This window comes from Chiloscyllium punctatum, chromosome 51, assembly GCF_047496795.1.
Source record: "Chiloscyllium punctatum isolate Juve2018m chromosome 51, sChiPun1.3, whole genome shotgun sequence".
In the NCBI taxonomy this organism is placed as follows: domain Eukaryota; kingdom Metazoa; phylum Chordata; class Chondrichthyes; order Orectolobiformes; family Hemiscylliidae; genus Chiloscyllium; species Chiloscyllium punctatum.
In genome coordinates this window covers 20,040,191-20,112,279 of record NC_092789.1, presented here as the reverse complement: position 1 = coordinate 20,112,279, position 72,089 = coordinate 20,040,191, and positions in this window count along the sequence as shown.

Below are 72,089 nucleotides of genomic sequence, written 5' to 3'. Positions count from 1 at the left end.
TATGACAGGGGCGGCATGTTTCCCTAAGTATTCCTGGTTCCAACAGTCCCAATATTGTTGCTGCTATTCCCTCCTCTGCCTCTTGTTTCAAAGGAGAATGTGACCTTCTGATAAATGCGGGCCCAGTTTTAATTTTATTTCCACTGGATTCGGTGATTTCATTGTCCTGAGATCCCTACCATGTTTTGACAAGAAGCTAACTGGCAATGCATCCAATAACTATTCAAATTGATGAAACCTTCCTCCAGCTATGATTCGGAGATGCCACTGTTGGACTGGGGTATACAAAGTTAAAAAGCACACACCACCAGGTTATCGTCCAACAGGTTTAATTGGAAGCACACGAGCTTTCGGAGCGACTCTCCTTCATCAGGCGACAATCACCTGATGAAGGAGCGCCACTCCGAAAGCTAGTGTGCTTCCAATTAAACCTGTTGGACTATAACCTAGTGTTGTGTGATTTTTAACTTTGTCCTCCAGCTATCATTGCCATACTCCGTTGGGAAACCATCTCAAGCTCCTCGCGGTTCGCCAGAAAAAAAATAGAAACCGCAACTCAAACATAGTTACTATCGCTCGACATCCAGATTCTTGGTGTTATCATCTGCCAATCACGAATTATTTCCATATGCTTCGTTATGGGTTCCAAATCCTTGTACTGCAGTCCCCCATTTAATAACAGTGTCACACAGAGCAAAGTGACAGAATCTGTGCCACTTCTTGAGAAGAATATTTTGTCTTATCTGCAAAGCTGATCCCTGCTTTCCTATCACTATAGATTCACTCTGGAAATGCTGCGGGGTGACATACCTCACGTTGCCGCTGCTCCTTTATTATTTTACTCTGAATCCCGCCAAATATCACTGTGCACTTCATCTCAGATTTGGGTGGCTCAGCCAAAATCAGTGAAGATAAGAAACATCTTTCCTCCATTTTTCCCAAGTTTCCCAAATATAACCATCGATGTCACCTATCCAATATATATGGCCATATGGCCACTCTGTTCTTACTAACTCCATTTTGAGTACAATCCAATTTTCATTAAATCTTAAATAAAGCATCCCAAATCAGCAAATTAATCTGTGTCCCCTTAGAGACTAATAAAGGCAAGACCACCCTTTTACTACCCATTTGTACATTTACTGAAGCTGTAAACCTGGGAAACCGCAGTATACTCGAATATCCTACAGTTATAATAAATTTACTTGACATGGGAAGGTGGGAGGAACACTGTGGTTGGACGAAAATGTGCGTAGCTCCAGTATTTATCATCATAGTTGTCAACAATCCTTCGACGCTAACCTGGGCAAAGGGTTCCTTTTCAGCTTTCTGCGTTACTATAGGATATTTCCCTTTCCCACTTGGTTATCTATGCAACCCGAATACATCCCATACGGATTTTCAGTTCCCATCGGGCCTGTATGGATTTGTAGCAGGACAGGCTGGACTTTTCTGACTCTAAGGTTCACCCTGGGGTTGGGATGGCTAAGTTCAATAGGCGCAATCTATCCATGAATGGCCTGGTTGATAACACCACCAACACAATATTTCTGATCATCTCTGAATCTGACTTGTCACCATACGCTTTGAGCCCCTACCACACCTTCTCGTTGAAGACCCCAGTACCATCGATGCTGTGGTTAAGTTTATTTTATCCTCAGTATGATACTTATGAAAAAGTTCCCTCCAAAAACGTTTGTTATCCTCATGGGGTTTTCGAGCTCTTGCCATGTGCCGTTAGAGAGTTTCCCTGTATCGGCATATTACTCACCACATTAGAGACGAGAAACCCCGTTGTCACTGAGCACATTTTCTTGCTTTTTCTGCCTTTCTTCCTTTTTAAGTCCCTCGAGCTGCAGTGGTGCCAACTTTATTTGCGCCTCCTCCTGCTGATCAGTTCGCTTCTTTTTTCTCTCCGGTATCTTTCAACTACATGGTCGACAGGATCTCTGAATTCCTGCCGGGCTATGGACGTTAGACTCATTCCTTCCGCTAACTTAGATTGACTTGACGGGCATTGCCTCAACAGCAGCAGTCCAGAACATTGTCGTCAAAAGTTGACTAATTTCAACATTTTGTCATGTTTGAAACCATCATTTTTTCAACTGGGTTTCCAAACAGGCTGCCGCGTATTCAGTTTCTCCCAGTGGATCCCATGTCAAAACTTTGTGATCAACCTTCGGCTGATAACAATCTCTCAGAGCCCGCCATATATTCTGTCTGAATCGCTCAAACCCAGCACATTCAGACATCGGATTGTCCACCACATTTTTCAAGTGAGCTCGAACCATTATCTCTCTCAGTTGCTCGAGTCCCACCACCTTTATTCGCAGTGCCCTCAAATCACCCATAGCTAAGAACCATTCTGGGGTTTCATCTTCAAAGCTCTAATCAATTTTCCTACTCCATCATGTAAACTGGAAACACATTTATCAGTCCTGCCAGATCCTGGGTTCCCCAAGCTGTCTCCACCTTTTCACAAGGAATGGCGGTGGAGGATTCTTTCCCTTATTAGAGCTGCTGCATTGTAATTCCTCATCAGATACCATTTAAGACCATACTCCTATCTCTTGTCAATCTTTTGCCGCTTGTTCTGTTCGGGCCCATTTTCCTGACCACATTACTGACTTCTCTGCTTTACTTCCCCCATCATTCACACTATCATTCTCCAGCTGTTTCTGCCTAATATCCCTGCAATGATTTAAATATGCTTCTAATCCTTTTCTTCTCTTAACGTGCAAAGCTTCTAAATTTCACCTTCGAATCTTTCTTTTTACAGGTTATTAGCGTTTGATTCGGCTTGCCTCCTCGCCTGTTCTGTTTCTCGTTATATTCTCAACATATTCTGTTCTGGGTCAGCCTCTTGCCAATTCAATTCCCCCTCGATCTCTCCTGTCCCCCTCATTTCAAGGCAATGGTTACATTCTCTCCACCTAAAAGGTGTGTGTGTGTGGGGTGGAGTGGGGGGATGGGTGAGGGGTTGCGGTTGGTTTCCAAGTCTTCCAACTTGGTATATGTAAATGGTGTCCGGTATTCTAAGATGAGCACGTGGAGATGTTCTGATCCCCAAATTTTGTTCACAGAAGCTGCTTATTATGCTCTCTGGCACTCCCACTAGTTGTAACCAGTGCCTGAAAAAACTTCCTGTCCTTCAAAGCGAAACAGTCTGAAACTATCACCCTCTTATTCCCACTTTAATATTCTGTTGTTTGATTTACCTTTCTGCCTGTAATTCTTCATTAGCCTTGCGATTTCCTCGCACATATTTGTATCAAAGATACCGTCTTTCGGCCATTTAGTTAATGAAAGAAGTTAGTTCTTCTTTCCCATTTTTCAGAAAGTTTAACGATATCGTTTCTTGCTCCTGGAATTGTCTTACTCAGTGTTCAATTGCAGTTCATTTATTCATCCTGACATATCTACCAGTCCAGCGTACCTATTATCTCTGTTTCACAATCAATTTCACATCTCTGTTTCCCTTATTCCTTAGAAGTCAGATAGTGCCTCGTCATTTATTATACGTGTCATTTATTATACGTGTTCCCTAACTCGACAACTTGCAATCGTCACTTACCAATCTATCAGTTCCTAAACGTTCTTATTTTCCACTAATTAATTTAAAAAAAACTATTCTCGTTCGTGCTGCCTCAACTAATCTCGGACTGCACAAGCAAAATGCATTAAACCACTAACGCTTTCTTGAAAAGTCTCTTTAAAAAAAGACACTCCTAAATCGCTGCAGTGCAAAATGAAATCAAAACACTTCCGAATATCGAGCTCTGGGAAAAGACACAAAGAGTTGGCAAACAAGAAGCAATTGTGCAGACAAATCAGATGACAATGCTTAAACTCTCTCTCACACAGACGGACAAAGCTTTTCTGCAAAGCTAATGATTCTCTTTCTCGTTCCCTCACGCACGCAGACACACACACACACACACACACACACACACACACACACACACACACACACACACACACACACACACACACACACACACACACACACACCCTTGCCGAAACAGACCCTTTTCTTCACTTCTAAAAGTACAGTATGGGCCTTGTCTTAAATATTCAACAGTCGGGTAACAGTTTAACAAGATGACTATTCTCTACTATTTTACATTTAAACATTTAACCATCAACTACCAACCTGCTGGCTTTCAATTTCATCCACAATCACGAATACTAACAAAGAAAAATCCTACAGCACACCGTCCGTGCACTCCCCTATATTTCATCACCTCTTTTGTTTTGCTTTGTTTTATTTTCTCAAAGATAGGATTGTTATCCACACACTCTTAAAAACGGTATCTTGAATTTTGTCTCAATCTCTTTATTCTGTACTTGCGCATTTCCCTGCACAGTTTTCCTGAACAGCCTCTGTGTCTCCTCAAGCTTGAATTCACCATCCAACTTATAATTCTTTGCATCAGAGTGATCCATCAGCAGCTAACTTTGGACAGCTGCGTTTCCGAGAATGTCCCTTACTTGACTGAAAAGAGACCAATTTAGCTGTAAACACAATGCCTTTTATTTTGTGGTTGACCAAAACTTTTATTCTGTCTGTCTCAGGAGAGCTCTCGGTTTAACTGAAATGTTCCCTGCAACTGAACCCTCTTCTTAGAGGGAAGGTTCTCTTCTCTGTCCCATCTGGGGTGATACACGACCCATTAGCTCTTTGTTCCTCAACAACTAATACATTGGCATAACAAATCATGCTGGCCTGGTTTGCCTTTCAAAGCTCCACATCGTCTGCCACATTGGTTCCCGGTATTACACTTAACCTACCACAGCACACTACCATTACCTGTTATGGGAACCATGCAGCATGATGCCATATTACAACACTAAGTCAATTACATAACTGCGACAGTAACTTCTATCCTAACAGCAGCAGAATCCCTGTTTTGTACACTGCTGACTGTGCCCTTGTAACAACAGAGCTGCAGCCCGATCCGGCCTGGAGAGTGCGGTGGAGCAGAAGGAAACACTATCCTTCAGTGAGATGACGGGTGGGGATGCTGGGAGAGAAGCCTCCTTCTGAAACAATTACCCAGCGCCTCCCGAATCTTTCGTTTCTATTCTCTCACGTCAGGTTGTGGCTCTGCTGGCTGGTTCAGCAATTACTGTCCATTCCCTCCCGCTGTGAACTTCTGCAGTCCATCTGCTGGAGGGTCGACCAACAATGTTCCTCAAGGAAAGTGCCCTGGATTCTGACCGAGCCATACTGAAGGAAAGTCCGAAATATTTTCACCTGGTTTTGCTGAGGGATGCATAAGGGGACCTTAAAGGGAGGGTGTCGTGTTCCCACACAGCGCATGTTTCAAAATCGAAGTGGCCATAAGTTAAGGAGGTGCTGTAACTGGGCGAGTTTCTGCAGAGCGTCTTGTCGTCGTTGCACACAGCTTTTACTGAGGGTGGGTTAGAGAGGGAACGATGGGGGGTTGTGGTGCCAATCCAGTCAGGAGGGTGCTGATCTTTCCCTGGATGGTTTCGACTTCCCTTCATGTGTTGGAACAGCATCTACCCGGGACGTGTGGGAAGTCGTAGAGTTCTGTCGATTTCTCCCGAACCATCATTCATGTAAAGTCGAGGGCCAACGGCGCAATGCTATGCATTCGGCCTACCGACACTAGTCCGGCAAACCCTGCAACCAGTTTGGTTAACTCCGCAGCCACGGCGTCCCTCTGCCAGGGAAGGAGACCAAAACTGCACTCAGTCCTGCAGATGAATTCCGACCTCTCCAATTACATCAGATGTTCCCAGCTCCTGGAATCGAGTCCTCTCGATCTGATGGCCCAGTGTACCGTTTGCAGGAGCATCATGGGCAGGAGTCTCTCAGAGTGATGACTGAGGCCCAAACATCTTCAGCTGCTTCAGAGATAAACTGTTTTCCATCAGCGGTTGAGGAGAGGGGAATGTTCACCGATGAATCTTTAACACTATTCGTCACTCCTCAGAATCTGCAGAAGTCCTTTTGCTGATTTTGCAAACCTGGACAATACCAAGGCTCGGACTGAAAACTACAAGAGAATGTGAAACTGCGGATGCTGGAAATCAGAGTTGTGGGCGTATTCGTTGAAAAGCAGAGCAGGTCAGGCAGTATCCGAGCAGCAGGAGAATCGACATATCGGGCAAAAGCAATTCATCAGGGACAAGGGGGCTGAGAGTGAAATAGCAGTTCGGTGACGCTGGGGAAAGTCAGCTTGGAAGGAAATAAGAAGATCAAGGTGGTGGAAGGTGAACTGTTGGAGAGGTGAGTGGAGCACATAAATAGTAGAGACAATGATTAGACAGGACAGGCCTTGGATTTGGATACAGTGAATGTGGCAGGGAGAGGAAATGAGGAATCCTGTGAAATCACCATTGATCCGGTGGGGTTGGGGTTCCCAAGGCAGAACGTGAGGCGTTCTTCCTCCAGGCTTCTGATGGTTCGGGTTTCGCAATAGAGGAGGCCCAGGATCTATATGTCCTCAGTGGAGAGGGAAGGGGAGTTGAAGTGCCCAGCTTACAGAAAAAAATCTGTCTAATACGAAAGCTTTCTTTGAGACTGGACGCCAACTTGAGGAGCGCATTAGGGAACACCCCCTGGATGCGTGCACCAGACCCATCCCACTGCCCAGTCGTCTAAAACTTCAACTCCACCTCCCACTCTGGCAAGGACACACTCTGCCAGTCCATGACCACACAACTCCTGGAGCAAGAACACCTCATCGTCACCTCAGGACACTCCAACCCGACGGTATAAATGTGGATTTCACTAGTTTCACCAGTTCCTCTTCACCCACCCTCTCCCAGATATAAACATCCGTCTCATCACCGCCCTCTTGACCTGTGTAGTGTCTTTCACATCCATCTGCACAACCCTCCTCTCCGACTTATCACCATTGCTCCACTTCCATCTACCTGTCGCCTTCCCACCTAACTTCACCAGATACACCCTCCTATTTACTTCCAGCCTCTTTACCCCCACACCCAAATTCCTCATGACCGAAACGTCGAATCTCCTGCTCCTCGGAAGCTGCTTGATCTTGTGTGTTTTTCCATACTGCACTGTTGGCATGAAAACTGCCAAGTAACATCTGCATCACGCAATTGCAAGATGATGAATATTTCCAGTCACAAAATGTGTCACTGATTTGTGCTGATGACACACAGTCGATCACTGAAATCAGTCTCTACACTTCACTTGAGGCGATTAGTGATTGAAACCTGGTTGGTAACAGCTCATGATGTTTTTTGGCGTCTGCACAAAAAGACAGCGAGCTGCTGGGTTATATCCAGGAACGTCTCGTTACTGACAACTGTGCTGATGTGGTTCGGACTGGCTGGAGTCTGAGGATAAGGCAGTTGCGCTTCAGAAGGGAATGTTTAACAACTCAGCCACGGCTTGAAAATAGAAATATTTAACCATCCAGGCGGGTGATTAAGGCAGGGAGAGAGAGGGAGAGAGAAAGGGAGGGAGAGTGTCTGAGAAACAGTGGAGAAGATGAGGAGACCTTAAGCCTATTATAAATAGCCACAGCATTCGACCTTGCAGCTCCCTCCACCCTGTTCCTCCGTGAAGTAGGAATATCGCTGGTCCAATAATTCTGCGCATTCAATTTCCTTCCCTCGACCTATCTCTAAACTTTCCCGACTGATCAAGAATGAACCTTCTCAGTTTTTAATACATATGAGGACTCTGCACCGCATCCCCCAACAGCACTGTGTGGTGTTTAAAAGACTGACAAGCCTCTGAGAGAAGACATTCTTATTTTACTTTATTCAGAAATTTGTATTTTTCTTTCCTGAGATAATGTCCTCTGGTCCTGCACTCGCTCACATAGGAAGACACTTTCAAAAGTTTTACCCAGTCGAGCCACTTAAGTGTCCCTTGTGTTTCGATGAGATCCCCTCTCAGTTGACTGACCTCCATAGAATAGAATCTAAAATTTACTCAGAGAGTAGCAGGGGCGTGAAACTTCTTGCGTTCAGCCAGTAGTAGTCTCGCTAACATTAAGGGCATTGACATGTACTTTTGATAGGCATATGAACGAGAGTGTAATAGTGCAGTTAAGCTGGGCTTCAGACTAGGTACATAGGTCCACTAACATCGAGGGCCTAAGGGCCTGTACTGCGCTGTAACGTTCTCTGTTCTATGGTCTAAATCGTTTCACCATTGCTCTTAAGAGATTGGAAGGACAAACAGCAAGGAAGGGTGAGAGAGGCTAAAGGAATGGAAGTGTCAGAGAAACTTGGAAAAGGGAAAGAGTGTTGGAGAGAGAGAAAGAGAGAAGAAAAGAGAGGCAAAAGAAGAAATGATAATGTGTGCATGCAGACAAGATGACTGGACTAATACAGATGTGAAATGTTTGCTGCATCTGTCACAAACATAGGATGGTCCAGAGATTTGTTCAGACAATTGAAAAGTTGTAAATACTGCAAATCTTTAAAAGAAATCTAGATTTCCTTTTTCCAGGGTTAATTCTACAACTCCACTCCAATCGGTGCCAGACTGTGTTAAAATGTCGATGAAGTCAATAGACAGGAGTTACCTCTGACCTGCTCTTGTAGCCACGGGATTGGTGCGGCTGCTCCAGTTCCTTTCTGGTCAATGGTAACCCCCAGGTGTTTGCTAGTGCAGGAATCAGCAATGGGTATTCTATTGGATGTCAAAAACTTCTGTGTGTCTGTGTGTGTGAGAGAGAATCTGTGTCTGTTAAGGAGAGACTATGTTAGAGAGTCAGAGAGACTCTGTGTGTGAGACAGTTACAGAGACTGACAGACTGTGTGTGAGAAAGTGAGGCTGTGACTCAGAGTCAGTATGTGTTAGACAGAGAGAGGTTTAGACAGATAGTGATAATGTGTTTGAGACACACACACGGAGTAAGGCTCACAGACCCATTCCAGTCTAATTAGTGATCCTAACTCTTTGGGCAAGTTAGCATGGCCAATTTAACTAATCTGCACATCTTGAGATTGTGGGAGGAAACCGGATCAACCAAAGGACATCAATGCAGACACGAGGAGAATATGCTAAGCACTGAGAGACACTGCTACCCTCGATTTTACCTACAGAGAGATTGAGTTCGAGTTTCAAAGCAACTGCGTGTGAGATGGAGTGTGTGCGAGACAAAGAAACTGTGTTAGAGAGACAGGGAGACTGTGTGTGTGAATGAGTGATCGAGAGTGTGTGTGAGACAGAGATTGTGTTATGGGGACAGAGAGATTGTGTGAGAGACAGAGAGACAGACATTGTGTGTGAGGTGGATAGATTGTGTTGGAGAGATGGAGAAGATGTGTGTTTGCGAGAGAGAGATTCCGCATGAGATAGACAAACTGTGTGTGAGAGAGAGACAGAGAGATTCTGTGTGTGTATGTTTGTGCGTGCGTTGTGAGAGAGAGGCTGTGTGCTTGAGATAGAAAGAATGAACGTGAGATATGGTGTGTGTGTGAGTCACAGAGACTGTGTTAGAGAGACAGAGAGACTCTGTGTGAGTCATTGCATGTGGGACACAGGTAAGGTATTAGACAGACAGAGAGACTGTGTGTGAGAATCTGTGTAAGTGAGACAGAAAGGCTGCGTACGCGGGACAGAGAGACTGTGTGTTTGTGTGTGTGACAGAGAGAGACTGTGTTGGAGACACAGAGAGAAAAATAGAGATATTGTTTTTGAGTGATAGTGTGCGTGAGAGACAGAGAAACCATGTTAGAGATACAGAGGGAGTGTGAAAGATAGAACGAGTGTGAGAGAATGAGACTGTGTACGTGAGAGACAGTGTGGATGAGACAGATTGACTGCGTGTGAGAGACAGAAAAGTTGTGTATGTGAGGCATACTGTGGATAAGAGACAGAGACTGTGTGTGCGACAGAGGAACTGTTTTATTGAGAGGCAGAATGACTGTGTGTGCAAGACAGAGAGAGAGACTGCGTGTGAGAGTCTGCGTGAAACAGAGAGATAAGGTGTGCATGATAGAGAGACTGTATATGACTGACAGAGAGAATATGTGTGAGGCACTGTGTGTCAGACAGACAAACTTTATTCGAGAGACAGAAAGAATGCATGTGAACAACGGTGCGTGCGAGATGGAGTGACTGTGTGAGTGAGAGAGAGAGAAAAACATACTGTGCGTGAGAGACAGTGTGTGAGAAACCTGTGTGTGTTTGTGTGTGTGCGTGAGAGAGAGCGAAAGAGAAAGAGATAGACTGTGTTAGAGAGAGGGACTGTGTGTGACGGACAGAGAGAATGGATGTGAGTGACAGAGAAACAGTGCGCGTGTAAGAGTCAGTGTGTGAGAGAGAGGGACTGTGCAAGAGTCAATGTGTGAGACATAAAGGCCATGCGTGTGAGACAAAGAGACAGTGATTGAAAGTCAGTGTGTGTGAGAGGGGGAAACTATGATGGAGTACAGAGATTGTGTGCTTGAGACAAACACTGTGTGTGAAGACAGAGAGAGAGAGACTGTGTATGATACATAGTGCGTATGAGAGCGAGACTGTGTGACAGACAGAGAAAATATATGTCAGAGTCAGTGTGTGAGAAACACAGAGAGACAGTGTCAGAGAGATAGAGAAATTTTGTGTGAGAGTCAATGTTTGGGAGAGACAGAGGCCGTGTGTGCGAGACAGAGAGAGATTGCATTAGAAGGACAGAGAAACTGGACGTGAGAGACAAAGTGCCAGTGTGTGAGATAGATCGACTTTCAGAGGGCATGTGTCTGTATGTGTGTTCATATGCGTGTGTCTGCGTGTGGACGCATGTGCACGTGCATGTATACGTGTTTGTGTGCATGTGTGGGTTAGAGAGACAACGTGTGTATGCGCATCTATATGCATCAGTGTGTGTGAGAATGCATGTGTGATAACACGTGTGTGTTTGTTAATGTGTGTCAGACAGAGAGCATGCATTTGTCTGTGAGTGTGTGCACATGTGTTTGCTTTTGTATAAGAATGTGGGTGCATGTGACAGAGTGGGTGAGAGTGTATCTATATGCGTATGTATGTGTGCACGTGTGTGTGGGAGGAAGGTCTGTACAAGTGTGTGTGTGAGTGTGTGCGCACGCGCGCGTGTGCACGTATGTGTGTGTGGGCAACAGTCTCAATAAGCGTTTGTCAATGAGTGTGTATTACTCTATGTGACCGTGCATGTGTGTGTCAGTGCGAGTGCGTGCAAAGAAGGTCTGAATAAGTGTGTGTGAGCGCGTAGGAAAAGGTCTGCATCAGTGTGTATGAGTGTGTGTGTGTATATGTTTGTGTGGACTGAGGCTCTGCTACGTGTATGTGAATATTTTGTGTATATGTGAGTGGGTGTGAATGTGAGTGTGTATGAGGGTCAGTGTAACTGTGCGCATACATGACATTGTGAGTGTGTGGGAGGAGGTTCTGTATAATAGTTTGCCAGTGTGTGGATGAGGAACTGTGGAGGCATGTTTGACTTTGTATGCGTGCATGTGTGTATCTGTGTGTATGGGTGTGGATGTATGTATATGTCTGTGTTGTATACGTGCGTCACAGTGTGTGTGTGGATATGAGTGCATGGATGGAGGTCGACATAAGTGTGTGTGGTCGTGTGCATGTATGGGAGTCTGCATGAGTGTGAGTGCGTGGGAGGAAGGCCTGGTGTGTAAATATGTGTTGGAAGAGCACGACACAAGTGTGTGTGAGTTTAAGTGCGAATAAGGAGGGTCTGTTTCAATATGTATGAGTGTGCGTATATGGGAGTGGATATGAGTGTGAGTGTGTGGGAGAAGTGTAAGTGCATATGAGCATGTGTGTCGGAAGAGCGACTGTGTGAGTGCGATTGAGTGTGCGTGTGCACATGTGAGTGTCAGTGGGCGTGTGTGGGAGAGCATCAATGTACATGTGCGTCACTGTCTTTAAGTAGGAGGAGGGTCTGTGTTAGTGTGTGTGAATGTGTGTCGAAATGTGAGTATGTGAGTATGCATGTGTAGGAAGAGGAACTTTGTAAGTTTGCATGAGTTTTTGTGAGCTCGTGTGGGGGGGAATGGTTTTGTATCAGTTGTTGTTGGTGTCTGTGGAAAGATTCACTGTACGCATGTGCGACTGTGTGTGTATGTGTGTGGCTGTGTGTATATAATTTTATGGACGTGTGCATGAGGGCGTGTGTGTATTTGTGCATCTGTTTGAAATTGTGTGTCAGAATGTGTATTCATGTGTCTCTGAGTGTCTGTATGTGTGTGTTCATGTGTGTAAGAGTGTGTGAGAGGGTATCATATGTGTGTATGTTTGCATGTGTTTATAGGTGTCCGTATGTGTTTTTTCATGTGCGTGTGTAGGTACGTTGGGCTGTGCGTGCGACTGTGTGTTGGTGTTGCTGTGTTACTTTGTGTGGTTGTGACTGTGTGGGAGGAGGGTCTGTCAAATTGCATGTGACTGTGTGGGGATGGGTCTGTGTAAGTGCATGTTTCGGAGTAGTATCAGTGTGGTTGAACGTGAATGCATGAATCTCTATGTTTCTACGTGCGTGTGTGTGGAAAAGGATCTGTGTAAGTGGGTTTGCGTGTGTGTGGGCGAGCGTGACGTGTAAGTGTGCGCGAGGGTATGTGTGGGAGAATCGTTTGTGTCATAGTGCGTGAGTATGTGTGAGCACGGAGGATTTTCTGACTTAATGTGAGTGCCTTGGTGAGCGTCTATGTAAGTGTATATGACTGTAGATGTGTGGAAGATAGTCTATGCAAGTGTGTCTGAATGTGTCTGTAGGAGGCCGGTCAGCACAAATACATGTGTACATTTGAGTATGTGTGAATGTGAGTGTGTGGGCAAAGATCTGTGTAAGTGTGTGAGTGTGTGATGATTGTGTGTGTTTGCGAGTTTATGCATAATTCTGAGTGTGTGTGAGTGTGAGTGTTTGGGTGGTGGAACAGTGGAAATGTGTGACACAGTGTGTGCACAAATTGGAATGTGCGTGAGTGTGTGATAGGTGAGAGTGTGTAAGGGTGTGGGTTCGAATTATGTGTGCACTTTCAAGTGAGAATGTGTGGGAGAGGAGCTGTGAAAGTATGGGTGACCGTGTGTGTGGGAGGAGAGTCTGTACAAGTGTGGTTGAGAGAGGGTATTTGTGAGTGTGCGTGTGAGTATGTGAGTGTGTGTGGATGAGAAGGTTTGTGAAAGAGTGTTGAGTGCAAGTGTGGAAGACTGAATAATGTTTGTGTGTGTATGTGTGTGGGGTAGAGGTATTGTGTCAGTGCGTGTTATAGTGTCAATGTGTGTAGAGGGTCTGTTTAAGTCTGTGGGTGAGAGTGTATGTAAGTGTGTGAGTTTGCGTGTGAGAGAGTGCCTGCGTACGTGTGTGTACATATGTTAGTGAGTGTGTCTGTGTGCGTGTGAGTGAGAGACAGAGGTCCTGTGTAAGTGGGTGTGACTCCGTATGCAAGGGATGAAGGCAGGTTTGCCTACCTGTGTGTGAGTGTGTGTGGTGGATCTGTGTATGAGTAACCAGGAGTCTATGAATGTGAGTGTGTGCATGTGGATATGTGAGCGTGTGAAAGTGTCTGAATGTGGGAGGGGATTCTGCGCAAGTGTGTGATTTTATTGAGTGTATGTCTGTGGAAGGACTGAGTAAGAGTATGTTAAGTTGAGTGTTTGCGTCAGTGGGTGCGAGAGTTTCTACATAAGTGTGTGAGAGTATGTATGAGCAAGTATAAGTGTGTGGAGTAAGCGTCGATGTAAGTGGTAAATGTGAGTGTGTTTGAGTACATGCGAGATAAAGTCTGCATCAATGTGCCTGAGTACATTTGAGTGCGTGTTCGTGCATGTGTGTTAGTGTGGGGGGGGGGCGAGGGTGGTCTGTGTTGGTGTTATTGTGTGTGAGTGTGTGGGAGGAATGTCTGTGTGAGAGTGTGTGTATATATGAGAGAGTATGTATGGGATGCCGTCTTTGTAAGTGTATTTGCGTGTTTGTGAGTGTGTGGGATGAGTGTCTGTGTAAATCTACGTGAGTGTGTGTGAGTGCCAGTGTATGGGGAAAGTTCTGTGTCAGTGAGCGTGAGTGTGAGTATTTGGGAGAAAGGTCTATGTAAGTACATGTGAGAGCATCACAGGAAAATCTGAGTGAGTGTGTGTGACTGTGTGTGGGGAGGAAGGTCTATCTAAGTGTGTATTGAGGGGGTGCGTGCGTGTGTGTGGAAGATCATCTGTGTAAGTGTGTGTGAATTTGTGTGGGCAAGAATCTACGTAATCTACGTGGTTGAAGAATCTGTGCAAGAGTGAGTGTGTGGCAGTGTGTGTTTGTATGCATGAGTATGTTAGAGTACGTGTGTGGGAAGGGATTCTATTCAAGTGAATGTGACTGATTCTGAATGTCTATGTGTAGGTGGATGATTTGTACAAGTATGCGTTCGAGTGTGAGTGTTTGTGTGGGAGACTGTGTACGTTTGTGTGTGAGTGCGTGTGTGGGAGGAGGATCTGCATATGTGTGTGTGGGTGTGCGAGTGAGGGAAGAGGGTCTGTCTAACTGTGTGCGAGTGCATGTGTATGACAGATCATGTAAAGGTGTGTGAGTGTACGTGTGTGAGTGTGGGTGGAGGGTATCTGCAAGTGTGAATATGTGACTGTGTGGGTGGAACTGTGCAAGTGTATGAGTGTGATTGAGTGGGAGCAGTGTCTAAGTGTGTGTGTGTTATATCAGTGGGGAGTGTGTGCGTCTATGTGTATGAGAAGTTGTGTGTAGTGTGTGTTGGTGGGCCTGCGTAAGTGTGTGTAGCTGTGTGTGGAAGAGGAACCGAAAATGTGTGTTAGAGTGTGGCAGGACGACCTGTGTAAGTGTGAGTAAGTGTCTGCGTGTTTAGATGTGTGTAAATGTGGCAATGAATCTGCCTAAGTCTGTGTCTGCATGGCATGGGTCTATGAAAGTGTGTCTGAGTTCATGTGTATGTGTGGGCGTGTGTGTGTGTGAGAGAGAGAGAGTATATGTAAGTGGGGGTGAGTGTGGTTGCAAGGGAGGAAGTCAGGTCTGTCTAATTTTGTGACATTGTGTTTGAGAGAGGACATGTGTATGAGTGTGAAGGTTTGTGTGTGTAGGTTCTGTGTAAGAATTTGCATGAGGCTGTGCGTGTGTGAGAGAGTGTGGCAATGAGGGAGGGGTTCTGTGCAATGTGTGGGATAGTGAGTGTGTGCATGTGGAAGGTTTAAGTAATTGTGTGAGTCTGAGTATTTGTGTCAATGCGTGCAAGAGTGTGTTTCAGAGTGTGTGTGTGTATCTGAGTGAGATAGAGCATCCGTGTAAATGTGTGATTGTGCCTGAGCGTGTGTTAGTGTGTGCGATTATGTGTGACTGTGTGTAAGCATGTGCATTAAGGATCAATGTAAGTGAATGTTTGCTCGATGTGAGTGCATTTGAATGGGTGTATGGGGACAAGGTATGCATAATTGTGCCTGCGTATTTGTGGATATGTTTTGAGGGGAGGAGAGTCTGTTTCGGTATTTGAGTGTGCGTGGGTGGAAGGAAAATATAAGTGTGTGTGTATGAGTTAGGGTCTGTGCAAGTGTATGTTAGTGTGTACGATAAGGGACTGTGAAACTCTATCTGCGTATGTGAACGTGTGAGTGTCATTGTGTGGCATAGGTTCTGCATGAGTGTGTGTGAGTATGAGTATGTGGGAGAAAGTATATGTGAATGCGTTGAAGGAGAGACTCTCTAAATGTGCGGGAGTGAGTGCGAGATTGTGTGATGGGCAATTTTTGTATAAGTGTGTGTGTGTGTGAGTGTGTGCGTGAGTGGAGGAGGAGAGTCTAAGTGTGTGGGAATCTCTGTGAGTGTGTCGAGAGGGCCTGGAGAGGTGTGTCAGATTGAGTGTATGACTGTGTTTGGAGAATCTGTGTAAGATTGAGTGCATGGGATTGTGTGTTTATGTATGCCTGAGTGTATGAGAGTGCGTGTGGAAGAGATTTTGTGCAAGATTATGCGACTGTGTGCGAGTGTCAGTCTGTATGCAAAGGGTCTGTATGAGTGTGTGTGTGTAGGAGGTAACATCTTTGTACGTTTGTGTGAGTGTGTGTGACAGAGAGCATGAATAGACGTGTGAGCTTGTGTATGTTAGAGTGGGTGAAGAATATGTGGAAGTGTGAGTGTGTGTGGGCGGGGATTACTGTGCATGAGTATGTGATTGAGAGTGAGTGTGAGTATGAATGAATGAGAGGAGAGTTTGTAAGTTTTCGTGAGTTTGTGAGTGTATGTTCAAACGAGTGAAGAGAGGCTGTGTAAGTTTGTGTGAGTGTGCATGTGGGGGAGAGCATGTAAATGTGTGTGTGTGGATGGAGGGCCTTTGCAAGTGTGGGTGTGGGTATAAGTGCATTTGTGAAAAATGCGATTGTGAGAATGTGTGAGATGGGGGTCTTAGTAGTTGTGTGTACTTGTGTGAGAGACAGGGAGAGGGAAAATTTGCATAAGTGCGTGTGTGAATGCTCAGACGTGAGGAAGGTTTGGATATGAGCACACAGGCAGACACACCCAGATACACAGACACTCACACACACACACACACACACACACAGGCGCACACCCACAAACTCTACACACACACAAATACACAGATACACATAGACACACAACCACATACCCTCTCACACCCACCCATATCCACATCCACACACACTCATGTTTCAACGCACACACTCCTACAAACACACACCCAGACTCACAAATGCACGCATATTCACTCACTCACACACCTACACACACACCCACACATACCCACACACAAACACTTACAAACACACACTCATGTACCCACACACATACTCACACATCCACACTCAGGCATAGACACACGCCCATACACCAACACTCATTCTCACACACTTCCAAACACACCCACATGATCACAGACACAAATGCGCACACCCACCCACATGCACATGCACAGAAGAACAAACCCCACAGAGAATCACCCACACTCTCACATACACCCACACTGACCCACACAAACGCATTCAAACGTATACATGGACACACCCACCCACCCAGAGGTACACACACACCGGCAATTGCATGCACGCCCACCCACACACACCAACACTCACAAGCATATGCACACATACAAAAACACCCACCCCCAGACACACAACTGCAAACTCACACACACACATCCCCCACACAAAAACACAAACCCACTCTCCCACACACCTCCAAACCCGATGACGCATGCCCACTAACATCCATTCACTCACACAACCATGCAACCACACACGCATTCATATCCACTCATCCACAGCCATTCACGCATACACACCCATACGTACCACACCCTCACACACTCCAAACACATTCAACTCCAAACACCCATACACACACCCACACACATTCCCACACTCATACTCAAACTGACATGCATCCACCCACACACCCACATTCACAGACCACGCGCACACCCTACGCATACAACACACAGCCATTCTCACACACCTAATAAACCTAGACCTACCCACACTCACACATACAACCACACAAATACACTCACGCACACCCACACGCACCCACACAAATCGACACACATCCATCCACACACCCACACACGCCCACAGCCATTCTCTCACACATGCACCGTAACTACACACACCCACATACCCACACTGTTGTGATAGTGGCGTAGAATTGATGGAGATCATCCCCCAAATTCTACATGTTCGAGGGAGATACAAGGGGTCTAAGAACAGATCAGTGGTGGCAATCATTTTTGCTACTCTCTTGACAATGTTCGTGAAAATTATGTTTTCCAAATACCTGAAAATCCGATTGATAGTTTTCCGTCTGAAAAGGATTCTTTTCTTACAAATCCACTCTGACTTGCTGACGTAAGACGACACAGTTCAACCATGTTCCATTTACATGTCAGTACAGGTTAGACAGGCTGAACGGACATCACCGGACCAATCATTGGTTTCGCAGACTCTTCACTCAAAGATGTAAACGCTAAAAGAAAATGATGATATCTTTTGTTGGAAAAAAAAGTTTCCAGCGGCATCAAGGTTGCAAGATCTAAGAGCATTTTATACCGCACCTTACACTGTGCTCCACGGACGAGCACATTATCGATGATTCTATCATGTATTGTCGCACAGGGCCTCTGCGGATTGGGCTCCAACCGTGTCATATAGATGGAGCAGTCCACTTTGTTGCTTTCACTGACTGAAATCAGAATCATTCTGCATTGCTGCGAAATTTTCAGCTCACCGTGTGAGAAACATTTACAGATACCCACACAATCTCAGTTTTCTTACGGATGTCCTACGCCTAGTGATGTAGTCACAGATCTCCCGCTGTTACTTTGGCACCAGTAGTTACGCAGTCAGTAGCAAAATGAGCATAGCTCATCCACTTATTACAATTCAGAAGTTTGTGTGACCTTTCCGTGTACAAATTGTTTGCCAATTGGTAAATAGTTTTGTTTAACAGAATTTTGGGATGTCCTTGGCCTGTCTTAGATAACAAGTCAAATTCGAATTTCTGTTCTCCTTCCCTTTGCACGGTTGTCCCTCTTTGTCTTTCTAACTAGTTCTCTCGCATTCACGTTCTCTTCATTTTCCCCACCCTCTCACTCCCGATATTATTCGTGGGTGGCACGGTGGCACAGTGGTTAGCACTGCTGCCTCACAGCGCCAGAGAGCTGGGTTCAATTCCTGCCTCAGGCGACTGACTGTGTGGAGTTTGCACATTCTCCCCGTGTCTGCGTGGGTTTCCTCCGGGTGCTCCGGTTTCCTCCCACACTCCAAAGATGTGCAGGTCAGGTGAATTGGCCATGCTAAATTGCCCGTAGTGTTAGGTAAGGGGTAGATGTAGGGGTATGGGTGGGTTGCGCTTCGGCGGGGCGGTGTGGACTTGTTGGGCCGAAGGGCCTGTTTCCACACTGTAAGTAATCTAATCTAATCTATTCCTCTCCACTTACGATTGTTCCTTTTCTCCATCACATTTCTCAAATCCCTGTATCCCCTCCTCTCACCAAATATATATTATCTCTCCTTCTGTAATCACTGTCTTCTTGATTTATCGAGTTTTGTCTCCTCCTCCCAAGTTTTCACTCTGTACTCTGTGCGGGCTTTTTTTATGTCAGCGTTTACGTATGTCTGCGTGAGAATATGCACGTGCATGTCTGCTTTTTCTTGCCAAGTGGACACATAACTTTTCACAACAAGTACTAGATTGAAATTTGCCAGTGCAATTTCAGATAGGTAGGATAGTGAGGGCTCCGTTTGGGATTCCTGCATCGCTGCATTAAGTATAGCAGTTGGGAGGTCATGTTATGGTTGAGCAAGCCATTGTGTCAGCCACTTTTGTAAGATGGTGTGCAATTCCGTTCTCCTTCTTATCGAGGGAATGTTGTGAATCTTAAAGGGTTCAGAAAAGATTTACAAGGATGTTAATAGGATTGGAGTGTTTGAGGTAGAGGGTGAGGTTGAAACGGCTCGGGCTATTTTTCCTGGAGAGTCAGGAGCCGAGGGATCAACGTAACAACTTTTGTAAAATCATGAGAGGCACGGATAGGGTAAATTGCCAACGCCTTATCTCCAGAATGAGGCGTCCAAAGAAGTGGGCATATGTTTAACGTAAGAGTAATAACACTTAAAAGGGACCTTTTTCACTTGGGTTGGTTCATATGTGGAATGTGCTGTCAGAGGAAGATTTGTATTGAAGGGTTTGTTTCCATGCAGTACATTTCTATGACGCTGTGATTATATGAACCCATGAGAGTGAATACAGTTTCCTATGAAGACTGAACGAACAGTCAATATCCACCGCTAATGCACTGTTCCCCTAAACAGATAATGAGTGATTGGTGCATATTCGGCACCTGCTCACCCTTTTGAACTTCACTGAAGGGTGTCATACAGAATGGAGACTTACAACAGGACAATTTCAATTACAGGGTAAATGTATAACAAACCGGCAATGACTGTTACATGTGTACTCTGCGCTGAAAACTGGCAGTGAATCTTTGTGTCATAGAATTGCCAGGCAATGGCCCTCTTAGAATCACTACCTATTGATAGTGAATGGCGTTACCATCACTGATTCCGTCCGCCCACCTCAATCCATCTATCCACAACCTGGGTTTACCATTGAGAGCAAATCGACTTATTGCCTCATATCATTCCATGGTATTACCATCATCGAAATATCGAATTCCCTGATGATTGACATGCTGGTGATTAACATTGAAATAAAAGCAAATCATCGGCCTTTGAAGTTCAATGATGTCACTGTCACTGAATGCTGCCCGCCCCACAACATCTTGGGGGTTTCCATTGAAAGGGAATCTAACTAAAGCCCCTTAATATTCAATGGTATTACCAACGTTGAATTCCCTCCAGATTAGCACCTGGTGGATTACCATTGACCAGAAATTGAACTGGAGTCACCAAATCAGTAGAGTCACTGTAAGGGAAACTTGCAACGGTTATCTCACCTCCTGAATCACTCCCTAAAGCCGTTCTACCATCGATAAGGCATAAGTCAGGAACGTAATGAAAAAATGTTTTCTAAATGTCTGAATGATTGCAACTCCAACAATAATCCAGAGAGTCAACATTATCGCAGGTAAATCAGCCCGCCTGGCTGACACCACACTCAACAAGCATTCTTCAAACCAAAAAGTGAAATTTCTGTATTACTCTGTAGGTCTGGCACCAGGTTCAAGGCGAAAACAGAATGAATGTTTCGGGAACCCATCCACAGGTATCCCCTTCCTCCAACTTAAAGGCACAGTAGCAGTAACGTGTATCGACTACAAAAAAGCATAAAATCACTAAGGATCCTCAGACAGCACTTACGAAACAAATGACGAATTCCCCCTCGGAGAACAAAGCAACCAATGTATCGGAACACGACGCCCTGCACGCTCCCATCCAAACCACACGCTGTCCTGACGCTGTCCTTCTGAACTGCTAAGTCAAAAGTTTGGAATTCCGTCTGGAATGGCACAGTGGACTCTACCTACAAGACATGGAAGATAGCATTTCACGATGGAACTAAGGCTACCTTCTTAAGGCAAAGTTAGGATTGGCGATAAATGGTGAATCCACAAGTGAGTAAAATAAAAGAATCATTTACTGAAGGGTAACTGTCGAGAATGCAGCCACTCAAAGATCTGAAATGTGGCATTTGTGTTGAGCCGAAGAGGATGAGGGAGAGTCTAAACGAGTATTTGGCATCGATGTTTGCTGTGGAAAAGGATATGGGAGATATAGAACATAGGTAAATGGAAGAATATATCTTGAAAAATGTCTCTTTTCAGACGAGGAATTGCTGGATGTTTTGAAACGCTTAAAAGTCGATAAATTGTCAACACCGTGTCAGGTGTAAGCAGGAACTCTGCGGGGAGATGGGATGTGATTGTTGGGCCCCTTGGTGAGATATTCAAAGCATTGATCGTCAAAAGCGAAGTGCCAGAAGACTGAAGTTTGGCGAACACCGTGCCACTATTTATGAGAGGTGGTAAGGACGAGCCAGGAAACTGTAGATCAATGAGCCTGACGTCGAAGGTTGGCAAGGTGTTTGAGGGAATCATGAGGGAGACGATGCACAAGTATTTGGAAAGGCAAGGACTCGTGGTCAATATGACTGTAAGCATGGGAAACCATGATTCACAAACATAGTCGAGTCTTCTGAAAAAGTAGCAAGGAGGATTGATGAGGCCTGAGCATTAGATGTGATCTTTAAGAACTACAGTCAAGCGTTCGACAAGGTTCCACATGGGAGATTGGTTAGCAAGATTACTGTCGTGGAATAAAGGGATAAAGAACTGGCTCAAAGATAGAAGACAGAGGGTGCTCGTGGATTGTGTGTTCCAAACTGGAGCCCTGCTGCTAGTGGCATGCCACAGGAATCGGTGCTGGATCCACCACACTTCGTCATTTACATAAATGATTTGGATGTAAGCATAAGAGGCAGAGTTAGTAAATTTGCAGTTGAAACCAAAATTTGAGATGTAGACGACAGCGAAGAAGGTTACCTCAGATTAAAACGGAATCTAATTAAAATGGGCCAACGGGCTGAGAAGTGACAGATAAGTTAAAGTGAGATAAATGCGAGGGGTTCCATTTTGGGAAAGAACTCCTGAGCGGGATTAATACACTTAATAGTAATGTCCTGGAGATTGTTGCTGATTAAAGATACCTTTGTTGCTGAGTAAAGATACCTTGGAGGGGAGGTTCAAAGCTCATTGACGCAGAGTCTCAGATAGATAAGGTGATGAAGTCGGTGTTTGGTATGGTTTTCTTTATTGGTCAGAGTATTGAATACAGGAGTTTGGAGGTGATGTTGCGGCATTTAAGGACATTAAATAGGACTCTTCTGGACTATTGCGGTCAATTCTGGTCTCGTTCCAATGGCGAGGAATTTGTGAAACTTGAGTGATTCAGAAAAGACGTCCGAAAATGTTGCCAGAGTTGAAGGATTTTGAGCTATGAGGAGAGTTTGAATGGGCTGAGACAGTATTCCCTGGAGTGTCGGAGTCGTATCGAATTTTTTAAAATCATGAGGGATCATGGATATGGTAAATAGACAAAGTATTTTCCCTGGGGTGGTGGAGTCCAGAACTGGAGGACATAGGTTGAGTTTGAAAAAGGAAAGGTGTAAAAGAATCCTAAGGCACAACATTTTCACGGAGAGTGCGTACATGAATGGAATGAGTTGCCAGAGGAAATGGTCGTGGCTCGTACATTTGCAACATTTAAAAGGCATCTGGATGGGTTTACGTGTCAGAAGGGTTTCATTTGATATGGGCCAGGTGATGGCAGTGAGCCTGGATTAGGTTGGGATATCTAATCAGCTTGGAAGAGGTGGACCGAAGTGCCTGTTTCCATGCTTTATATCACTATGACTCTATGACTCTATTTAAACATCTGAAGCATTTCGATACATCAGGGAAACACAGAGAGAGAGATTTTCAGAGACAGCAAGAGATAAATACAGAGAGAAAACCAACACATAAATCTGCATGATAGAGAAAGAGAGATATAATGACAAAAAAAACACATAGAAAAAGGATGTGGATGTGGGAGGAAATAGATAGAGGGAGAGAGATTCAGGGACAGTTCTGTGAGCAGATGTACAGATAGGTATGGAAAGAGATAGCGATCGTTAGAGAGAGAAAGAGATATGCAAACAGATGGAGAATGAGTGAAGAGAAAGATCAGTCTCGGAATGAGAATATAGAGAACAAGGAAATGAAGGGTGGAGCTTTCTTACTGTGACTTGGAGCAGCAATAAATTGTCGATGTGTGACTGTTGAAACGGTGCAAGAAAAGAATACACAGCAAGATCAAACAATCAACATCCGGTAGTGAGGTGTAAAATCTGTTGCACTGATGCCATTCTGTGTGTAAATGTTAAATGTCGGCTGAAATAATTTCAGAAAATCAGAAAACGAGCAGGATGCACTCTGGTTGATGCAAATTGAAAATCCATGGTGCAGGGTGCCTCGTTTGGTTTGTTCTGGGAACCTTTGTCATGGTCTAACAGCCAGACTCTATAAGTTGTATCTAATGGAGCAAACCCTTCCTGTACTTCCTTGGTCCATCCGATTGCACAATTCCAAAGTGAGCGTTTTAAGCAAATTTTGAAATGTATAAATAAAGAGAAATCTGCCTGAATACACAAAGGTTGGTTTCCGCCAAATTAAATCAAAGCATGTGGAAGGGAATTATCTTTCTGTTCTGTATGGCTAACTCACTGGAGTGTTTGATCTCGGAGTACAGGCGTTGGTCAGTGAGTGACTGATGGCTTTTGGTGGTGTCCCACATTTTTGACTAGGCATCGTGAATGGGCACAGAAAAGCACAAAGTGAAACAACTGGAGCTATGTGTATCTTTGTGGTCAGAGTTTCATAGGTTAACAACATTTGCCTTTCGCTCCTGCGGCCTCAGAGAACCTTCTCCCCTCTGGCTGGGAGGGAAGGTGAAAGGGAAATACAGAATCGTTAAGCTCAGCCTTTGGACTTGAGACTGCTTCCCTTCCTGCTGCTGGGAGACGTTCGCAATCACCCTGTGGACTGCAAACACAAGCCCAGAGATAGATACCGTTCATAATGGCGTGGGATTGTGGGAGAAAAGACTGCCATTGCTCTATCTGAAGCACAGCGTTCCTCTATCAGCTCGATTCGCTGGGTCATACCTCAAACTGAGTAGAATTTGAAAACGGAATCTTGGCTCAGAAATTAACAAAATAGAAATTGCTGGAGAACCTCAGCAGTTCTTACAGCACCTGTATACGTAGAAATCCCACATATGAGTGGTTTCATTCCGGTGCTCTGGTTTCCTTCCACAGTCAAAGATGAGCAAGTTCGGTGAACTGGCCATGCTGAATTGCCGATCCATTCTAAGGTCATGTAGATTACGGGAATCAGTTATGGAAAATGTACTTTCTATGCGAATGGATTTTTTAGAGAAGGGATACCGTTCAGTGTGTTGGTGTGGGCTCGGTGGGTCGAATTGATTGTTTCCACTCTGTAAGCTTTCCATGAAAATAGAGTAAATGTTTCAGAGACACGTTCAAAAAAGATCTGCTCCCACACCACGGACATTCAGACCAACAATGCAGTACCACGTGCATGATTAAGTGCTCAGATGCACCGAATTTCCTTGGAGATCTCTTCACAAGGCCAAGGTGAGATGAATTGCGCACGTGCGTCTGGTGATGATCGCAGGGGATTGCGCATCATGCATATATTAGGCAGTGTTTTAAGAGATTGTGATTAAATTGAATTCCACTAGTGCCACATGGCTGCCCAGATCGGAGATTTCAGATCTGTACTCTGCATTTGGGCCAATGAATGTAAACAAAAAAAGAACTGTATCCTCAGTGTGGTGGTAATGTTTTATCTTTGCCAGGACTCTGTGGTCTTCCTTTCTAACAATGACAATGTGGACAGATGTGTGTGAGGCAGGAAGATTTGTTGGAAGGAAGGCAAGGACATTATTTTCCTTCCTTCTTGTTCTTTCACCACGACCTAGAGTCAAAATTTAGCTTTCAAACCTCGATTAATTCGACTAGTCACTGGAGAACCCGAGACTTCCACGGTGAAAGCGGTTCAAATCCGAAAGCCAGAATGGAATCGAGTGCTGAATCTTCACCAACAGTTCATTCCTCTTATTTTATGTTGTGGAGGACAAGACCAACAGATGAGGATGACACAGTTTGGACGGCAAAATATGAACGATTCTGCCTGTGTTTTTGTGACCTCCCCTCTCTCCGATTAAATGAATGAAAGACTCGAGCTTTGACAACACACATTGCAAAGGATTTTATTGATACGATTTACAAATCAGTAAGTCAGGGCCATTGGATCCACACAATGGAACAGAGTCAGTCAATAGAAGAAACAGTTTGCAACAGTTGGCGCCTCAGACGGGTCTCACTTCAGGTTTATGTACTGTACGTTCATTTTGTCTGGCAGCAGAACCCCCCATGTTCACAAAACCCACTTGAACGAATTTCCTGTGGAAGACAAACGGAACGCCTGCAAATTCCTCCCTGGACTAAACAATATTTCATGGAAGCTGTAAAACAGAAAGATATACTTAATTGACGTCTCCAGCTGGGACAATTTGCCCTGCGTGTGTCATTAAACCAGGAAACGTGACGAGCATAAATGTATCTCGCACTGCCAGTGTGATCCAGTCAAGGAGATGGACGCCTGAACTGTGCACAGTACACCCAATGTGGGCTTACCAAAGGATGTAAAGATGAGAACGGTGCCCAGTGTTCTCAGTGATGTCTTATCAGGGGAGATAGAGACGAGAACTGCGAGAACTGTCTGCACCTTCCCAATGGGTCTCGGTGAGTAAGCATTCTTCCGATTGGTGTCGACGTCTTGGGTCGAACGGCCTATTTCCACACAGTCGTGGTTCTATTAAAACAATGTTGTCACTGAGACATATTGAGACAGGGACTATGCACTGTGGTCCTACTGTCGTCGAACTGAGGGATGTCACTTCGCGAACTATGTACAGTGTGGTCTTACCAAGTTAGATTGAGACCATAACTATGTTCAGTGAACATAGTATAGTTAAACTAAGGGATATGTCGTCAGGGACAGAGAATTGTGCTTGCAATTTGGACGAAGTAAGGGATGTAGAGACTAGACAAGCACACATTGCATCTACTGTGACTAACCGAAGGGACATCTCGTCCATCTTTGTACACAGTGCTCTCAGTGTCGTGTAACTGAGGGATAACTTTAAAACAGACGGTTTAAAGTGTTATAAAGTTGTGGAACCAAGGGAAATCGCATGTATCACGACGCACAGTGCTCGAAGTAGTGTCACACTGGATGATGTAAGGATTAGAACTGTCCACGGTGATCCCAATATGAGTTAACCAATGGAAATGTTGACTAGTTTTTTGCACACTCTTTTCTTTCATACGGAAAGTAAAAAAAAAACAGAAGGAGATATACGAGTACGTTATCGGAAATGGAAATATTCCAACATGATTGATTTCAAGGAATCTTTGAGAGAATTGATTGCATTTATACAGAACACTTTCCACAGCTGTCTGCTCAGGCAACTGAATAAAATCGGAAAAACGAAATTGACATACTGTCTGATCTCTTGGATTCATCAGAATTAGATGAGTTTGGGTTTCACAATTAGAGCAGCATGAGTATCAAGAAATGTTGTCGATACTGAAGATTATTGCAGAGATCAGGAGGTGGGTCAAACATACATTTGAAAACGTTTCTATATTCAACGTGTAAACAACGCAGCAAAGGACATCTCCTTGTTGGATAGTTTTTGTGGGTAAGTAAGTCGCACATTAAATCGAACAGTTCTTCGAATATTATCTAAAATAACATCATTTCAGAGAAGGAAGGAATGAGAATCTGGGCTGATTGAAAGAAGACAGAAAAAAACACTCAAATTACAATACAAATCAGCAAACACCTGAGGAACTGATGATACTACAATTATTTTTCGGAGAAATATACTAACCGAGAAGGAAGAACCTTGGTCTCGATTCTCCATCCGCAGTGATGGGTTCGGCAAGCACCAGGACGATGAGGAGCAAAAGCAGTGATTTCATCTTTATCTACAGAGTCTTTCAGAGTCTTGGTGAGGTGATTGGAACACCGAGGCTCTTTATAACAGATGAGTGACTACACTGTAGTTAATAATCACAGTTCAAAATTGAAGATTGGATCCACGCTGTGCTCATTATAAAGATATTTCATTAATACCAAATGTAGCTGGAATCAAAGATTAAGCGTTTCTGTCAATCAGTCACTTCTCAGTGAACTGAGGAATCTGACTGTTTACTAATTGACGTGGTGAAGGTTCACAGCAAACTTTCACATTGGATATGTACGTATTGTTCATTTTAGTAAAGGGAAATATTTCGCCGATCATTACAGTGTTGGCTCTTTTAGCTCCACCACAAAGAACTAACAGTGACATTTTGCGCCGAATGGCGAAAGTCCTTCTGTATTTAAATGCATTAATCGCTTCACACCTTTGAACGTTAATGCTCAATCCAATACAGCAGCACTGCGTGCTGGTGCATCATTGAAAAATGTCATTTTACATTGAACACAAACAAAATGAAGTGGATCAAGCCACAATTCTGACTGAGATCTGATTTATTCGTGTACGAAACCCAGCTTTGAGCGTGATATTATTAAAGAACAGAGTGGGAGTCATGTGTCGGCCCTGCTCCCAGTTACTGCTGCTCTTGGTGTGTGAACGGTCCCTTTAACTCTTCTAAAATAGGGCTAAACTCAATGAGACTGAGGTCAGTATAAACCACAATGTGTTCTGTCCATTAATAATGAGCTTCTGTACTCCAGCAGGTCACTGTGCCTGAGAGGGGAAGAGGAATGAATGAGGAAGGTGTTGCCTTTTCTGTTTGGGTGCCTGGCACTAGTGTTGGTACAAACTGTAATTGCTGCTGGTGTTGTGCCCTTGGTTGATGTTGTGGGGCATGAGTTTACCTCACCGTGCATGACTGGTATCAATTTCCTGGGAAAGAGAAGAAGCCATTCAGGTCCTGACACCTGTGCAAATGGAGCACCATCGTGGTTAATATACTTTCACATCCTCAGATGTTCTCTCTCCCTTCCAGACCATCAGATCATAAGACGTGGGAGCAGAATTCCAGTCAAAGTGGTGTCCTTCCTCATCTGTGTGTGAAGACATTAGTGAAGAGTCTCATGTCATTTTCTGGCTAGTTGATGCTCATGTATTGCGGCGGCCAGTTTTCTCCCTGTTTGTACAATGTAGTGTTTGTTACAGTCGTTGCCCTGAATTTTGTAAAGGATTTAGTTTTGCTTGTTGTCTGTATAGAGACTTTCAAGTTCATTAACTGCTGTTCAAGTGTTGGTGGGTTTTTGGGCTACCATGATGCCAAGGTGTCTGAGTGGTCTGGAAGTCATTTCCGACACGTCTTTCTTGTAGGGGAGCGTGTCTACGGTTTCTAGTCGTATTTTGCCTGCTTGTTTGGGTTTGTTGCTGAGAAGTTTGTGTACCGTGTTCATTGGGTCCCTCTTCTTTTTGAATATACTGCATAGGCGATTTTCCTCTGATCTGCTTAATTTCTCTATGCGGCAGAGTGTATTGGCTCTTTGAAATAATGTTCTGATGCACCTTCGTTTTTGGATGTTTAGGTGGTTGCTTCTTCAGTTCAATATTTATTCTATATGTGTTGTTTTCCTGTAGGTGTGGTTTGAAGTTCCCCATTGGCTTTTCGCTCTATTGACATATCTAGAAAAGGCAGTTTGGTGATGTTTTCCTATTCTTTAGTGCATTTTATGCCAGTAAGGGTATTATTGATGGTCTTGAAGGTTTCCTCTAATTTGTTTCATTTAGTGATGGCAAAGGTGTCATCCACTGGCGAACACAAAGTTTGCGTTGATGGTAGGCAGAGCAATGTGTTCGACTCTCTGCATCACTGTCCCTGCTCAGAACCCTGATGTCGGATATCCCATAGGTTTCCATTGGTTTGTCTGTCGGCTTTGTTGTTGAAGTTGAAGTCGCTGGTAAGGCATAGGTCCACTAGCTTGCCGATACTGTCTTTGCTGATGAAGTTGGTGGAGTTTGGCGTGTGTGTCTTCGGGTCTTCTAATAGTGTAGGCAGTGTTTCCTTGGCCAGGTTGATGTTGATTGATGTGAACAGGGCAATTACATCAAAACAGACCATTATTTCAACCTCTTCCATTTCCGTGTCTTTGACTGCCTTCAGGAATTCTTGGGTAGAGTGGATAGAGTGGTGTGAGATCTCTACTAAGTGTTTTAACCTTTGGGGATGTATCTCTTTGGCCAATCTGTAAATTTGAGTTCCAGGTCTGATGGGGGCTCCTGGTTGTGAATTTTGAGTAATCCATAGAAGCATCTCGACTGAATCCTTTCATTTCATTTTTTTGATGTTGGTCATACTTATTTCTCCAGATTTCTAAAGATTTTTTGAACAGTGATGTGATTCATTTCGCTAATTATGGGGTCGGTTCTATTGACACTTGTTGGTTAGTGTTGGTATCTGCAAGTGGTGTGCACATCGGATAATATCGCACATTGAATGAAAATATTTTTACCTTTTTTCAGTCTATCTCGCTTTTTTTTTTGTTTTTTACGTATCGAGGGTGTTACCTTTGCTTTTGTGTCCACTTAATGTTGGTCTGACTACCTCTTGATAATTTGCTGTGTTTCTCCTGTGAGTTGGTTGCCTTTCAGTGTTGTTTCTAATGCTGCAAATAAATCTTTCTTGTCAAATCCTGGAAGTTGTAACTTAATTCTCTTACTAAGACGGCCTTTTCAGAGCTTGATAAGGGTCGGTCAGAGAATTTGTTTATCCATGCTTCTATGTTGTCAATGTTGTTCCTTTTGTGAAAGTTTGTCCATTTTTTTGCAGGTCTATTTTTTTTTCATTGTCTGTGTGTGTCGCTATCTAATATCAATGGCTTTTTGCGCTTCGTCTGTCCATTCATGATCTTTGGCACGAGTGAGTAAAGTTTTTGGTGCAAACTTTCGCCGTTGTATTCATGGAATCTGTTGTGGGCATCAATACTCCTTTCTCTAAGCATTCTGCTATAGTTTTGCTCTGCTATTCTTTCAGGACGAGGAATGTTAAGGGGATATTTGTATTTAAGACATTTAGGTAGTGTCCGTTATCTTAGGCATTTGTGCAGCAATAACAGCTGCTCGCGGGTGGCACTCTGCCAGATGGCATTCGTTCCCCATTTTCGGTCCAGTTTTAGCATATTGCGCCCACAGATGTCAGCGAATTCTGAGAAAATCTGTCGCTCACGTTGAGGTTGACAAAAATTCTAAACATTAAACTGTCCAGCTCAGCGATCAAAACTATATCCGGAACTTCAAGCTGAGGTACAAATCATCTCAAAACTCGCTGATCTTAGGATCCATTTCGCTTACTTTTCACTTAACCAATCACAAGTAACCGAGATTAAATAAAAAATTCACCTACGTTTTATTGAAGGATCTAAGACACTAATCGTCAATTGTTTAAATCTGCTGGGATCATTCGTTTCCCAATATGTTCAAATCTGTCCAAACCTCAGGCTATATCTGTCAACACCTGCCCAAGCCACGGACCCATGCCCCCAAACTGTTATGACATGGTGGTGAACACTTTTGTTAAATAAACCAATCGCCCAGAAATGCTCACTTCCCCTCGTAATCTGTTCAACTTTGAGTGACATAGAACTCCCAAATTCCACCATTAAAAAAAATGCATACTTTTACTCTAAATGTGAACAGGAATACACCAACTATGAACAACTCTAATCACACCCATCACCCCTCACCTGCTTGTTATCTGCTTAAACCTAAAATAACATACTGTTCCAATAAAACACTGACAGAAAACTAACAGCAATTTATTGCAGAGCCATAAAGAGTGTGGTCTTTGCTGTCTTTCTTCCTTTGGCAAGATGTTCTCGCTGGGTCGTCTTCTATCTTTTACTGTGAATATGTTTCATATGGAAAGGTACCTTTGATAACGAGTATTTCATATGACAGTTGCTCGGTCTGACTTTCAAACTGCTTGTCTTTTATTGTTCCTGCAAATCTGGATCGTCTTATTGCTTCAATGCTGGCAAAACAATAAACGCAAAATCGATTGAATTTTACTATCGGGGTGCATAATTTAACCTGATTGGTTAAATTTGTACTGTTTTCAAAATATAAACCAAATCAGGTGTTTATTTCAAAGCCAAATGTTACATATTTTCAATTTTCCGATACAATCTGGGACTGGAAGTCAATCGCATGACAAGTACTTGTAAGCTCTCAGTACAAAACACCATTCACTTTCTAAAAGCCACAGTCCCCACATTCAACTTCATATCGACATTCAGTGACCTGGTCTCCAAAGTCTTTGGTGGCAATGAATTCCATTGACTCAGTACTCTCTGGCTGATGAAGTTTCTCCTTATCTCCGTTACCTTCAGCTCAAGCATCCTCCCTGATATCCCATGCTTCAACAATTTCCACTCCTGCCCATTCCCAGATTTGACCCAGTTCACCATTTGTGGCATGCCTTCAGCATCCAGATACGTCATCTGTAAATATCCCACCATCACACTATCCATCACCCTCTCCTCTTTGAAAGCTGCTACGACTCGTCCCACTTCAGGACAACATTTGGTCTCTTGCTCCAAATATCTATTCCATTGATTCGCTATGAAAATCATCTTTCATATATTACCACAACAAATCATTTGATACATCATTACTTAATCATCAACGATTCGATTTGTGCTAATCCCTTTTTATCCACTCAAGTCTCATGTAACTTGGACTGAACTCAGTGGAAGAATTGTCTACCCTTCTTCACTTTCCCCACCTTTGATAGTCTCAATGGGAACATTGTGCACTTCTCTGGTTTCATCCGACCTTGGGTAGACCACACTAGGAGCAGTGTGCACTCCTCAGGTCCCAATCTACGTTGGACATACCAAACTTGGAGCACTGTGTAATCGTCATGCACCAATCTATATTGAGAAAACCACACTGTGAGTACGATGTAATAATGAGGTCCCTACCTACTTTGAGCAGGCCACACTGGGAGTAGTTTGCAACCTTACGTCCCAGTCTATATTGGACTGACCACAATAGGAGCTCTGCGTCATCCTCAGTTCCAAACTACATTTAGTAGAGCACACTAGGAGCAGTGTACGATTCTTAGGTCCCTATCTACCTTGCAGAGATCACACTGGGAGCACTGCGTAAACGTCAATTCCCAATCTACATTGAGAAGGCCACAATCTGTGATCGTCATCCACCAATGTAGATGGAGAAAACAACACTGTGAGCAATGTGCAATCCTGAGATCCAAATTTACATTGAGCAGACCACACTGGGCGCAGTGTATCGTCCCCACGTCCCAATATACATTGAACAGACAGAAAGGGAGCACTTTTCATTCTTCAGTTCCCAATCGACATTGTGCAGACCACACTGGGAGTACTGTGAATTTCTCAGGTCCCCATATACGTTCGACAGTACACACTGGGAACACTCTGCACAGTTTAGCTCCCAAATATATTATGCAGACCCGACCGCGAGCAGTGTCGATACCTCAGACCCAAATCTACATCGGGCTGAAAACACTGGGAGCACTGTACCCTTCTCACCTTACAAAATCTATTCAGCAGCCGTATCACTCAGGAAGATGTTGTTCCGTCACATCCAACGGCACAGGAGAAGCCAAAGTACTTGCATGTAAAGAACGTTGCATGTTAGGATCGGTGCTGCAACAAGTAATGGGTGGCGCAACACAGAAGGTGACAAGCCTCCCACCCCCTCCGCACGCAGCGTGATCACTTTAATCGTCTGAGTTATGGTGATAGCGATGTCTGTCATTCAGACATTTATAGATCAGGTGGAACCGCAGCCCATTGCTCCAGTGACTTCAGGATAAGTTTAACAATGCTTACTGCATTAAATAGTACCTCTTGATTCTCTTTACTTTCTGAATCCGATCAATGTATTTTGTATAAACAGGAGAGTGACAGGACAGAGATTCTGAGGGGCCATTTGAAATGTTGTCGCTCTACTATTCCTCGTAGTGAAATCATATTTTACACCCAATGCATTGTCCTCGTTCGTCACTATCCTGGGGATGTTCTGTTTCAGAGCAGACATCCCACAGAATACCGTTCAACCCACTTCCTCAACTGAGGAAGATCTACTTTTCCTTTGAGTTACTTGATTGCAGATCTCCGTGACTGAACTTTCCCTTTAATAGATTCGCGTTGGAGCTAGCCCTCTGCGTGTATGTGTGTGTGTGTGTGTGTGTATGGGTTTGTGCATGAACACGCTTGTGTTCGCGTGTCTATGTGCCCGTAAGGGAGAGAACGATTATGAATGATAAATAATAAAGAGCTTGTGCCTTCCAGTGAACACAACTGGTAACGAAGAGCTCAACTGAAAGCGACAAAAGTCTTGCTTTTCCTCCTTTGAACCTTGTTGTCGATGCAACCCATTACTGCTGGAGGAGGAATGAGTGCAAGAAACTTTACTGAACCTGAGTGTATCACTTTACCTACAGGGACTTCTTTCAGGGATGAAGAAGTTGAGGACACACAACACCCGCATACCCTGTGGTGATATTCAAGTAAATTGAGGTTAAATGTGTGCTGTAACCTAACAAACAATCTTTGTTAAGTAACATTTAAAACCCAAGCCTCATGCAAGTAACAAATTGCGGAGTAGAAATTTCCAACGTGTTTGTTTAATCATCCAGGAGCACTTCATTTCCACCAAGGAGTTTGATGTGCCTGTCGAACATCTGTTGATGATGTTCCTTGGGCAAGGTTGCATTTTTCTTGTTTTCATTTTACAACAGGGTTTTAAAACGTAGAGGGTCCAATTTGTCTGGTTTTGGTCTTTGATCATGGCTGTCAGATACTACTCAAATCAGCGATAAGGGAAACCGTTTTCAGGTTTTTTCAAATACTTGTCCAATGGAAGGTTAATGGCTAGTTCTTCAAGATCATGACTGCTTCTGCTTTGGTGTATGTTTTAGGTGGGAATCCAAAGAAAAGTTGCCGTGAAAATATTTTAAATGCTGATTCTTTCTCCGACAGGTCTCCTGTAAGGATTTGTGTTTGAATTTGAATTCTTGCCAATGGAGTATGTTATTGGGATGTTGCTGAGATCTGGAACTTTATCACTAAGCTGCGATAGATTCGGTTGTGTTTTTAGATAGGGTAAAATATTCGATATTTTGTTATTTTTTTCTTTCGTGCTTCATTCGGTATTTTATAAGAAAAATCTGTTTTGTTTAGAAATGTGTGGTTTGACCAGCTATATCACTCCTTCTTTAAATTTCCCTCCGACGTGGTTGATGATCCCTCCAGCGTATCTCATCCACTTCCTGCAGCTCCTCCCTCAAACACTAACTATCCAATTGCACGAAAGAAACAACCCCCTTGTTATAGTGTCATAGTCATAGAGATGTACAACATGGAAACAGACACTTCAGTCCAGCCCGTCCATGCCGACCAGATATCCCAAACTAATCTAGTGCCACCTGCCAGCACCTGGCCGATATGCCTCCAAACCCTTCCTCTTCATATACCCATCCAAATGCCGCTTAAATGTTGCAATTATACCAGGCTCGACCACATCCTCCGGGAGCTCATTCCATACACGCACCACCATCTGCGTGAAAAGTTGCCCCTTGGGTGGCTTTTATATCTTTCTCCTCTCACCCTACGACTCTGCCCTCTAGTTCTGGACTCCCTCACCCCAGGGAAAAGGCTTTGCCTATTTATCCTATCCATGCCCCACATAATTTTGTAAACCGCTATAATGTCACCCCTCAGTCTCCGACACTCCAGGGAAAACATCCCCAGGCTGTTAGGCCTCTGCCTGGAGCTCAGATCCTCCAACCCTGGCAATATCATTGCAAATCTTTTCTGAACCTTTTCAAGTTTCAGAACATCTTTCCGATAGGGAGGAGACCAGAATTGCACACGCAATATTCCAACAGTGGCCTAACCAATGTCTTGTCCAGCCGCAACATGACCTCCCAACTCCTGTACTCAATACTCTGACCAATAAAGGAAAGCATACCAAACGCCTTCTTCACTATTCTATCTACCTGTGACTCCACTCTCAAATAGCTATGAACCTGCACTCCATGGTCTCTTTGTTTAGCAACACTCCCTAGTACCTTACCATTAAGTGTATAAGTCCTGCTAAGATTTGCTTTGATGGATGTCTTGAAACGGTTAAAGGTGGATAAATCCCCAGGAGCTGATCAGGTGTACCCGAGAACTCTGTGGGAAGCTAGAGAAGTGATTGCTGGGCCTCTTATTGAGATATTTATATCATCAATAGTCACAGGTGAGGTGCCAGAAGACTGGAGGTTGGTTGACTGGAGGTTCTGTTTAAGAAGGGTGGTAAGGAAAAGCCAGGGAACTACAGACCACTGAGCCTGACCTCGGTGGTGGGCAAGTTGTTGGAGGGAATCCTGAGGGACAGGATGTCCGTGTATTTGGAAAGGCAAGGACTGATTTGGGATAGTCAGCATGGCTTTGTGCGTGGGAAATAACGTCTCACAAAATTGATTGTGTTTTTGGATGAAGTAACAAAGAAGATTGATGAGGGCAGAGCAGTAGATGTGATCTATATGGATTTCAGTAAGGCATTCGACAACTCACCAACCTCTGTATCTATCGCAACATCGTCCATTATTTCTGCCCCTACAAACGGATGCCACCAACATATATACCATTCCCGCCCAACCCCTTCCCGCTTTCCATAAAGACTGTTGGCTCCGCGATTCGCTCATTATTTCCACGCCCAAGCAATCTTCCCCTCCTGACACCTTCTCCTGCTTCAGCAGTTTTTGCAAAACCTGAGCCCAACCTCTCCCTCATCTCTTTCTTTGTTCCAAAGGAACCTTTGGCATACACCAACGTTTAACCTGCTCTTCTGCGCATGTCATTTACTGTATCAATTGATCCAAATACGGTCTCCTCGACATTGGGGAGACAGGATGCCGAATCACAAAGTCCGTCAGAGAACATATCCGCAGCACCCGCAACAACCAAACCCACCGCCCCGTGGTTAAACACTTCATCTCCCACTCCTACTCCTCCGAGGATATGCAGGTCCCGGGAATCCGCCATCGCCACTTCCTAACCACCTGTCTTCTGGAGGAAGAACGCCTCATATTCGCTTCAGGACCCTCCAAACCCACGGAATGAATATGGATTTCACAGGTTTACTCATTTTCTCGGCCACACTTTATCCCAGATCCATGCTTCCCGTTCGGCACCATCTCATGACCGGACTACCTGTTCATCTTCCTTCCCACCTATCCTCTCTACCATCCCGTCTGACCTATCACCATAACCCAATCTCAATTCAACTATCCTGCTCTCAGCTAACATCCCCCTAGCCCAAACTCCTCCTATTTAATTCTACACCCCCGACGTTTCCAGCCTCATTCATGATGATGGGCTTTTTCCTGAAATGTCGATTCTGCTGCTCCTCGAATGTTGCCTGACCTGCTGTGCTGTTCAGCACCACACGCACGACTGCAATCTCCAACAGCCGCAGTCCTTACTTCCACTCCAGTGGTAGGTATGGGCTACCTTCCTGATATATACCTTCAACAATCTGGCGCTGCATATTTCACTACAAGAGTGGATAAAGTTCTGACAAATATTTTATAAGACTGACATTTCAATCTTTTTGGTGTTTTATTTTTCCCAAGTGGAAAATGATCCATGTTGCAGATGTCTTAGTCGGACAGTCATGGTGCTCAACTATCCTGGCTGAAGATGTGTAAGTATGTTGTTGTCCAAACAAGTAAACAGCTGATTGTCCTCAACATAGATCAATATAAACAGAGCAGCAAGACTTGATCTTATTCATTCACAGATGGGGGTGCCACTGGCTGGAAACAATATGAATTTTCCCACTGTTACTGCTCCTTCAGAGGAGGTGCTGAGTTGCCTTTTTGAGCAGTTGCAGTCCTTGTGGTGTAGGGACTGTGTAATTATAAAGTCAGTAGTAGGGTATTTTCTCCAGGCACTGAAGGATCAGGGATATATTTCCAGATTGGAATGGTGAATGACTTGAAGGGGAACTTACAGGTGGAGATATGCATATGTATCTCTCATTCCAATCATTCGAGATAAACCAACTGAAGTGGTCGTGGCTTCAGAAAATGCTATCTGAAGATATTTGGAGAATTTCTTGCCGAAACTGAGCGTTGGTTGTGTAGGGAATGGATCCTTGTAAATGTGTTTCCCAAATAATTGGGTTGTTTTGTCCCGGATACTAACACGCTTCTTTTGTGTTATTGGAGCTGCACTCATCCAGGGAAGTGAGGAATATTCCATCATACTCCTGACTTGGGCATTGTTGACAGGCAGTGACTGAGTGGCTGTAGGGTTCTGTATTTTCAACCTGCTCTTGTAGCCACTCCTCTTATATTGCAAGCCTAATTTGTACAGAGTGCTGCGACTGAGCGCAGAGATGAGTTTGAAATCAGATGATCCATTAACTTACTGAATGGCAGAGCAGGCTTCTTATGATCAAGCTCATATGTTCGAAAGGGTAGCTTTCTCTGGGTATCAGAGTAGACGTTTGAGAGAGGTGATTGAGAAAGTATAAATGACCGCCCCACACATCCACCCCCCAATAATAAAGGATTTGAGCTTTGATTTGTGGCAGTGATGTGTCTGGAGAGGTACAGGTGTGAGTGAGACCATCCGAGGAAAAGTGATATCATCTTGTGATAATGGCGTGCTTAGAAAATGTGTACTGTATCGTGGTTGCTGTTTAGAAATAGATTGAACCAGAGGCGCAGAACTGTCCGTGGTATTGTAAATGACTTGTAAGGCCTTGGTTTTATAAATAGCTGGAACAATAGAAGTAGCCTGGATGGGTTTGTCCTGGTCTCACAAGTTAGGATTTCTAGATCGTTTTTAGGTCTTAAATTCAGGCGAAGTAGAAGAGATCTTTCACCCGCTCGCGCGTACAGCCAGAAGTTGGCGTTCCTCTTTCTGGACTTAGACATTGCATTTTGAGGAAATCAGACTTCTAAATTTGCGTTTTTGCAAAGTGGTGTGTTTAGGGCATGTTACTGTATCAGAACAGTTCATCAGTAAGATTTAATGATTCCAATGCATTGTTAAATTTTCCAAAGGATTAAAGTGATTCTCAGCTCTTCATTTGGCCTTTGTCTTTTAACGAAAGTGATTAGAAAAAATTACGTTTTGCTTTATGATGAGTTATTGGGACCATTAAATTCGTGTCTGGCTCACGGTACCTTACATTTGCCTTAAAAGAAGGAAACCATCCTGTTTAGACAGAAATCTTAAACTATTTGGCGATGGTCTGGTATGATCCGGACCATAACAATCCCTTTGGGAGAAGACCAGGAGTTAACCTACATCAGACCGATGCCAGACCAGCGAAAAAGACACTATTTCAAATCCATTGCGCACCGTCATTCCTCCAACTACTGGATAGACCCGGAATAGGAGTACAATGACGAAATCACTCCCATATCTTTTAAAAAATATATCATCAGGATCCGTGGAAGTGTGGCCGATTAACACAAAATGTGGAAATTGCAGAAACCCTGCATTGAGAATTATGCAAACCGAAACTGGAAGGCAGCATTGATATCAGCATTACAATCTCTCCCATATTGACAAAGTTAACAATCAAACACATGGTTTTTGTTCAACAGGTTTCTTGGAAATAAACCTTTTGCAGTATAAGCTGGTGTTTTATTTTATTTATAACGTAGTCCACCTCCACATTATGTTTTCCATGTTGGCTGTTGTAGAAAGCTAAGATTCCAAATACTCTTCATAAACATATCGTTTGGTTCAGTCGCAACGGCTTCTTTACAAAAAAACATTCCAGTGATGGAAAACTTCGACGGCAGAGAGATTGGGCACAGTTCAATTAAAGTCAAGGTGACATTCAAGACCAATGATTCAAGGAAACAATAAATTTGGAAGAATTGGGAATTTCTCAGAATCACAATTTGTGACTTCGTAGGGTCGGTTTGATATAGGCGGTTTTGATGCAGAAGTTAAGCATATGCACCCGAAAATTTCGATGCAAACTCTAGTGTCAAGAATAAAACTTGGATGCAGCTCTTGTGTCATCTCACGGTTTTGAAATAAGTATGTCAAAGATCAGATTAGACTTATCCAATCTAATTCTGTCGAAAATGCAAGGATTGAAGATTTCAGCTCCAGATCATAGTGTGTTATATTATCTCCGGTCTCTGAAAGTCAAAGAACAGTTATTGGTGAGACAAAAAGTAACAAAGTAACACCCTGATTCCATGCAATAAAGCATAGTTTCATATGAACACAAGAAAGGAGGAGTCCGTTGAATACTTCATGCACATTCCACCATTCACCGACCTAGGGGTTGCCTCTCTTGCCGAACTCCAAATTCCTGCTCTTTGCCCATAACCCCTCGTGTCTTTGGGCAACAAAAGTCGAACAACTCATCCAGAATTCACTCTTTTTTGTGCAAGTTTGTTTCAAACTTCCATGTGTACAAGTGCTCTGTAACATCTCTGGCTCTTAATGTCATACAAAACACACTACTGGCACAATAACGAACCCACAAAATAAATTTATGTTTATCCACCCTTCCCCTCCCCCCACTTCGACTCCATTGACAGTATGAAGATTTCAATCAAACCTTTACCTTTCTAACTTCTAGAGCCAAAATGCTAAATTGTATAATCCACATCCCGAAACCCTGAAGAACATGTATCATTTCTGTCATCCTGTATTGTACTCGCTCCATCGCCAACATGCCCTTCCTATGCCTGAAAACAGAGGTCCATGGTGTGCTTGCCTTCATTGGAAGGGGCAAAGAATATAAGAATAGACAAGTAATGCTGCAAGTTTATCGAATTTTGGTTAGGTCACACTTGTAATATTGCGCACAGTTCTTTTCACCGCACTACCAGAATGCTTTGCCGACAGTGTAGTAACGTTTTAGGGGGATGGGCAATGTTAGCTGTGAAGAATGTTTGCACAAACTGGCTTTGTTTTCAATAGAATGCAGGGGGTTGAGGGGCGACTTGATAGATGTTTATAAAATTGTTAATGCATGGATCGTGTGGAATTCATGACACTTTTTTCACAATTTGGAGAGTTTATTTACTAAGCGACTCAGGTTGCAGGCGTTGGAGGAAGTGGGGGCTGTGCCAGGGAGCGTGTTTGGGGATTGTTGGTAGCTTGAAAAGAGATTTACAAGGCAAGCCTTTGACGCAAATGATGTTGAGTGCATGGAACAGGCGGCCAGAGGAGGTGTGGAAGTAGACACAACAGCAGCATTCAAGAAGCACTGGACGAATGCATGATTAGGAAGGGAAAGGACGAATTCAGAACCTGCAAGTTAAGACAATGTAAAATTTGTCACCACAGGCTTGGGGGCGGAGGGGTTGTTCCTCTTCTGCATTATTCTTTGCTGTTGGATACAATTGACTGTAGAGAAAGTTGAGGGCGAGAGGGAAGAAGAGAGAGCAATGGAGATATGGAGAGATAGCGAGTTGGTGAACAATGATGGAGAGGAAGGCAGGAAGGAAGAAGAGATACAGATGTCCAGTGGAAAAGACGAATGTAGAGAGTCAAGCAAATTGTACAGCAGAAGAATTTTAGGGAGTGAAAGTGTATGCGATGGCAAACCTACTGAATAGTGTCTCCTTTTGTTTTGAACCCAGAGTGGGCAGACTGATCGAAAAGTGCCAAATAACCTGTGCTGGAAGATTGAAACAAGCCAGTAGTGCCTTTAGAGATTTAATACAGCGACGGGCAGATGCAATGTTTTTTCAAAAAATACACTTTTCTGGATTTAATTATTAAATTAATGATTTTTGATAGATTGAATGATTTGACGAGACTTAGCACAATCTTCAGCTGCTGTCTGAATGTAGTCTGGGTCACAGCATACAGCACAAGCTCTGTTCAGCACCTGAGGATCTGCAGCAAGAAGCCCTATTCTGGCACAAAGTAATGACATTGACTGACATTCCGAACGATACATCTGGTACCAAAAAATATCACTGACAATGTTGACCATGCCAGGTCAAAATTACCTGCAATCACAAACAGTAAGATTTTTTTTATTCTTGGGATGACACATCAGCTTCTCTCTGACTCTCTTCATCGCTGTAAGACCTTACACTCCTTCATGTTTTTTCTGGTTATTCAAGTGTTTAAAAAACGGGAAGCATAAATGGGAGAGATGTAGCTTTTGGGTTAGAATGTTTTGGAGATTCTAAACTGTGAACCAAACTCGAGAACACATAACACGAATTGTTCCACCACGAAACCAGAGGGTTTGTGAAATTGAGTGAATGCACTTCCGAAATACAATAATTTGTCATCTTCAATCTAACACTCTCCCACATGGCAATCCCTCAGATTATTTCGGGTCATTTACTGAGTCATGATTAAAATACCTATCAGCAAAACTGGTTAACCAGCGAGTGAGCCATTTTCTTCCTGGAGCATACAGCCCACGCTCCTCATTGTCAGCAAGCACAGCGAATAAAACAGAATCAAAATGAAACAGCATCAAGGTAACTGCGTGAGCCCCGAGAGTGCTACGAAGGCAGAATTGCAATTCAGCCGACACAGATCAAACACTGGCAGCGCCCCTCTGTATTCATAGGGAAATATGAGTATTTCGACACTAACCGTCTGTTTGCAATTGCCAGAGTATTATTGGTGCCCTTTCATCCGAATTACTTACATAAATGCTCTTTCCGCAGATGGGAGTAATATAGAAACAAGAACACTGTAACAAACCTAGGAAATACCAGTTCTTAGAGACCTGTTGCCTCAGGAAGTAACTTGACTTTCTATCTTCATTGACTCTCTTTGTTACTGAAATTGATGAACTTCTGAACTGTGTGGGTCAGAAACGCTTTCATGACTTGAATAGAAAAGTCATATAATTGATTTTGCACGAGTGTAAGGCTAGCACACAGCTGAATGATCTCACTGCAACACAGTGAGATCATTCTAGGTGTTACAGAATGCCGCAGAACTACGACAGAATTCGCAGAATCTGTGGAGAGATATTAATATTTTATATCCAGTAAACCTTCTTTAGCACAATTCTCATTGGGGAATTTGAACTCAATTAAGCAGAGATGTGAAGGTGGGTGTCGTGGTCGGGGGGAAGGCAGGTTCATATCTTAAATTCTGGACTGAAGTTGGAAAAAAACGTTGGTCTCTCATATCCTTTGGTGGAAACTGTCTGCTTAATTTGTATTTTCTGTCTGTAACTCCAGACCTACAGCGTGGTTAACTCTTAACGTCCCACCGACAATTTGGCCTACAAAGTCCAGTCCATACAGTGAAACTAATTAAAGTAAAAGCATGCTTCTGAAAATTGTGTCGTCATGAGATTGTCTGCATTACTCCAAGGAACAGATTTACAGACTTCAATTGCCTGCTTAGAGTTGTAATAGGGTCAATACTTCGATATATCTGTCCGAACCTATATTCGTGACCCTTCGCTTCAAATCCTGGGAAAGATTTTATTTGGAGTAGTATTTAGCTGTCGATGAATCATTGTGTACGAACGTTTGGCTCAGCTCGCTGTTTCTCTGTAGTTCTTTGAGAATGTGCGCGTCACTTATGTTGTACACCCGTTATCATCCAGTCAGTGAGGAGAGAGGAGAATTGATCACTTTTCACTTCCGCAAAACTTCCCTCAAATTTCAGGAAGCATGTTCATATTCAACGCAGTTTTAACTCTGTCATTACAGATAGATTCTGCATAAAGTCTTTAACAACCTTTGTGTCGATCTATGATTGCACAGTGGAGTATGAATACAATTTGATTTTGCATTGAGAACTGGATTTCTCGAGGCTCCTCATGAACCCTTCATACATATTTTAGGAAAGTTATCTTTTAGTAGACACTGACGTGATTTCTGCTTTTATTGCAAAATGTAGTTTATGGTAATAAGATGACTGGATTACAGGAGTTTGCTCGTCAAACATCATCCAGGTTATTTTCATTGTCACCCATTCTCTTTCTCCAATATTTCTGACAGATAAAGACAAAATGACTAAGGTTGACATTGTGAATTTTTTAAAGCTGCATGTCATTTTGGAGTTGCAACTTAAGCGCCTCAGAGGCAAAAACAACATTATGTTTTCCTCAGAATGGAAGTGAACACCGCTGAAGAAAAGTATTTCGTCTCAAAACACTACTTATATGTTTCTCTGCCGATCCAACAGGAACTATTTAGTTAATCTAACACTTTCTGTTTTATTGACTAAATAATGAATATCAGATCTATTTTTTATCAGTATTGTTTGTGGTGTCCGTTTGAGTTGCAGTTATTTTACATCAAACAGACATTTTAATATCACTATGCTAAAAGACTCATTTAATGCATTTTGATATCATTTATTTCACAAATTACGCGGGGAAAACGCAAAATGATATTCAACCATTCTGAAGAAGGATCACCTTTCTTTAAAACGTTCTCGCTGTTTTATCTCCTCGCTTAAGCACCGGACGTGTTGATTTTGTCCACTATTTCATATTTTTATAATGTCACTGAAGATGTCGCTGTACCAAGCACAATTTGTGAGAGACTGCAGTTTGAGTGAATGCGATATTCCAAGTGTAAGAGATATCCAAGATCAAACAAGTGAGGTGGAACATCGATTGACTGAGTGTGGTTTGTTTCCTAAAGACGCCTTTAATCATGTGAAAAGTGTCCTGTCAATTATTGTCATTGATACGCTCTCTCTTATATTGTGGCCACACCTTTCAATATTCACATGCAGTGCCTGAGTGAATTGTCAAGATATGTGGATATACCTTACTGAAGTTTATGAATCAAAAAGACGGGATTGATGGTTTCATGTAGACGTTCATGATTTCAATGGTTGAAATGGAATCCTCGGTTTTTCATTGGATTCATTAACATCACGTTATCTGAAGCCTCTGACTGCAGGGTGTTCCATGTTTACTGAACGAGGTAGTCTTCATTCAATAAGTAATTGGGGAAAACAGAAAAGAATATCCACAGCAAAGGTGCTCTGATAAGTCGAACAAATGTGAATGGAGAAATGAATCATGTTTCATTTTCTCAGAAACAAGGGTGATTTCTGATGGAGAAAGACGTTAAAGTGACACATGGTTGGTTAAATTATTTCTTGACAGAATTCATTTTGTAGACCTCGATTAAACATATGTTCGAATTAATACACACGGAGATTTTGCCATATTTTTCAATTATGCTCTGAACGTGCTCAGTGTCACTGCTTAAATGTAAGGATTTAGAAAGCAACCAAAATACTTCAAGATTCCTCCCATTTAAGTGGCGATCATTTCAGAGTTTGTGAACTTGCCACGATACTAAACGGTGCATGTTATTTTGGTAAGACCTGAACTCAACGAATTTGAGAAAGAGAAAGCATACTGATATTGAGAATAATAAAATGATGAATTTTCTAGAGTTCTCCATTTCTGAGGCGCTTTGCTTCCCAGTCTTGGAGCTCCGGATTGCAGTGCAGCTTCGATTCGCCAGTACAACATGTTGGACGGTTAATGAATTAAACAAGGCAATCAGAACCAAAGGAATCCAAATGTAAAAAAACAGACAGAATCTGCAACTTCAGAAGAGGGAAAAAATGTTTCCCGTGACTGGTAAGGCCACTGTACATTGTTTATAGTTTTCTAAAGTTCATAAGCAAACGAAACTGGCACTTTCTGCAGGGCGATCACAACCATGATAGTTATTTCAAGTGTGACTGCAGTTTTATTTGTGCAATATTTTTGTTGGGAATTTCTGGCAGCAGATCACGACAAACTGGTCAAATGTGAAAGCAACGAACCACCAAACAGATAATTCGGGAGCGCCCACGGACATGTCTGTAATGACTCTGCAAACAGAAGTATGGGACAGTATTGACAAAGGAAATTGTGAACTGAAGATGAGTTAGAGTATTGTATTGTTGATCAGGACCAGTATATCTGCTATTGCGATGGTCAACATGTAAACCGTGATACACTTGGAAAGACCACATTTTCTTTGTGAGACAATCCAAATTGTGGCCAAGTTCGCTATGTGAAGAAAACAACAGTGAATAACACAACAATGTTTGATTTCTGAAAATTCGTTATTATTAAAACTGAGTAGGACGGAAATTGGAATGTTGACTCAGTATACGAGTATCCAGAAGCAGAGATGACAGGGTTCAACACAGATAGTATATTGATTCATCAGGCTGTCTTGTGGGACGATGGCAGTGCCGTTTCCCCCGGAGTGAGAAACATTGGGTCATATCCTGCCTACTTCAGACGTTTCTAAAAATAACTTTGAACACGTTAAAGCGAAAAAAACCGGTAAAACATATCAACTTAACAGGAATAACGACTGTTGCAAGTAGAAGGTAATAAATCTCTTTCACGAGCCGAATTACAGGCTTCTCCATTTTGCGTGAGAGTGAATGGTTACTGGAGACAGTGTAGTACTCTGAGTAGCCACAGCCGTGGCAATGGAAGGGAATCTATATTTATACATGAATCATTTCTCCAGGGAGCGAGTCAATTGCATGAACGACAGTTATTCCAAAAATAAAGGCAGAGAAGGTCTGATGTTTGGCTGGAACAGTCGATTGAAAGAAACAGTAAATTCAAATGCAAACAAAAGTTCGGGCTTCTTACGACCAAAGAAGCAATGGGAATTTTTCTCAATTGAATTACACTGTCAATCTTTGTGGCTAACGTCTGGTGCCCCAAATCCATCTGAAAGCGCACTCTATCTCTTTAATCTGTTTCTGGCTGAAACCCTCTGAGCTATCTAAGCTCTTCCTTTCCTGCATCTTGAGAACCTCCCACTGTGGTGGTTGTTCTTGCTCCGAACTCCGAAACGTCCCATGTCCCGACATTCACTCAATATTTCGGTCTCAGTATTTCAAGAAAGCTGGCGATATGACTGTTCTCTGGGCTATGTCGCCTTCTCCTGTGTATCAGGAACACTTTATGCATCTTCGTCAATTGTTTTGTGTTTTGCCCATGCCAATTAACTAACAACTGAGTGTTTGAGATACATGGTGACTCACCACCTCTGATAGCTGCTCAGGGCCTAAAAGTGTGCGATCTGTCTTACGGGTAACTGAACATATTCTGATATTTTGATTTCCATTTTTTATAACCATTGTCTCCCCATCTCAGTTATCAATTTGCCTATTCATTGCAGCTTCCCAACAAAATGCGGAGAATGGTCCAGCTGGCTATGCAATGCTGTAGATTTTTTATTCTGTATTATTCCTTCTTTCAGAATCTGAACCCTCCTCCGTGAATCTCAGAGAACTCAACAGAAAAGGTCATGAATGCACGAAGTGAATTCTTTGCAAGATCTCCCCACACTAATGTTGATGTCAGCTCACAACCTATCTGGTCGCATAAGATTATAGGGAGAAACAAATCGATGGTCCTGGAACTTGACTCACAGAAACATACTACTGAGGAATGTTTTAGTTGCTGTAGCCATCGCGAAAAGATGTATATTATCTCACATAGCAAACACCAACTAACCTATGTTGTCACGAAATTCGTTGATTGCTCAATTTGGTCCCCATCTGTAAGCAATATTTTCTCTCAAACATGTATTTTTTTGCACAAGACGACACCTTATGATAAAAGATGTCGTCCTGTGCGATCAAAGACATCTTTGAGAGAAAATATTGTTTACAGATGGGGAACAAATCTGCAAGAACGAAATGTTTCGAACATAGAACATAGAACACTACAGCACAGAACATGCCCTTCGGCCCCCGATATATACATCCCCCCTATATGTTCCACCCTTCACCTTAAATTTATATCCCCTTGTAACACCATGTTGTACCCGGGGAAAAAGTCTCTGACTGTCTACTCTATCTATTCCCCTGATCATCTTCTAAACCTCTATCAAGTCACCCCTCATCCTTCACCGTTACAATGAGAAAAGGCCTCGCACTCTCAAGCTATCCTCGTACGACCGATTCTCCATTCCAGGCAACATCCTGTTAAATCTCCTCTGCACCCTCTCCAAAGCCTCCACATCTTTCCTAAAATGATGCGACCAGAACTGCACACAGTACTCCAAATGTGGCCTTACCAAGGTTCGGTATAGCTGCAACATCACCTCACGACTCTTGAATTCAATCCCTCTGCTAATGAACGTAATACACCACAGGCCTTCCTACAAGCTCTATCCACCTGAGTGTTAACTTTCAAAGATCTATGAACATAAACACCAAGATCCCTCTGCTCCTCCACCTTAGTATGAACCCTACCGTTAACCCTGTATTCCGTATTCTTATTTGTCCATCCAAAATGGACAACCTCACACTTGACAGGGTTGAACTCCATCTCCCACTCCTCAGCGCAGCTCTGCATCATGTCTAAGTCCCTTTGCAGCCGCCAACAGCCCTCCTCACGATCCACAACTCCACCAATCTTGGTATCATCTGCAAATTTCCGGACCCACACTTCGACTCCCTTTTCCAAATCATTCATAAACATTACAAACAGCAGAGGACCCAGAACTGATCCCTGCAGAACTCCTTTGTAACTGGGATTCAGGCTGAATATTCACCTTCTGCCACCACTCTCTGATTTCAACCGGTTGGCCAGTTCTCTATCCAACTAGACAAATTTCCCACTATCCCATGCCTCCTGAGACTCTGCATAAGCCTCCCATGGGGAACCTTATCTAATGCCTTACTAAAATCCATGTACATTACATCCACTGCTCTACCCTCATACACATGCTGGGTCACATCCTCAAAGAATTCAATAAGAGTTGTAAGGCAAGACCTGCCCCTCACAAATCCATGCTGTCTGTCCCTCGTAAAGCAGTGTCTATCCAGATACTCATAAATCTTATCCCTCGGTTGCCTTTCCATTACTTTGCCTACCACAGAAGTAAGACCAACTGGCCTGTAATTCCCGGGGTTATCCCTATTCCCTTTTTTGAACAGGGGCACAACATTCGTCACTCTCCCGTCCCCTGGTACCAACGCCGTTGACCGTGAAGACGAAAAGATCATTGCCAACGGCTCTGCAATTTCGTCTCTTGCATCCCACATAATCCTAGGATATATCCCGTCAGGCCTGGGGAACTTGTCTATCCTCAAGTTTTTCAAAGTGCTCAACATATCTTCCTTCCTAACAAGTATCTCGTCTAGCTTACCAGTCTGTTTCATAGTCTCCTCTTCAACAATACGGTCCCTCTCATTTGTAAATACTGAAGAAAAGTACTTATTCAAGAACACTCCTACCTCTTCCGACTACTCCCACTATTGTCCTTGATCGGACCTTCCCTCGTTCTCGTCATTCTCATGTTTCTCACATACGCATAAAAGGCCTTGGCGTTTTCCTTGATCCTACCCACCAAAGATTTTACCTGCCCTCTCTTAGATCTACTTATCCCTTTCTTCAGCTCCCCCCGGCTATCCTGTATCCTTCCAACGCTCTGTCTGAACCTTGTTTCCTCAACCTTATGTAAGCCTCCTTCTTCCTCCTCACAAGACATTCAACCTGCCTCGTTAACCAAGGTTCCCTCACACAACCATCTCTTTCCTGCCTGACGCTACATACATATCAAGGACACGTCATATCTGTTCCTTGAAAAAAATTCCACATTTCAACGACATCCTTCCCTGACAGCCTATGCTCCCAATTTATGCTCCTCAGATCTTGTCTTGCAGCATCGTATTTACCCTTCCCCAATTGTAAAACCTACCCCTGTTGCACGCACCTATCTCTCTCCATAACCAAGGTGAAAGTCACAGAATTGTGGTCACCATCACCAAAATGCTTACCCACTAAAAAGCCCATCACTTGCCCCGATTCGTTACCAAGTACCAAATCCAATATGGCCTCCCCTCTGGTTGGACAATCTGCAAACGGAGTTAGAAAAGCTTCCAGGACACACTGCACAAACACCGCCCCGTCCAATCGACTTGATCTAAAGAGCTTCCAATCAATATTTGGGAAGTTGAAATCGCCCATGACTACTCCCCTGTGGCTTCTGCACCTTTCCAAAAACTGTTTCCTAATCTGTTTCTCCACATCTCTGCTGCTATTGGGGGGCCAAGAGTAACCACCCCGAAAGACTGCTCCTTTCCTATTTCTGACTTCAGCGCGTAGTACCTCCAAAGGCAGATCCCCCTCGAACTGGCTATCTACCGTTATACCATTTCTAATTAGCAAAGCCACCCCCTCCTTTTTTCAACCACGCTCCCTAATCTTACTGAAACATCTGTAACCAGGAAGCTCCAACAACCATTCCTGTCCCTCGTCTATCCACGTTTCCGTGATGGCCACAACATCGTTGTCCCAGGTAACGATCCACGCCTTAAGGTCACCCACCTTTTTCTGATACTCCTTGCGTTAAAGTATACACACTTGATCCCATAACTGTGTCCGCAAGTATTCCCTGTCAGTGCTACCTTCTCCACAGCCTCCCTACATTCTTGGACATCCTGAAAAACAGCTAAACTACTTGTTGCACAACAAGTCCGGATCCCATCCCCCTGCCAAATTAGTTTAAATCCCACCCCCTCTACGATGAGTGCTAGAAAACATACCTCCCAGGATTTTGTTGCCCTTCTGGTTCAGGTGCAACCCGTCCTGCTTGTACAGGTCCCAGCTGCCCCAGAATGCAGTCCAATTGTCCAAACACCTGAAGCCCTCCCTCCTTCACCATCCTTGCAGCCACGTGTTCAACTGCACTCTCTCCCTCTTCCTTGCCTCACTGTCACGTGGCACCGGCAACAACCCAGAGATGACGACTCTGTCCGGCCTAGCTTATAGCTTCCAGCCTAACTCCCTGAGCTGCTGAATGACCTCCCCACGCCTCTTCCTACCGTGGTCATTGGTGCCAATGTGCACCATGACTTCTGGCTGCACATCCTCCCCCTAAAGAATTCTGAAGACACAGTCTGAGACGTCTCGGACCCTGGCACCCGGGAGGCAACAAAACATCCGAGAATCTCGCCCACGTCCACAGAACCGCCTGTCTGTCCCTCTAACTATAGAGTCTCCTATAACTAGCGTTCTCCTCCTCTCCCCCTTTCCCTTTTGAGCCTCAGAGCTGGACCTCGTGCCAGAGACCCGGTCACTGCAGCTTACCCCTGCACGGCCATTTCCCCTCGATAGTATCCAAAGCGGTATACTTATAGTTGAGGGGAACGACCACAGGGGATCCCTGCACTGCATGCTTCCTCCCCTTCCCACCTGTAACTTTTACCCAGTTACCTCTGTTCTCTGGTGTAAATATGTCCCTGTAGCTTCTATCTATCACCATGTCAGCCTCTCGAATAATCATCAGTTCATCCAACTCATCCAGTCCCCTCACGTGGTCTGTGAGGAGCTTGAGTTGGCTGCACTTCCTGCAGATGAAGTCGGCAAGAGCATCGGTGGTCACCCCTACCACAAACATCCTGCAGGAGGAACATTCCACTGCCTGCGCTGCCATAACTCTACACTTTGCCTCTACACGTGTAGTGTCTCGGGTTCCTTCTCTACTCAAATAACACTCACTTACCTTCCCAACCAGCTCTGCGCTCCAACATCACTTCCGCCCAGCTGCCGCTACTCTCTGCTGCTGCACAAAAGTAGTTTGTGATCTAATCACACATCTTCAAATATTACTAAGGCACTTAATATTTCTACTAATGGAAAACTACAAAACAAAAGCATGGTGACTCTGTTTGTTTACCAGAATTATTCGTCCATCAGCTGTTTCTCAGCCATTCTTCCAGTGCTGCTGTGTTTCCATCACTTCTCCATCTTCCTGGACGGCTCATCTCCATTATTGGTGTGACTGCAATTGCTATCAGCAAAAGATGTCATGCAATTTGAATACATTCACCGTTATACTTACCCATGTGTTATGGACTAGGCCAGAAGGCTTGAAAATATTTTACAACCTGGACCATGAACTTTTCCAGTTCTTTTAAGCAGATGCTGCGTGGATATTCTTGGAGTAATGCAGCTGGACCAACCGCTTCATTTTGAAGAAATGTGAATGTATTTGCAAGATTATCAAATGGCAGACAAACAAAGCAGAACAGAATGCCTGATCGGATCTGAAAACCCAACAGATTATCCCAACATAATGAAGCTGGTCCAAATAACTGCAACAAGCCCTTTGAACAGGCCTTTATTTAAAAATAAAAGAAGAAGAACCAAAGACAGGTGTCTTTTTCATGAGTGATGTCAGACAGAGGGAGGATCAGCATGGATCTGTCTCTTTGGGTCCAGCAGCTTCCTAACTATCTGCTTGAAAGAAAACATCAACGGGAGACGAACTGAGTTGGGAGAAATGGCCACTCCTCTTTCATTGGGCATGTGTACTTCTTCAACTTGAACGCCTTTTGTCTGAGGCAGTTTCGGTTAGCTATTAACAAATTGGCCCTTAAATACTTTAAACTTAGACACACGGGAACCAGTGTATTTACCACCTCTCTGAGAAAAGACAAGGAAAACATAACCATGTTAAAGATTGGCACCATCACACATGTCTTAGCTCACTGAATTCTGCTATTCCGGGATTCCGACATGCTAATTATTTTAGGCAAGCATCCTCTCCCTGTTCCACAAAGTATTTTTCCGACATCCTACACTCTACCTGTACTTGGATTGCGCCCTCTGACCTTTCATTGGCAGTCGACCTCTTCATTGTAATCTTTTAACTTCACATTCGTCGCCTCAGGTTGCCTGTTCCCCGTTCTCCATTCTAGTCTATCTCCCTCTTAACTGACTGCATTCCGTGCTCTCAGCTCCAACCCTACTATTTTTTTAAGATTGTCACTAGGCGTGGTGTGGTTACTGTCTGGCCTACTGAACAAACATTCCAGACACTCGACGTTATCTTTTGGATTGTGTCTGCCTTCTCCAACTGGACAGTGACTCCAACGTGGGACATCAGACCATAGTGTCGAAAACAGTCACTAAACATATTTCATCCTGTGATCTCCTGTCCACTGCTTCCACGCTCATAGTCTCCAACCCCGTTAAAGTCCGCATTTGCCTCCTTTCTAAAATTCACAAACTCTTCTGCCCATCTGTGTTTTCTGTCCACTCTTGCTCCGCAAAGCACGTCTGTTCAAAAATCGATTCAATGTTTTTCTCCTTTTCATCGGTTCTTTCTGACGTACATCCGCCAGTCGTCTGTCGCTTTCCTCCAGTTTCACACCTTCCAGTTGTCGGGCTCCTCCCAGCTTCTCTTCACAATGGGACATGCAATGCCTAATCATCACCACCACATGAGGGTGGTCTGAAGGCGTACCACACTTTATTGAACAAAATGCCCCATGAACCACGGCACCCCTCTGCCTGGCCCACCTTGGCCTAGCCCTGAAGAGCTGTTCTTTAGGTCCCCTTACTTTCTTCAGATGGGCGAGGTCTGGAAGCCATTGTTCAGGCATAGTTCCTGGTGAGGCCTTCCTCTTTGTGAGGTACATGGGGAATTCCTTATTGCGGTCCAACGATGGTCTCCACCCACAAATCTATCTGCGAGGGTATCAACGACATTATCAGTACTGCTTCTCTCTCTCATTGGGAATTGTAAAGGTTTACCTATTTTGCTTCCAATTTCGACCCTCCCTTACCTTCAGGTGCTCCACCATTGACCTGGTCGGTTCCCTTCGTTGAAATCTCTATTTAAATTTATGACGACAGATTGTTCACTAACAGCCAGTATAAGCCCACTGACATGCACAGTTACTTTAACTGTGTATGCTCACTCACTGCTTTCAATAAATACGCTATTCCATTCTCAATTTCCTCCATCTCTGTTGCATCATTTTTGATGATGTCACCTTCGACAAGAAGGCCTTACGGAGTGTGAATATTTATCCTCAACCGAGAATTCCTCAACACTGCAACTGGGGTCCGGATCTGACTTTCTCTCAATTCAACCTTATCACCTTTCTACTTGCCCGACAGGATCGATAGGGTCCACCTTGTCCTCACTCACCAGCATCAGCATCAAGAGGAGCATTCACCACAAGTTACATGTTCCCCTCACGTTCCTTGTTAGCCTTCCGCAAGAAAGATTGCATCTGCGGCGCACTGATCTAGTCCGTGATTGTCATTTTGTCCTTTTTTAAAAAAGTGAGAACGTGAAGGCAGAGGTGTCGCTGAGACGAGGAAAAGCCAAGCTTAACATTGGTAGTGGGAGGGTAATTTTTCTTCCAGTCAAGTTAGTTCTTGTTTGGTTCAGCTGTGACGGTTACACGATTCGATAGCTCATCTTTACAAACAAGCACCCATTAAAGTGTCCAAAGGTTTTGGTTCTGAACATTATTTCTTGAACAGGACAGATTGAGAATGAAATGAGTTCAGCGAATAAACTCTAAACTGCTGCAGAGCTGTTCCAACAAATCTCTGTCTCTCACGTATTCTGTTCTCCAGTCTCCATCCAGACATCGAATTCAATTATTTTCATCTGTCTTTTGTGTGTCTCCGCCCGTCATTCCATAAATGGCAGGATCAGTACTGATCATGTTTTTTTTTCAAGAAGGTGCAGTGGACCAAGTTAGCTATTTCTGCTGTTGACGTTTGTAAATGTTCGTGTTTGGATGTGTGTGAGCGTATGTATTTGTGTATGTGTGTTAATGGATTTGTGTGTGCGTGTATGTGTATGTATCTTTTTGTGTCTGGGTGTGGTTGTGTGAGTGCTTGGGTGTGTGGTGATTCTGTTGAGAAGTGCGGGTGTGTGTGCTTGTGTGTGTATATGTATATATAGGAGGTCTGCCTGGGTATGTCTGTGTGTGCGTAAATGTGTATGTTTTTGTGTTTGCGGATGCATGTGTGTGTAGGGTATTAATGCCTAAGTTCGACCATGTGTTTACTTGTGACTGTGTGAGAGCACGTGCATGCATATGTGTGTCTGTGTGTGTGTGTGTGTCTGTGTATATGCGTGCGTATGTGTGTGTGTCTGGATGTGTGTCTCTGTGTGTGTGCGTGTGTGTTTCTGTTTGTGTGTGTATGTGTGTGTGTGCGTGCGTGTGTGTGTGTGTCTGGGTGTGAGTCTGTGCGCGTGTGTGTGTGCGCGCGTATGTGTGCGTGTGTGTGTGTGTGTGTTTTCCCCTCTCTCTGTCTCTTTTTTAATCTTGCCAGTTTCAGGCTGAGCGATTGTTCAGGTTCGATGGGTCGATTGGCCTCATCCAACTGAGAATTGCCATTTCAAATAAATAGTAATGAAGTGAAACAGTTCCAGGAGTCCCAGAACGAAGAAGAATATTAGCGTCATGATCTTGTCAGGTCCTTCGAGACTGCACAGCACGAAGGGTAAAATGAATCAGACACCAATTGCAATCCCAGGTCCACGGGTATGATCTCCAAAAGCCCCACAGCAAGGGTCAAGTGAGAAGTGGAGCCCTCCATCCTGGTACCAGGAAGAGAGCAGTAATAAATGGACTGATCGTATGAGCTAAGAATCCGACGTCTCCCACCCAGTTTCTGTCATTTTGTCTTGTACCATCTTCCCATTCTATCACTTTATGTATATCCTACTCTCTCGTCTATCCCTTACCTTTCTCTTAGCTTCTGTCTTTCTCTGATCTTCTGTCTCCCCCTTTAATTTTTCATTCACTCTGCCTTTCTCTCTGTCCGTCACTATTTGTCTGTTGGAGAGAGTGAATTCTGCAGATGCTGAACATCAGAATTCAGTGTGCTTTGCTGGAAAAGCACAGCAGGTCAGTCAGTATCCGGGGAACAGGGAAATCGACGCTTCGGCTTGGAGCCCTCAGGAATGAGACTGGGAGCCTCGGGGGTGCAGAGATAAATGAGAGCGAGTTGGAGCTGAGGGGAAGGTGGCTGAGAGTGCACTAGTTGGATGGGGGAGGGGGTAAAGTTCATAGATCGGAGACAAAGGTGGTGTGGATGGGTGTGAAGGAAGATTGACATGTGGGTCAGGTCACGAAGGCTTTGCTGAGCTAGACGTTTGCAACTGGGGTAAGGGGGTGGGCAGGGAAAATGAAGAAAAAGGTGAAGTCCACATTGATGCTCTCAGTTTGACTGGTTCAGAGGCAGAATATAAGGTGTGTTTCTTCCAGGTGTCGGTGGTGAGGGAGTGGGGATAGAAGAGGCCCAGGACCAGCATATACTCGGCGGAGTGGGACGTTGAGATGTTCGGCCACAGGGTGGTGGGGTTGATTGGTGCAGGTGTCCCAGAGATGTTCTCTAAAGCACTCTGTGAGAAGGCAAAATAGAGGAGACTGCAATGGGAAAACGCATATATAAAATGACATGTGGAACTGCAGGTAAAACTTTGATGGAGGTGGAAGGCTCCTCTGGGCCCTTGAACGCAGCTAAGGAGGGTGGTGTGGGAGGAGGCGTTGCAATTCCTGAGGTAGCAGGGGAGTGTGCCAGGAGTGGAGTTTAGCATATTAGGGAGCATGGACCTGACAAAGTAGTCCTCGAGGGAAGGGTCTTTACGGAATGATGATAGCGGTAGGGAGGGGAATATATCTTTGGTGGTGAGGTCTATTTGTATGTGGCGCAAATTTCGGTGGAAAAGGCGAATTATGCGGATGTTGATGGAGTGCAAGTGATGGGGTGTTCTGTCCTTGTTGCGGTTGAAGGGTTGGGCGTCAAGATCATAGGTACTGTTGGTGGATAAGATGCTGTGAAAGGTATCTTCAAACACATGGTAGGTGAAATATGAGCCTTCAAGGGATGAGGTCATCTTTTGTTTTCTGTGGTGGACCTGATCCTGCTGGGAACAGATTCGGCAGAGGTTGAGGAATTGGAAATACCACACAGCATTTTTAAAAGAGGTATAGTGGGATGAGGTGTAATCCAGGAACGTGCGGGTGTCGGTGTGTTTGGAAAAACTGTCAGTGTTGAGTGCGCCCTGGCGGATGGATACAGAGGGGTCTGGGAAGGGGAAGCAGGTGTCAGAGGTCGTCCAGATGAATTTAGTCCACGAGATGGCGCCAATGCAGTCATCAATGTCGCAGTGGAAGAGGTGGGGAATGTTGCAGGTGTAACTCCGGAAGATGGGCTGTTCTATACAGCTGACGAAGAGACAGGCATAGCTGGGACCCATGCTGGTGCAGAGGGCTATCCCTTTCGTCTGGACGAAATGCGAGGATTGGAAAGAGAAATGGTTGAGTGTGAGGACCAAATCAGCCAAACGAATGATTTTGTCAGTGAAAGTTTTCTGGCCGTGGCGTCCGGAGAGGAAGAAACGGAAGGCTTGGTGGCCGTAGACATGGCGGTTAGAGGTTTCGTGGGACATCAATCCATGGTGAAGATGAGTCGTTGGGGGCGGGGAAATGGAAGGCTTGGGGGATGCGGAGGGCGTGTGTTATGTCCCTTACGTGTGTGGGAATTTCATACTTTTTGTTTCATTCTCTGATTCTCTTCATCTGTCCCACATTGTCTCTCAATCTCTCTTTCTCTGCTCCTCACACAGTGTATCTTGAGCTCAACCTCTGCCTCTCTGTCTCTGTCTGAAACTCTGTATCTCTTACTCTATATGCCAGTCTACCTCTTTCACTTGGTATTCTGCTCGGTTTCTCTCACTCTGATTCTCTCTGCCTTGGATCGCCATCCAAACGAATTCATTTCAGGCTCTAATCTTACTGATTCTGAAATTTGATTCCAGATTCTCCATCGCTGGTCGATTCTCCAATAGTTTTTCAATCCCACTTGTAAACCTTCTTGTCTCAGACACTTGAATGAAATACCCTTCTTAACCTTGTTTGCTTGAAGACGAACAGGTCCTGTCTGAAGTCTCTTCTTACACAGTGCTATTCAGCATTGGGGTCCTGCAATAAGCGGTTCTGCACAAGATCATTCCGAAGACGCTGGAACTGAGTTGTTCCGAACTGAATACGTTTGCAACAAGATGAGCGAGCTCTCCTTTCTCGGATTAAGGAACTGGAAATACTGACTCTGCGATCGGGTTTCAGAACAGTCCAATACCAAGTGAGATGTGGTGCTAACATGCAATGACTCTTCTCGCGATACCTGCATAGTGTTAACTCACCGCTGTCCCACTTTGACAAAGGGCTGATTGTGTAACCTCTCTGGACTTTGGTTGATGCCGTATGAAGATCGAGAAGGAAGGGCATCATTGGTTTAAGTATGTCCCACGAATTTGAGTGCCTTCCTTATTTCAGTAACAATCTGGGTATGCTCCATCCTGCTGCCTTGGCACTTCAAAATCTGCATCTGAATTTCAGTGGTTCAAATTGCTGATCATGATCTCCGTTCCTACACAGGGCCCCAGGCAGATGTCTATACCAAGATTTGGGAAATGTATGTTCCTTGCGGAGAATGAACAGAGAAGCAGAAGTAGGCCATTCTGCCGATCAAGATTGCTCAGCCATTCAATGTGTCGTAGTTCATCTGATCATTCTTGCTTCCAGTTTCTGCTTCTACCCGTCAACCCACGATTCACTTCCTGATTAAACATCTGTCTCTGCATCTCAGCCTTGAATATACTGACTGGCCCAGACTCGACTCCTCCTTGTGGTAAACAATTCCACAGATTCACGCCCCCGGGAGCACAGCCCCTCCAGCAGTCTTGTGCTCCTTTTCCACTGCCCCCACCTCCCAAGATAGTGCTCACTCCTTCAACACTGAACCTCCAAAGTCCGGCACTCCCTCAGTATTTACTTTCCGACAGTGTGCCACTCATTCAGCCCTGATCCTGTGACTGGGCCTACTCTTTCAGCAATGAACCTCCGACTGTGGAGCTCCCTCAACACAAACCCTCTGGAAGAGCCCACTTCCTCAAAAACGACCTTCTAACAATGCCCACGTTCTCAGCACTGACCATGCAATAGTGCTTCCTTCGTCAACACTAAGTCTCTGACAGGTCAGGTCTGACCCTCTGACAGAGTCCACTTCGTTAACACCGACCAGGTGACAGTCTTTTCTCCCTGGCACTCTGACAGTGCCATCTTCCTTATTTGTGAATGTTCAACGGTGCGAATGGTTGCAGACACACCGTCCCTCTGATGGGACAGGACATCTCTCGACATCATGATGATTGTTTGACCTTCGAGTCTTGGCTGGTTAGCCGAAGCAATGCTGTTGCTTGACTCTGGAAGTGTGGCACTGAGCGATAACACGGTCATTGTAATGGAAAGCGAGAAACAAGATGTCAACGAGGGCATTTCTACTTACTGATTGTCCCTCCACACCACCACCACCCAGCCCCACCCAAACGCTCCCCGTAATGGTGAGAACACCCTGATTCCAGTGAGAAATACGAGTCAGGCAAGATGCAGTGATCAATGCATCGAGCTTTATTTTAATCTTTTCGGACGCAGTGGATGATAATGCTATCGATTCGATGGAATGGAGCAGAACCCGAATCATAGATCTGGCAGTGAGCATCAGTCGGATCTCAGTCATGCCTCTCTCTGTGACACACTCTGTTTTCTCTTTCTCAGTTTTTCAAACAGTAGAACATGCCGGAGGCGCATAACCCTTTCAGTGTAAAATCACTTCCGCTACAGTAAGTATGCTTACACGTTGCTCCGAACGTTTACATCGGTTGTAGAAACCTGGAAAATACAAAGCATTATTATTATGATTCATTATTATAAACAGTCTGTGCTCAAAATAGGCCGAAGCAAGGATACATTGAAGAAAACAGTGCAGAGTGGTCAAATAGAGGAATATTGAAAGCGGAATTATCCGTCGTGCTCCACGTGTGCAACAACGGAAGGACATAAAGAGAACTCTGCAGTAAACTCTGACAGAGGATCGTGGAGATCCAGGACTGTGCACAGAGATCCAAGTGTGATCTAGCCGAGCGATATGGAGACCAGAAATGTTCATCGTGCTTATTTTTTTTATGAGGGATATGGTGAGCAGAACTCCCAAAGAGTTTGCAATATGTGGTATGCAGTTCAGAACACTGTACAGTGCTCCAAATCTTTTCGACTGAGGGAAATCTCCTTTCATTCATCTAACTCCAAATAGTGCATGCTCAATTAACTTAACCACGGCTTTGACGACAATTCCTCCATGCTCAGGCCAAGCAGTCGATCCAGGCCAAGCAGTCGATCCTCTGTGTAGTGCTTCCAATGCCAATCTGTATTTGCGTGGTTAAATAGAATTAAATATTTTTGCCATGTCCAGCCGTAGTTTGACCAGTCCATTGCACGATTTCAGCAAAACGACACGAATTATACACGCCATTCCTTTTGAAATAAAGCTCACATCCCAGTTGCTGTCCCTCGTAAACACTGCACATGGATACTATATTTTCGAAATTCATGGATGGAGCCCCGCTAATCACCCGCTTCTAGAATGTTCTGCATTCTTTCTCCATTTTATAACATTGAGCTACTCTATTTTTCCTGTCAAAATGCACAACATCAAATTTCCCCACATTATGTCGCAACATGCATTTTTTTTCACATTCACATAGGTTCTCGATGTTTCTCTGTAGTATCTTTACATGATCCAAACGATTTGTCTTCCAGACTATCATAATGACATTGCAAACTTGGTTGAGTTGCATTCGCCTCCCTCGTTCAAGTAATTAATGTAGACTTGAGGTAATTACAGCCCAAGCACTGATCCCTGTGGCAGTCCCCGAGTTACAATGTGCCACCCTAAAATTATCCCCTTGTCCCGACTCTCTGGTTTTTATTATTTCGCCATATCGTTGATCCGTTCTAAGGTACTATCTCCAACATCTCTTTCTGTAATCTTATAAAATATCTTAATATGTTTCCAATGCTTTCTGAAAACATTATTTTAAAAAAAGTTAAGGAATACGTCAGCAGCATTACAAGCTTATTTTAAGGGTCGCAGGAGCAATACATTAAAGGAGGTGCATCGTTATGTGAAACGGAAACGACATTCACAGTTCAAGTCAAAACTTTAGTGATGAGACAATGGCAACTCTTTGCTGAGAGGTGATAATCTATCGGATTATTGCTGCAGTCCAATGATTGGTCTTTCTTGCTGAAGTTTTGTCCATGTCAACGAAATGTCCTTCCGTTTAAGATTTTCTTGCTGTTAATTTAGAGCCATGTATTTCAGTCCGGTTACACTGTTGTCCTTGGGCCATTCTCCCCTCATCCCCAAGTAGCTTGCTTTCTTTTAATTTCAGATATTTAGGGAAGCTTGGAGTGCTCAGTGTGAATCTTCATTGTCGATTTGAATTACTTCTTATCACCCAACGCTCCAAGTCTTGTGTTAATGATGAATGAGAATAAATAATAGTGACCAATGGCTCCATCATCAACCCATGCCCTGTTTGGACCAGTGTTAAGCATTGTCCCATTAACGTTCCCAATCCATCTTTTTGCAATGCTTCACGTCACCGCCCCCAAACTTCCCACTGGAGTCATGCTAAACTCCAGTCCTCACAGGAATTAGTCATAATCCCAGCGCCTTTAAAACCTAAACCAAAATCGCCCCAACTCAGTGTCATCGAGCTGCAGTACGTAGATGGTATTTTTACGTGTGGATGTTATCTGAGGGTGTACTCAAGACCATTGTCAGCACCTTTACAGGGTCATATGATAACATGGGTCTCGTCCTGAACATCCACAGAACAGGCTCACAATTATCCTGGCTCGGCATCGCTGAGTGAATCCCCGATTATCAATGTCCAAGGGGAGTCTTTGGACATTCCAACCCCTCCGGAGTACCGTGTCGACCATAGCAGGTGTTGCAAAGAGATCCAACACTGCCTCCAGTGTGCTAGTACCGCCCTCTGCCGTCTGAGGGAAAGGGTGTTCGAGGACAACAATAGCAGATCCAACCACAAACTCAAATTTACCGAGCTGCGGAGATACAAACCTCCTATGTGTTTCTGGGAGGTGGACTGTCTGAAGCAAGGACCTCAAGGTGCTGAAGAAGTCCCACCAATACTGCCTGTGCAAGAGCTTGGGAATCAGTTGGGAAGACAGATTCACCAACACCAGCGTCCTCGACCAGGCCATCATCCCCAGCATCGAGGCACTAACACACCGCCTCCGATCAGCTGAAATGGGCTGGGTACATCGTCTCCATTACTCACACGAGACACTCCCAATGAGGTGCTGTACCCCCAGCTCTGAAACGTCCGGCGAGCCCTAGGTGGACAGAGGAAGTGTTCCAGCAATACCATCAAGGTTTCAGTGGGCAAGTGAAGCATTCCAATCGAAATCTGTGAATTACTGGGCCATTGGGTCATTGGGAACGTTTTGATCAGCTTGTGACTTGCTGTTGGGGAAAAAAGGAAATCCAGGAGCAAACAGCAAAAGGGGTGCGCGAGCACACCAACGCCACGCCCATCCCTTCCCATGGCTACCTTTTGCCCCAATGTAACAGAGTTTGTGGAAGACCTCATCCGTCTATCAGAGCTTACAAATGTGTTGCTAGAAAAGCACAGCAGGTCAGGCAGCATCAAAGGAGCAGGAGAAGAAGCTCTCCTCATCCGTCTATCAGCCAACTCCAGACTCTACCTGCGAGTGGGAACAAACAGCATCGTCTGTGACTCAGCGTCAATGAGATGATGAGATAGGAAGAGCGGATCCTGTCACAATTATCACAGTGCCTCTGTCACAAATTCCAATAATTTCCTTGTATGCAGTACCTCAATACAATGCTGTACAGTGGCATTAACAGTGTCCTTCTACTTCTGTGTTCTGACACTTTTGAGTCACAATTTGCGTTCATATTCGTTAATGATCTGAGGCCACGTATTTTTCGGTCATCCCATTGTTATCCCTAAGTATGAGCGCTCCCCATCCTGCTTCCCACTCTGCCTGACCTTCCACAATGTTGTGTATCCATGCATATTACTACCCCACCTTTATGTTCACCCTGTGACCACATCTCCCTGATTAGATAGAAATCACGATACACATATTAACCTTTTTCAGAAACTTCATGATTCAAATTAAGAAACAGTAGCTTACTGTTTCACCACAATTCCCTATCACAAACTTTATTTGCTCATGTACAATTTTAGTGAAACTCAGGCCATTCCTGTTTCTTTCTTCAGACGTATCCCCAATATTTCAAAATTTCCCTGCAGACTTTGGAATTTACTTTCACCTGAGCCGTGCTTCTCCTCATCGATGTCAGTTTATTAGACTCTGCATAATTATGGTCGTATGATTAACCAGAGCACCGGCCCCAGCACCGTTCCAGATGAACCCATCCTGATGTAATAGCTCACTCCTCACTGAGGGCAGTTTGCAGTCTTCATTGAATATGTAATACTCACTGCATCAGTCTAATTTCTGACTCTTCCTATTTCTCGGTCTCGGGCAGGTACATAGAACGTTCTTGACGCAACAGACTTCCCAAAAACATCTCGACCTTCCCCTCATGGAGGACGGTTGGTCAGCCAAAGAGAGATGGAGAGTGAGATCTGGACCCTTCAGTAAAACCTACAGTCGGTATGATCACTCACAGGAGACAGCATGTGGAGGTGAGCGGACTGCTATATTCAGACAAACATAACAGAGCATAGATACAGTACTGTGCAGGGAAACGCAATGCTCTCGGCTTCATTTCCACCATCATGTGAGGGACATGCACTCACCTCTGTTGACTGGTCTTTCCTGAGACTTCATAGGGGATTCAAGACATCAATTCTGCCCCGTGCTGAAAGAGTGATCCTTGTGATATCCTTTCGAACATTCTTCTGTTTGTAACCACCCCTGGAACACACCCTATCTCTGTCAGCTTCAGACATCCCTAACTCTCTAAGCCATAAACGTCTCCAGTCGATACTACCTTCCTTTATCTCTGTAAATTCCGACAGTCATGTCTCTCCCTGTAAGCTCCTCCTCCCAAGACATCTCTCCAGGGTCTGTATATTGAATTCTTTCTGGATGTTACAAAACACGCTGATTGCCTGTTCAGAAATTACGGAGGCATGGAGTACAGGGAAATTTGGCTGTCTGGATACAAAATGAGCTGGCCTATAGAAGACAGAGTGGCAATAGACAGAAAGCATTCAGCCTGGAGCACGATGACCTGTGGTGTTGTGCAGGGCCGTCTCTGGGACCTCTGCGCTGTGTGATTTTTATAAATGCCTTGGATGTAGATGTGGAAGAGTGGGTTAGTCATTTTTCTGACGACACAAAGGTGGATCAAGTGGTGGATACTTTGTAGGGCTATTGTAGGTTGCAACGGGGCATTGATAGGATGCAGAACTGGGCTGAGACGTGGCAAACGCAGTTACAGTTGGAAAGCTTGAAGTGATTAATTTTGGAAGGTCAAATTTTAAAGCAGATTATAGGGCTCAAGGCAGAATTCTTGGTGGTGTGTAGGAACAGAGGGATCTTGGGCTTAATGTGCATTGATCCCTCAAAATTGCCACACAGGTGGACTGGGTTGTTTAGAAGGCTGATGGTACGTTGGCAATCATTAGCTGGGGGATTGAGTTTAAGAATGGTGTGGGTTTGATGCAGATCTCTCGTGACCGGGTAAGACCAGACTTGCAACATTGCTTTCAGTTCTAGTGTCTTCATTACAGGAAGGACGTGAAAGCTTTTTAGTGAGTACAGACGTTCTTTACAATAACGCTGCCTGGACTCCGAGGTATTTGTTATGAAGAAAGTTCAAGGGAGCCAAGGCCTTTCTGATTGGAGCGAGAAAGGTTGTGGAGCCACTTGATAGAGGGGAACATGATGATTAGAAGAAAGATAGAATGAATAGTCAGCGATTTTATACCATGGCAGAAATAACAATCACAACAGGGTTACTATTGGAGGGCTTCGGAGAGATTTCAGGTTTCTGTTCTTTCCACAGAGTGGTGTGTATTTGAATTGCACGATCAATGGTGGGAGGAGAGTCAGATACGTTAGGGACATTTCATAGACACTTTGATAGGCACATAGACTATAGTAAAATAAAAGCTATGCAGGTTTGTTTGACCTTAGAGTAGGATCAAAGGTTGTATTGTACTGTGTTCCGTGTTTCACGTTCTGTATGGTGGACTGGGCAATCAGTTCAGATCAACGTTAAAGGAGATGGCACCTAGGAGGAGCTAGTCAAACGGATATGAAATTGGCTTCATAGGTGGAGACAGAGGGTGGTTCGAGACGTTTTGATTTGCTGACTGGAGGCATGTGCCCAGCGGTGTCGTGGGTCCATTGGTATTTGTTTTTTGGATAAATGATTTGGATGAGAATTTTGGTTTCCTGGGAAGTAAGTTTGTGAGTTACACTAAAATTGGTAATATAGTCGGTAGTGAAAAAGGTTATCTGTGATCCATAAGGATTAACAGCATTTTTGGAATAATGGGACGAAGAATGGCAGATCGAGTTCAATTCGAAAAATTTGAAATTAACAATTTTAGTGAAGCAAACCAGGACGGAACTAGGGCAGTTTTGTTTTGGCATTAGGGTCGTGTTGTTAATACGTTACCTCGGGATAGAGGTGCACAGTTCTTTAGAAGTGGCTTTGCAGGTGGACAGAGTAGTGAAGCAGGCTTTTGGGTTCCGTTTCTTCATTGATCAGACCAGTGAGAGTAGAAGATGTGATGTTATGTTGTGGTTAAACAAGACTCTGTTGGGGCCACCATAAAAGTATTGTTGATCGGTAGGAAGAACTCATCTGGTTCAGTTGCAATAAGCTTGGGATTCTTTAGAAATGGGCAACCGACATTCTAACCTGGTCTGGCTCACAGTGACCTCAGACCAAAGCAATATGGCAAGACTGAGCTGAGCTCTGGGCGATTAGCTGTCGGGCAAAAAAGGCAGGTAAAATCAGTGACACGCTGAAATAAAAATACATATTTCCCTCCCTACCATTGCAAGCACCTCCAGTTGCAGCATTTCCTTTTGGTTTGCTAATACCGTCAGACCTGGCGACTCTCTGTAACATTCAAACCAACTCCAGCACCTTCACTTCTACCTTTTCCTCTGTCTGTCATTATACCCCGACTATGATTACACTTCCCCCGACCCTCCTACTGCTGGTATGCAATACCTTTAACATTTATTCCTAAAACACTCCCTCACATCTGATTTTAATGTAATGTTTGGTGATCTTCCAAGCGAGGAGAAAGTGAGGATCTTCCAAGCCTCATAATATACTATAATCCGTTTTGGCGTCAGTGAGGGACGAGTGGGGATTTCATGCTGAGGTTTTGTCTGCTTCAATGGAATATCATTTTGTTGAGTGATTTACATTCTTCCTTCAATTTATTATCAATGCTCGTTTGCAGGCAGACATTTTTCTCTGTTTAGCCTGTTTCCCTTTGTCAGTTTTCCCCTCAAACTCATGGAAAAGGCAATTTTGTTTCTAGTTGTAGCTTTCTGTGATTCTCTTTAAAACTTTATTTTCCTTTAAACGGCACGTAATCAAAATTTCCCAAGGGATCTCACCATGTGACATTACTCATTCACTCAGATTCATGACACATTTTTCGATCTGAGATAGTTATGTCCCTAGACAGTTTCACAATGTGTTATTCAAAGAAACACTAACAGAAATATTCCCAAAACTCATTCTGATATGTTACTCTTGCTAATGTGATTATCCAAGATTAAACGAATACGGAGGATTCCCAAACTTATTGCAATGCTATGGTTAAACATTCCAATTAATTCCAGTTAAATGCAGTGATCAGCAATGAGATGCTGTTAGATGTCCTAAAACCTTTCTCCTGCGTGAGTCCTTGGCGGGTAGGAGCCAGAACTCACATCCATACTGACATTCATTCATGAATTGAGACCAAATGCTTTCTTGCTCAGATCTGTTATACATTACTGTCAGTGTTATCAATACTGCTTTTCCCATTCTGGCAAAGACCCCAAAACGTTGTGTGCCATTGAATATTTATGCTCCACCAATTATTCACCCTGTAACCGTGTATCTCAGGTGGCACAAATCAGTCTACCTTATTGTGGAGACTTTGTCCATTCCAGAGAAATCACATAATTTACTCTTTCCCACAATTTCCTGTCACAAACCTATGCGCTGATACGCAATTTTAATTAAATTCCGCTCCATCCTGTTCCGGTGTGCTCATATTCAGCCACATCCCCATGTTTTCCCGATGTTTCACATTTTCTCTTTGAATTTGGAAAACTCCTTTCACCTGAAACCTGTCTCAGCATTATCTCTATCGGTTTACAAACCTATCATAAACTTATCGACTTCTATGCCGCTCATTTAATACTTGCACCATCCTCTCTGTGGATAATGTTCTCCTCCAATCCCTTTTAAGTATTCCTCTCTCATTCCATACTTATGTCCTCTCGTTATGTATTCTTCTACCCTGGGGTAGATACCATAGTTATTCCCCTTATTTATATCCCTCATGGTTTTATTAACCTTTATAATGTCATCCCTCAGTCACGTACGCCCAATAGAATATGAAGGACAAAGATACAAATATCTCTGCTCCGTTTCCCGCCACTATTTTGCCACAATGTTCTGGATACACGTGGTCAGAACCTCGAGCTTTCTCTACCTTCATGTTTTAAGAACTCCAGCAACAGCTCTTCAGGCATGGGAATCTCTTTAAAAGCCATCACTGCTTCTTACCCTTTGTTTAAATGTCTTTGTCCACAGCACAGTCTGGCATGAAGTATTCATTTCTGGTCTCGCCCAACTCTTGTGATTCCACACGTGGATGGCCTCATTGAAGTTTGAGGGCCCAATTGTGTCTCTAGTTGCTTTTTTGTACTTGTATCGGAAGAGAATCTGTTTGCATTCTCCTTAACCTTATCTGCCACAGCTATCTCATTCCCCGTTTTGCTTTCAGCTTATGGAGCCTCTCCTTGTACGTCAAATCCTCCAGTGTCAGAAACACCTTTGTCAATCTTTGCTCCATTTGCATTTTCCGAGAACGTTTCGTACAGCAGGATGATCAGAATTCTACACAATACTCCAAAGAGAGGTCCAGCAATATCTGGTACAACTGTAGCATGATGTATCAACTCATGCACAAATTCCTCTGACCAATGAGGGCAAATGTGCCAAATACAGCTTTCACCACCTTTTCCACATGTGATGCCACTTCCAAGGAGCAATGCAACTGCACCCATTGTGCTCTTTCTATTCGAAAGAACTGCCCAGCGTCTACCATTCTTAGCGTTAGTCCTCCCTGTTCTATCTTTACAAAAGCCTACACCTGAATTAAACTCCATCTTTCATTCCTTGACCTGTGGACAGATGATCAAGTCCCCCTGTATTCACTACCCACTGTAACACTAATTTCGGCATCCGTAAACAAACAATGACTCCGATATTTAAAACAAAATCCTTCATGGAACAGATTAACAGACGTGGATCCACCGCTGGTCGCCGGCCTCTAACACCACCACCTGCCACCAACCTTCAAGCCAATTTTGTATCCATTTGGCTAGCTCTTCCAGTTCCCATGTGATCTAGCCTTACTAAACATTGTCGCCTGAAAAACCCTGTCCAAACCCTTGTTGAATTAACTATAGAGAGCGTCTTCTGCTCTGCCAACATCTATCTTCTTGTTGAGCTGAACAAACTCAATTATGTTTATGAGATAGTACTTTGCATGCACCGACACCTACAAATGGACCCCATCACTAGGGATACAATTCCCTCCCCAACCCTATCCACTTTCTGCAAAGATGGCTCTCTCCCTGCCCCCTTACAAGCAACCCTCAACTCCTGGTACTTGCCCCTGCCACCGCAGAAATTGTAAATCCTGTCCCCACCCCTCCCCTCAGCACCCGTTCATGGCCAGAAAAGAACCTTCCACATCCATAAAAGTTTCACCTGCACTTCCAGATATGTCATTGATTGTATTCGTTGCAGTCTCCTTTACATTGTGCAGACTGGACGCCTTCTCGCAGAGTGCTTTATAGAACATTTGCAATGCACCTGCACCAAAGAACCCCACCGCCCCCGTCTGAACATTTCAACTCCCCCTCCCATTCTTCTGAGGGAATGCAGGTCCTGGGCCTCCTCCATCGTCACTCCTTCACCACCCGACGAATGGAAGAAGAATGCCTTATCTTCTGGTTCGAAACTGTCCAGCTCGAGGGCATCAATGTGGACTTAAATATTTTCCTCATTTCCTTTACCCCAGTTTCAACCATGCAGCTCAACATTGCCCTCATGATCTGATCCACTTGTCAACTTTCCTACCCACCTATATACTCCACCCTCCTCTCCGAACTATTACTTGGCCTCGAGTTGAGGGTTAGTCCGAATTACACCCGCATCCATAAACCTATTGAACTCTCAACTACTTTCTCCCCAGCGCCGCCGCCTCCCTTCTATCTCTCCACCCCCAAGGCTCGCAACCTCATTCCTGATGAAGGGGTCTGAGTCGAAATGTCAGTTTCCTTGCTCCTAGGATGCTGCCTGACTGCTGTGCTTTTCCTGCAACATACTCTCAATCCATGCACGAAGTTGTGCCGATTATCTCTTATCAATGCTTGCCTCTACAAATGTACGTGATTCCTGTCCCGCAGAATCGCTTCCAACAAAGTACGCACAACTGACATCAAGATAATTGGTGTTTGGGTCTCTGGCTTTCACTTGGAGGCTTGATTTCAAATAACATGCTGGCACAACATGAGCCAAGCTCTAGGCTTACTTGTGGCGGTCAGTAGAAATATCTCTAAGGGGCTCCGATATTTCTTCCTGAGCTTTCCATAATGATCCGGGATGTACTTGATTAATTCCCAGGGACGAGGCCATCTTTATACGTTTCAAAAAACTCAAGTCCGTCCTGTTCTGTAATGGAGACTCTTTTGAAGACATCCTTTTTTATTTCCCTGATTTCCCCAGGTTTTCTCCACAATGACGTGAAATTGTCGATTACGTTCTCACGCATTTCATGTGGTTCCACGCATTGATGGCCCCATTGATCTTTAAGTGACTACATGGTGTCAAAGGTTCAAGTTTAGTTATTAATATACATGTAGTTTCTCTTTGGATTTTCATGAACCCGATCTGCCAATGCTTTCTCAGGCCCCCTGTTTGCCCTCCTGAGTTCCGTGTTAAGTGCACTACAACACCTGCAATGTTATTCAAGTGATTCACTTAATCCGGCGGACAATATATGTTATCTGTCCCTTTTTCTTGACCAGAGCCTCAATATGCACAGTCATCCAGTATTTCCTCCCTGTGTCAGCATTATCCCTCATATTAATAGGAATACGCTTGCCCTGAACTCTCTTTGTTTCTCTCTTTTGAAAGCTTCCCACTTGCCACACGTCCTTTTAACTGCAAATAGCCTCCAATAATTAACGTTTGAAAGGTCTTGACTAATAATATCTGGATTACGGCAAGGCCAATTTTACTCTTTAACTTGTGGACCAGGCCTGTTCATTTCCATAACTATTTTCAATCCAATAGAATTGTGTTCTCTTTGACAAAATGCTTTTGCACTAACACCTCAGTCCCTTTTCCCGAATTGTTTCCGAAGGGGAGGCCAAGTTTTGGCCCTTTCTCCAGTTCGCCTATTTACATATTGACTGAGGCAGCTTTCTTGACCATAGTTAACAAATACCCCCCATCCAAGCTCTGAGTACTATCGCATTCCCAGTCTCGATTTGGAAAGTTACAACGCTATCATTCTTACAGATATCTGAGATCTCCTGACATGTTTGCTGCTGAAATTCCCGCTGACTGTTGGGGGCCTGTCGTACAGTCATATGAAAGAGATCATCCATTCTCATTTCTCAGTTCTACTAAATGGTTTCACTGGGCGATCCCCAGGATTATCCTCAAGTTGGTGTCGGGTTGGACTTGAACCAGAGAGGCACGAGTATGGCTGGGGCAACATTTGGTATTTTTAACTAGCAAGCATGAAACTAGTTTGGCAGAGGGTTGGGACTCTGATGAAGAGATGGACGATCCACCTGTGAGGGGAAAATACATCAGCCATCGAAATTAGGTTTACTGTTCAGGAGATCCAGCGCCACTGCAAAGGGAGGAAAAAGACATCTGGTGCATTTATTTCACCACACGCGGCCTGATTGATAAGGCATTCAAACTCATAGCATGGATTGGCTCTAGGATGGGGATACTATCGCCATAACCGAAAGATGTCTGAGAGAAGGGTAGGACTGGTAGATCCGTTTTCCAAGATGCAGAAGCTGTAGGCGTGACAGAAATACCATAAAGTGTGGAGGGGACGTTGTCTTTTTGATAAGGGGGTAAATAACATCAGTGCTAAGAGATGATACAATTAAGGGATAATTTAATGAGGCCATGTGTTTAGAATTTAGAAACAAAACGAAGATAGTCACTCTGTTAGGACTGTATTATAGACCACCGAATAGCAAACAAGTACTAGACGAGCAGATGTGTCGCGAAATTGCAGATACTTGTAAGAATATGAGAGTAGTATTCGTTGGTGATTTTAGATTACATTAGATTAGATTTTGACAGATCAGCGAGGAGAGAAGGTGGAGTGAAGCAAGCGCTGCTGGGAAGGTAAGTTTTCCCACTTAAAAAGGGACTTACCTCGTGAGTCGGGCCTCCATTTTGACAGAGTGGCGAGGAGAGAAGGTTGACTGAAGCGAGGGCTGCCAGGAAGCAATGGGCTTAATTTATATTTGGGCAGTGGCTAAACATGAGGTACTACACGTGTAGTGTCTCTCTCCCGTCCCGGTCCTCCAGCTGAATGTAAAAGACTCTGTAAGGTAAGGCTTTTATTTTTTTTCTTTATTTTTCTTTTCATATATTTAAGTGCATTGTTTGGTTTTACTTCTTGTAAAGCTAAGCTTACAGTGGTAGGGGACCTCAGACCAGTGGCATGTACCTTTCGCTTGACGTGGGAGCTTAGGAACATGTCTGACGTTCCTGACTCTTTTAATTGCTGGAACTGTGTCCAACTGCAGCTCTTTTCTGACTGCATAACAGCTCTGGAGCTGCGGATGGCCTCACTGTGGATCATCCCTGATGCTGAGGAGGTCGTGGATAGCACGTTTAGTGAACTGGTCACACTGCAGGTTAGGGTTCCTGAGGGAGACAGAGAATGGGTGACCAACAGACAGAAAATGAGTAGGAATGCAGTTCAGTGCAGGTGTCCCCTGCGGTCATCTCCCTCCAAAAGAGGTATACTCTTTTTTTATACTGTTGGGGGAGATGGCACATCAGGAGGGGGCAGCAGTTGCCTGGATCATGGCACGGTGGTGGGCACTGCTATTCAGAAGGGTGGGAAAACGTCTCGTAGGACCGTGGTCACAGTGGATTCTATTGTGCGGGGAGCAGATAAGCAGTTCTGTGGCCGAAAACCGGACTCCTGCATGGTATGATGCCTCCCAGGTGCTCGGGTCAGTGATGTCACCGATCGGCTGCAGAGCTTTCTAAAAGGGGAGGACGAACAGCTAGTTGTCTTGGTGCATATAGGCACCAACGATACAAGTAGAAAACGAGATGAGGCCCTGAAAGAAGAAGTCAGGAAGCACGGAGAGTGGTTAAAGAGGAGGACCTCAAAGGTAGTGATCTCGTGAATACTACCAGTGTCACGTGCTAGCTGGCACAGAAATAATAAAATACACAGGATGAACACGTGGCTTGAGAGATGGTGTAGGAGGGAAGGGTTCAGATTTGTTGGACATTGGCACCTGTTCTGGGGAAGATGTGGCTATTACAAAATGGACGGTCTACATCTGAACCACTCTGGAACCAATGTCCTTGGGGGAGGTTTTGCTACTCCGCTTGGGGAGGTTTTAATCTCATGTGGCGGGGGCTGGGAACCAGAAAGGAAAACATGTAGGCACTGAGGTGAAGACTGGAGACTTTACGATTTATGAAGATAGCATTAATAAAGGAAGAATACGCAGAGAGCAGATGAGTGCAAAAGAAACTGCTGCCATGAAATGCAGCTACTTAATGCAAGGAGTATAGTGTGTAAGGCAAATGAAATTAGGGCTTGGATTGATGCCTGGTAGCATGATATTGCAATCACAGAGTCATGGTTGAAGAAGCAGCATGATGATTGGTCATTAAATGTTCCAGGATACAGACGGTTCAGACAGGACAGGGAGGGAAGTAAAAGGGGGGGAATGGAGTTGTATTGCTGGTCAAGGACGATATCATAGCTGTGCTAAGTGAGTACACTATGGAGGTCTTCGGTATTAAGGCATTATGGGTGGACCGGAGAAATACAAAGGGTGCAGTCAAACTGGGTCTGCATTACAGGCCTCCGATCAGTGAGCGTGAGGTG